This window comes from Glycine soja, chromosome 8 (assembly GCF_004193775.1).
Source record: "Glycine soja cultivar W05 chromosome 8, ASM419377v2, whole genome shotgun sequence".
NCBI lineage: Eukaryota > Viridiplantae > Streptophyta > Magnoliopsida > Fabales > Fabaceae > Glycine > Glycine soja.
Genome location: NC_041009.1, coordinates 42,941,633 through 43,013,721, shown reverse-complemented (window position 1 = coordinate 43,013,721; position 72,089 = coordinate 42,941,633). Strand labels below are relative to the sequence as shown.

General features: G+C 32.4%; 3 protein-coding genes across 7 annotated transcripts; 1 reads left to right on the top strand and 2 right to left on the bottom strand.

The window, feature by feature from the left end:
- Positions 1–4,394: 4,394 nt before the first annotated feature.
- On the bottom strand, positions 4,395–8,043 carry LOC114423349 (GDSL esterase/lipase At4g10955-like). Its single transcript, XM_028390077.1, has 2 exons — positions 7,764–8,043; positions 4,395–5,668 (listed from the first exon to the last, which is right to left on the bottom strand). Exons 1-2 carry the CDS (start codon positions 7,931–7,933, stop codon positions 4,621–4,623), a joined length of 1,218 nt encoding a protein of 405 aa, XP_028245878.1. The 5' UTR covers positions 7,934–8,043; the 3' UTR covers positions 4,395–4,620.
- Positions 8,044–21,657: 13,614 nt separating this feature from the next.
- LOC114423348 (callose synthase 7-like) lies at positions 21,658–59,363 on the top strand. Of its 5 annotated transcripts, XM_028390072.1 has the most exons (45): positions 21,663–21,982; positions 22,197–22,263; positions 22,391–22,498; positions 25,898–25,998; positions 26,519–26,631; positions 26,714–26,801; positions 26,900–27,010; positions 27,130–27,291; positions 28,092–28,178; positions 28,316–28,407; positions 28,783–28,906; positions 29,642–29,776; positions 29,865–29,941; positions 30,050–30,140; positions 30,932–31,063; positions 31,186–31,303; positions 32,548–32,879; positions 33,015–33,067; positions 36,664–36,724; positions 37,833–37,917; positions 37,997–38,049; positions 38,159–38,245; positions 38,867–38,971; positions 39,056–39,150; positions 39,245–39,326; positions 39,430–39,593; positions 39,691–39,814; positions 39,917–40,011; positions 40,104–40,200; positions 40,292–40,443; positions 42,413–42,522; positions 42,613–42,726; positions 42,821–42,889; positions 42,966–43,137; positions 43,235–43,352; positions 51,365–51,487; positions 51,586–51,701; positions 51,949–52,032; positions 55,377–55,489; positions 55,638–55,867; positions 57,038–57,835; positions 57,930–57,980; positions 58,254–58,439; positions 58,568–58,854; positions 58,935–59,363. In XM_028390072.1, the coding sequence occupies exons 1-44, from the start codon at positions 21,920–21,922 to the stop codon at positions 58,805–58,807; spliced, it is 5,778 nt and encodes a 1,925-aa protein (XP_028245873.1). In that variant the 5' UTR covers positions 21,663–21,919; the 3' UTR covers positions 58,808–58,854; positions 58,935–59,363. The 5 variants fall into 5 exon arrangements, 4 of the variants coding, with proteins under 4 accessions (XP_028245876.1, XP_028245877.1, XP_028245873.1 ...); XR_003668832.1 differs by lacking the exons at positions 55,638–55,867; positions 57,038–57,835; positions 57,930–57,980; ... (1 more) ...; positions 58,568–58,854; positions 58,935–59,363 and adding an exon at positions 53,796–54,037 and having other exon boundaries at positions 21,658–21,982; positions 55,377–55,451; XM_028390075.1 differs by lacking the exons at positions 55,377–55,489; positions 57,038–57,835; positions 57,930–57,980; ... (1 more) ...; positions 58,568–58,854; positions 58,935–59,363 and having other exon boundaries at positions 21,658–21,982; positions 55,638–55,801.
- A 6,839-nt stretch (positions 59,364–66,202) lies between these two features.
- On the bottom strand, positions 66,203–69,776 carry LOC114423733 (cytochrome b561 domain-containing protein At2g30890-like). The gene is made up of 4 exons (XM_028390598.1): positions 68,983–69,776; positions 68,639–68,800; positions 67,403–67,551; positions 66,203–66,774 (listed from the first exon to the last, which is right to left on the bottom strand). Exons 1-4 carry the CDS (start codon positions 69,121–69,123, stop codon positions 66,468–66,470), a joined length of 759 nt encoding a protein of 252 aa, XP_028246399.1. The 5' UTR covers positions 69,124–69,776; the 3' UTR covers positions 66,203–66,467.
- Positions 69,777–72,089: the final 2,313 nt, after the last annotated feature.

Genomic DNA, 72,089 nt, shown 5'->3' with positions numbered 1-72,089 from the left:
GTCTGATTCTGTCACTGCACAGATGCTATTAGGGGGGGATGATTAAGAAATAATTAATTGATCATGCATCATGTTGCTTGAATATTAAGCTGCGTGCCCTCAATGCCCTTCTACTTCATGTGGCATCTATATCTACTGTTACAACAAGTTATTTCTATTCCAGAATTATTGAATTGACCAACATCCACATCTCTATGTAAAAACAAAATTCAGCATATCTTCTTTTCACAGGTCATACTTCAAAATGGACAAGGGGAGAGAGACTGTTAAAACTTATAAAAAAATGTTAACAATATACTCTTTTAACACACTTTTTACTAATAACTGAAATTTATTAGAACTCACAAAATGATACTTTTTATTTAACGAGCTGATCACTTGTGAGTCTTAATAACTTTTAACTGGTTATGTTAACAAGAACGTACGTGTTAGAGAATATTTTGTTAATTTTTATCATTTAAACTTATTAGAGATTGTTTTGTGGGTAAGGATACCTAATAAAACAAGCTTTGTTTTTAAAAAACGAGTAAAATCATTTTCAGCATCTAGTGTTTCATACCATGCTATTTGTTCAGTATCCACTCCCTCACGGATATCTTCCACTATATCTACCATATGAATATATATTTATACCTAAGTTCCTTGTATCCTCCGAGAGGTGGGAGAATATTACTAAGGGCCAGTTGTATAGACATAGAAATCATCACCATGGGAAGGAAAGTAAGTCAAGAATCACTGAAAATATCTAAGGTTGATCATCAGAAACATCAATTCAACACTTTGATCAAGGTCTTGAGGCCTAAGGTCTACATCACTGACAGCTCAAGCTTCAAGAAGTTAGTTCAAGAGCTAACTGGCAATGGAAGTTCCAATAACACTTTGTCTCCACCTCCTTTGGAACCAAACATGGTCGAAAATTTCCCCCTTAATATTGGAACTGAGCCTCATGAGAGTGACCTTCAAACTAGTCCTGATGATGTGTCAATTTCTCCTGAAGCAACTAGCAACTCACCTGAGTTGTGCTGTGATGCATTGATGAATGAAGAATTTAACCTAGTTTGCAACCAGTTATGCTTAGATGACCTAGCCTTCCAACAAGACTCAGTGACCAACCAATCTATAGACCATTTTTTGGCATACCAGAATCTTGAGTCACTACTGCTTGATGTTGAATCAAATCCCTTGTACAACTGTTATGAACAGATGATGCAGCCAGATGTCAGCATATATGATTATGAGTTGTCAGGATTACTATGAACATGTCTATCATCTTTTTTTTTAAGGAAGATCATCATCCATGATGTTGTTTCTTGATTTACCTTTCTTGTTCATGTCTTGTGTTATGTGTATAAGTATTCTTTTTGTATATAACCCAGTTCTATATATGATGCATATGATTTTGCTTTTGTTAATTAGTATTTGAGTTTGTTTCCAGGATTAATCTTTAATGAGGCTAAATATTTATGTTTTGCATTGGTTAGTTATATTTTATTCAGCATGCTTACATGAAGCATGCATGTCACCATGCTTGAGGTTAACCTACTAACTACTAAGCAAATAAGCAATATTAATGTGCTCCAGTTTTCTTAAAAAAAAAAAAGGTCATTATGCTGATGATTGTCCACATTTTTTTTAAGGCAATGACTATTAATAAAAAAAATACTTTCTTAAATGATTCTTTCGTAAAATTGTCTTAAAAAATTTACTGTATAAAATAATTTTTCAGAAAATTGTACTTTGGAAGACAAGTTTTGAAAAATTGTGTTAGAATCTTCAATTTTTAAAACAGAAAAAGACATTTTAAAAATGATTTCTATGCAAACAGATGAAAAACTAGGTTTCTAAGAAGATTTCAAAATTATGGTGAAAAATATTAACTTTGATTGATGATAATTTTGAACACGATTAAAAATCATCCTAAAAAGTGTCTAATATCAATATATAGAATTTTTTTTTTTTTTTAGTGGTAGATGTTCAAGAGATAAAATCTGGCAACCATATAGACAAAATATGAGATATTTTGCAGATGCATCTTTCATCTGTTGCAATCCTTGAGGGTTTAAACACAATTGAAATGACTTATATTTTATGATGCTATTGTATATTGTAAATGACTTCTACGTTCTAACCATTTCCAAGCTTTTAAAAGCAATTCCTTAACTTTGTGTAAACATTATTATCTTAAATAAGAGTGCATTCATTATACTAACATATTGTAAATAAAATACGACACTAGTACTTTTCACTGCTTCTTCATACATAATAATGGGCATCAAATGTGTATTGGTGTAATGAGGGGAGAATAATTTGCATAAAGGACTTTTTATTATGATGTCACACTCTAATTTGTTTGGTACTTCATATATTAATTAAAAATATTGATTTAGACTCAAGAGCAGACAAATGAATGAATCACCGATGGCGTGCCTACAAAGTCCTTCTACCTCGTATACACTTCTGTTTTTTTTTTTTTTCCTTCTTCCTTGCCAGCAAACATATAGCAGATCATGCTATAATAATTTATACAATTTTTACCATGTAGCTTCATAAAATAACTTCTATATAAAAAAATTGTCAATACAAATAGACAAATCTTCCGATGTGTGTATTGTGCATAGTGAAGAGACCATATCAAATAGAGCGGTAAAGGTGGGGGTATTTATCTTGGAAATTATCCTTACATGCTGGAAACTAAAGATAAAATAAATTGCTTTAAATACGATTTTAATTAATTTGAAAAAAAAAAATATAACATCCAGAGTGCCAAGATAAGATAAACGTTGTGAAAACTTTTGGAAAAGAAAGATGTTAGAGTGGTGTATATTTGAGATTAAGTATTAACAAGGGTGAGTATTAAGGTACTTAAACTTGTAGTGAATATCTGTAAAATGGAATTATTTAAATGGTACTAATTATATATACAGTAAGTTGTTCATTTTTTGATATAAATATGTTTTAAATTATTTTTTAGTATAAGTATATGTTTAATATTATTTATTTTTTAACTTTTCTGTTTATAATTTGAATAAATACATGTTCTAATTTTTTTTATTTAAAAAATATCCTCATGTATTCATTCATATCCGCAAATATTGAAAAAAATTGTAGATATCCACTCAATAAATATTCATGTGAGATGGATTTTTATCTCAAAATATGGGTGACAAATCACAAAGGCTACTATTGGTGTCCGTGAGATCCCAATTTCTTTAAATTTCCTTATATGTAAGTTTTTTTGTAAGTAGTGATATTTGTGGTAATTATTTAATAAAAATATTTGTGGTACACCCAACATAATTTGCACAATTTTCATTTTGTCTTTCCATAAAATTGATAGGGATTGAATGGATGAGACTTGAGACTTACAGATACGGATTGAATAATCTGTAAGTCTTATACGAAATTCGTATGAGGCATATAGACTGACTCATTTCTAATCGAATATGTAACACATTATTAGTACAACACTTTAACTAATTGAACTAATATATAGCACTAAAATTTCGAATGTATATTTAATGCACAAATTTAGATAATAAATTTTGTGATAATTAATTTTGATATAATAATTAATATGTTTACATATATGATTTTTATTTAAAATTTATATATTTAAACATTAATTATTAGATCAAAATTAATTATCACAAAATTAATTATTTAAAGGGCCATTAATTTTAATCTAATTTGAAAAACATATTTTTGATTTCTTTTTTTAAAAAATCGTTTGGACCACTTACAGATTAGACTATCTATAAGTCTTATACGGATTTCCGGAAGGGTAAAATAAAAATCGTGCTGCTTGCTGGGTGAACCAACAATTTTGCCAAGTTCATGTAGCAACAGCCAAATAGGGGTGTACAAGAAATCGAATTGATCCAACATTGAACTTTGAAAAAATCAAACTGTTTTGGGGGCAAAAAAAAAACTAAACTGAACCACTTTATGAAAATGGTTCGATTAACTGAAACATTTTTAAAGAGTTTTGGTTCGGATTAATTCAGTTACTTAAGAAAGCCGATCAATGCAAGAGTAAAAATAAATAAATGAATTGAAACCTAAAAAACCAATCTGCTTTTTAAATAAAAACCAAACTGATCCAATTTATAAAAGCGCTTCGGTTAAAGTGGATCGAAAATGTTATCTATTGTGCAAGAATTGAACAAGGATTAAAATGGTGAAAATGCAGACCAAATATTGATGGGTAAATGAAGGCAAATTCTTTACAACTTCTCACGTCACTGTTATGCCATGCCACACTACGATACTACACCCAATTGTTTCATTTGCAATGAAACTGCAGAATTCCCTGAATTTGATATTTGGAAGCAAAATTCAATTGCCGTTTCCTGGTTGCAGACAAATCTGCATCCCATTCCCACACTCTTGGAAGCTAAATAGGAAGAATATGGATTTGAATTTATGTTTTTGACTCCAACCATGAAATCATAAAAGAATGACTTCATATATTACAAGGTAAATTGATACAATTTTGTTTAAAGGAAAAATACAAGAAAACCAAAAGTAACAAGATATGAACACAACCCAAATTGTAATTATTATAACCAAGATTTTTAAAACAACTCATTTCACAAACAAGCAGAGCAATATCACCATTTGTTACCTAGGCAATTTTCCCTGCATTACTTGTGGAGAAGTACCGCCACTTGTATACAAAGATTTAAGTTGCCTGCTTATGAGTTTGCTATTAGCCTGCTGAAGTTGTGCATCACTAGACCACCATTGTTCCAGGGCATGAGCTTCATGAAACTTCTGCTTTTCCTTGGAGACAACAAACAGTTTTGCCGCAACTTGTCCGTTCATCGGACCAATATTCTCCTTGTCAGCATCATTGATCTTCTCTCCTCCTCCTGAGCATTCGGGGTCCGTATAAGAGCAACATATATAGTCACTGTTGTTTACATACAGATGAGGAACCCATTTTCCAACACCAAAACCGGCATTCTTGAAGCTAGATGATAACCGAGGTATCCAACTCTTTAGTCCTATGCTCAAACTCTTGTCTCCATCGTTGCCAGCTTGAGCTTCTTCATTACTCGAAGAAGGAAGCATGGATTTAAGTCTCTTCCAAACTAACTCAGCCTTTTCTCCAATGTTTCTGAGACTCATGGCTAGGGAAACAGAAGGTGGATTGAACAAATGTGTCTCCACATAAATGCCTTCTTTTGCTAATGCCTTTCCCACTTGAAGAGCGAAGCCGGCTCCCAACGAATGCCCTGCAATGCAAACATTGCTGCTTCCATATGTGTCGGAAACCGACTTTAGTACCTCCAGAGCTACTTTAAACCTGACAGAGCCCTTCAGGCTTTCCCAGGCAAGAAAACGAAGGTCGTCTTCAATGTCTCTTCGCATTGTAGGGCTTTTGAGTAACGTTCCTCTTAGCGCTAAAACAGCTTTGGGGGCACCACTTGGTCTAAGTAGTACTAAGTCTGCCATTGCTGCAGATCTGTCCCATTCAAGTATTGCCCCAAAAATGGATCCATCTCTTTCATCAATCAATGTTTGTGTGAGCTTGTACTTGAAGGGAATCCACCAATTTGGGGCTAGAGCATTTTCTTGCGTTCGGTTCTCCTGTCTATCGAGTTCAAGCAGGTAAACTGCCTGTATAAAGCAAGCAATGACAGTTCTTTTGTAATTTGCATCCTTCCTGCATACAACAAAATAGTTATCAATACACATTGAAAGAATGTATTCAGTGCCAGTAAAGCATGGATGCTTTTCCTTCATGTTCAAAATGACATGAAGAATAAGGCACTCTTGATAGAGTTAATGGTAATGTGAAACTCTTGAGTTACAAGCATAGACCACAGAGTGAAAAATTGTTATGAAAAAATAAAGTTAAAGCATAAAAGAATAAGAAAAAGTTCATGATTTTCAAATGTTTTAAAATTAAATTAGTCTTAAGAAGTTTATAATAACCGCTTATACTGACTTGGTTTCTGAGCCAATGGTGAAATAGATCTATGGACTATGGGCGAATTTCATAAGATAATACATTTCAGTGGCTTACGAATACAAATAGAGATTTATAAAGTAGAAACAATGTTTAACACAAAGTCCTCATCAAATGGACTTCAACTCATCATTGATCTTAGCCTCAAAATTACGGTTGACTAAATTTCAGAATCCGATGAAAAGTATATGTCTACATCAACAGAAATGATTATGCAACATGAACCAATTTAAAAACTTCAAAATGAGTGTAACGGGCATGATCAATATGGTATAGATAGCAAAGACATGTTCACGTATAAAACTATTGAATATTGAATATCATGTAAACCAACCCCCGGCCAATAAAATATCAGATTCTGAGCATTTAGTTTGTTAAAAGCATCAAAAGAAATAAAATCTGAAGGAGTTCAATTATATCTAATAGGTTCTGATTATTCAGAACTTCCTCAACCACCTATAGTCAATGGTCAAAACCCAACATATCTGATTCAAAATAGTCGTAGTGCCAAGCCATTGCAATTATGTCAAACAGAACTCTTAAATGAAAGCAACAGAATTCAAGGAGAAAACAAAAACTAAGAAGCAAAAATTAGTTTTTACAAAGGGGAAAACTATATGATTCTTTTTATTTACCAATGATAATATTAACTAAAGTAAAGGGTAGCAAAATTCAGCCTATAAAAGACCCATGTCATAAATTAAAATTAAAGATGAAATTTTAGTCTTTACCCATGCATCCCAGGTATAGTTAATAATTTAATAGCCAGTGCATAATTCTAAGTCGACTAATCATTAATCAAGTATTTGTCGAAGACATATCCTAATCCTAATAGAAAAAATCACATTGATGTTATTGTTAATAAAAGTAGAGGAAATTCCGTAAATCAGGGTCCCCAAAACTCTAATCCAATTACTTAAGAATTAAAGCAACTAAAAAATTGGGTATCAAAACGGAGATTCTAACATAAATAATCTCCGAAAGTAAAAAAGTTAGCCCCTGATTGATAACACAAGGCAAAGACGCATAAGTCAAATAGATGAACAACATATAAGGAAACTAAAAGAAGATACACATCAATTATCATTGACCACTGTAATTTTGAAAACATGGTCGAACACACCTATGTATAGTTCACAATTTATTTCATATGCATCCACCAAAATTCTTTATTCTTAAAAATGATAAATAAATTTTAATTCAACTTTTTTGGCAAATATAAATTTTCCCAAACATGTATTTGAATCCACTATCTAATTTTATCATTTAGATCTCTAAAATCCAAGAAACCCATCTCTAATTTACAATGACACGACAAACCCAGTTGATAAATCTTGCTATGTTCTCCATTTCATGACGACTCTTTCAGCAAAAAAAAAAAAAAAACAGTAAAATTCAAATTCCCTGTAAACCCATTTGCTACATTTTCCATATCATGATACTTCCTTCAATCACAAACCGCAAAATTCAAATTCCCTACAAACCCAATTGCTAAAACTTGCTACATTTTCCATTTCACGATACTTCCTTCAATCAGAAACTGCAAAATTCAAATTCCCGACAAACCCATTTCTTAAACATCGCAACCTCATGCTAAAATCCCAAACCCCATCACACTTAACAACTTCAAAACGGATCAAAGCACAGAGACACCACACAAGTTGCAAACTTTCCCCACCAAGGTTCAAACTGACCAAATGGGGCCAAGAAAAAACAACCCCACAAGCCAAAAAGCTAAATTTATCTCAGATTCATATGGATCAAAGCAAAATATGAAATGGGTACCCACCAGCTCGAACTTATAAGGTCTCTCCAATTAAGGTTGGCCAAATTACGAGGACCAGAAACATGAAATGCGTAAGGGTGAGACGCTTCTTCTTCTTCTTGAACCACTTCCTTTGTTCCTTCCTCCTTTTCTTCTTCTTCTTTGATCACCGGGCTTGTGGTTTGCGTATTCATGGTGACGGTGATGCTTCAGAGAGAGAGAAAGAGAAAGAGTGTGAACTGTGAAGTGTCTTTCCTTTGTGGGAACTAGTTGTTTGGGATCTTCATTAGATTTGTTGTGCTCTTATTTTTATTAAAGCGATGAAATAAAATCATAACTAAATTCAAAACGGATTCAGATTTCGGACCCCACTATGTAACGGTCATATTTCCATTTTCCACTAACGCGTACGTTTTTGTTTTTAATTTTTGTTCAACTGCAATAATGAAGGGAAAATGAGTTTAAATTTTGGAATTTTTTTTTTTTTGGATTCCACGTGATCCCTCGTAGCAATGAGGCTGAAAATATGTGAACTATTTGTTTTTCCACTTTTTATACAAAGAAATATTTTTTATATAATTAGACTTTAAAATAAATGATTTTAATACATAAATTGTAACCTTTATAATAAGTAAATATTTTTTAATACATAAATTAAAATTTGAATTTATAATAAAATATTTTTAAAAAAAATATTATTTAGAGATAAAACGAAAAAGATAAAATGAAGAGATAAACAATTAGAAAGATTATTTAGGGTTTACTTTGGAGCTTTTACAAGTTGCTTCAATGTTTATTGGTGTTAAATCAATCATATCCAGACCTGACCATGAGCCTTGATTAGAGGGGTGATGGCCAAGGGCCTCTGACTAAGAGGGGTTCAAATTTTTTTAAAAAAATATAGGTATGTAATAAAAAATATATTATTTTATAATATTTTCATAAATAGACTGAAATTATTGTTTCATTTTATATCTTTTTATTCAAATTAATATATAATTTATGATTAAAAAGTATCATTCTTATGGTTGTTAGTTTTTTCCTTCTAATGTTTATATTCATAAATCAATGTTAAATAATTTTTTAGTTAATTCTGACTTATCATTATGTAACAAATATTCAAAAAGAGAAGTTTCTTTTTTTTAATAAGACAAGAAACTCACCTTTTAAAAAAATAAGAAACACAAACTAAAACTTAAATTATAAAAGAATTAAAACAAAAGTTAGTATAAAAAAATAAAAATATATGTAATTTTTAATCTAAAATGATAATATTTTGACAATAATAGATTATATCAACATAGCTAATTAAGCATTTTCTTTGAGGGGTTCAATACAAAAATTAAATTATAATATTAAAATTAATATAGTAAATTAGCCAACAAATAAAATAATCATAATAATTGGTCACTTACCATAAAAAAAATTATATAAATCAAACAAAGAATATAAAATAGCAATTGAAGAAAATATATTTAGTTTTTAAAATTCATTCTAATGAAAATATTTATTTTATTTAGATTTCATGTTTAGAGTTTTAAAAGCATAATTCACCCTCAATTTTTAACCTGAAAATAATAAGAATAATACATTATTTGCTTCAAACAATGAACTAATTTCTTTATTTTTATTAAAAATTAGGAAAAATAGTTAAGCCTTTAAAATTATTAAAAATGATAGTTGTATATTTTTTTAGAGGTGTATCATCACCGGTATTTATACATACACACATGAGGTTTATTAAAATCATCTTATTCACTTAATATAATAAAACATATCATTTTAAGATAAATGTTAGAGACCCTCTCACTTACATCCTTTCTTTTTCCAATACTCTCATTATGACCGATTGAAATTTATTAAAAATCATTGATTTAGAAGTAAGATTCATCAAAATTAATAATTTCAAATAAAATTTAACAAATTGTAAATATATATCTATATAAAATTATATAAAAGAATAAGCCGTTCAAAAGTCCAAAATGAACATCCTATATTGTTAACACATCATTTGAGCAAGGCAAAGTGAGAATTTTGTAAAATAGGTCATCAAAAAGTCTACATGAACGTCCTATATTGTTGACACGTCACTTAAGCAGAGGTAAAATGAGAATTTTGAAAAAAAATACTATTCAATGTGAAAACTTGAGCAAAGTGGAACGACCCGTGTGTATGTATGGGTAATCTATATTTATCTATAAAACTATATAATAAGCCATCAAAAAGTCCATAATGAACATCCTATATTGTTGACACGTCGCTTAAATATGGGCAAAATGAGAATTTTGTAAAATAGGTCGTTAAAAAGTCCAAAATGGACATACTATATTATTGACGCGTCACTTAAATAGGGGCAAAATGGGAATTTTGAAAAAAATTATTATCGAATGTAACAACCTGAGCGTAGTAGAGCGACCCGTGCTATGCACGAGTAATCTATATCTATCTATCAAACTATATAAAAGAATAGACTATCAAAAAATTCAAAATAGACATCCTATATTGTTGACACGTCTCTTGAACAGGGGTAAAATGGGAATTTTGTAAAATAGGCTACCAAAATGTCCAAAATGAACATCCTGTTGACACATTGCTTAAACAGGGACAAAATGAAAATTATGAAAAAAAACTATTGAATGTAAAAACTGAAAATAGAAAGAGAACAACAAGAGAAATGCATGGAATGGAGTGTACTGCATACGCGTATCAGCCAACAGATAAGGGAAGGATCTTAGCCTTTGATTTGTAGTGCCATGTGTTATGTGAAAAATAATAAAAATGGAGATGCCCATTTTTTTTAGTAATGGATAGGATCCAACTCCTTTTATTCACCAAAAAGTAGTTTGAAAAAAAAAATACAAATGACTTTTTATATTTTTTCTTACAATTTTTTATATTTTTGAATATTTTACTTTTTAATCTAAGCACAGTTTCAGTATTAAGAAAAAAAAAAGTAGAGCGACCCATCCATATGCAGAGTAATATATATTTATTTAAAAAAAACATCTATATATACAAGGGCCCCTTATTATTTTTATGCTTGAAGCCTCTAAAATGTTAGGACCGAATTCAATCCTGCAATTGAATATGCCCATTCAGTGGGCTGGACAAAATTGTGGTTAGAGTGTGACTATAGATTAGTAATTTTTGCGCTAACTAATGTTCCTTGGACTTGAAAAGTATATGGAAACATTGTATTAGACTTACCAAGGAAATGCTTTTCCTGTCCTCTCACATTTACAGATAACTGAGATAAGGTAAAATGTATGCTGATGGTCTTGCCAATTATGGGATAGATGATAGATTAGAGATAAGTGGTGAAACTTGCTCCCTTTGTTTATTAGGGATAGGTATGCTGCCAATCATTGTGGGTTGCCTTCTTATTATTTTTGTTGACTGATGTCATGGGTTTTGGTCTTATTCCTATGTTTTTTGTTTTCGGCTTTTGCTTTGTTGACTGTTAAAGGCGGAAGTAAGCGGCAACTTTTATTAGATCTAGATTTTTTCTATGTATAAAATTTATGGATTGATAATTCGTAACTAATTTATCGATTAGTAATCCGTAAGTTAATTTTTTTTTTGTTTTTTTTAATCCATAATAATCTTATGAATTGTTAACCGTATAGTGTTTACGGATTATCAATTCGTAAATAAGATATGGATTGTCAATCCATAAGTTACTTATGAATTGATAATCCGCAAGTTAATTTTTTTAAATTTGTTTTATTGTTTATTTAAATTTAATTATTTTTTTATTTAAAATATTTTTAAATAGGTATAGTTTCATAATTCATTGGTAAGTTTTTGTTTTTATAGTTTGGAAGTGATATTTATTTTAAAATAATTTAGACTTATAATTTATTTGAGTCGTTTTTATTTTAAACTAGATTTTTTTAGTTCTTATAATTTTATGAATTACAATTAAGTACAAAAATATTAGCATTTTTAATATATATGGTTATCAATTTTAAGTACAAAAACTTGATTTTCTTAGTTTTTTTAATATATATGGTTATCAATTTTAATGTATTATATAATTAAATGCAGTAAAAAAATAAAAAAAATTATGTGATAGTATATGTATGGTGTGATTAGGGGTCGTATATTTGTCATTGTAATTTTTAATGTTTTATTAAGATAAAAGAAGATTAGTGGATACATGATCATATAATATCTAAAGAAGTTAACTCTTTCACAGTTTATGTGTATATCTTAAAGGATTATTGAGACTCAATATGTATGATTACATATTTTTGAGACTCAAGATAAGCATGTTTTACATTCTGTAAATTCAGTTAATGCTAATATTGTTGAATTTGTTGATCAACACAGGTCGAAAGGAAAAGAAAAACGATTTCAGAAAAAGGACAAAAGAAAACACACACTAATATCAACAAAGGTGATAACAAGATTCAGAAAAGAAAGGGTGAGTGCTATGTTTGTGGCAAAACAGGTCATAAAGCTTATGAGTGCAACCTGAGGAAGGGACAACAATCTAACAACTCGAAACCTGCTGCACCACATGCTCCTCAAGCACATCTAACAGAAAAATAACTGCTGTGGTAGTGGAGGCAAACATGGTCGACAACAAGGTGAACTGGATTCTAGATACCGGTGCTTCTAAACACTTATGCGCCAACAAAGAGCTTTTTCACCAGATTGAGGATGCTGATGACGGAGAATGTGTTTTCATGGGAAATTCAACTACAGCTGGAGTGCTTGGTAAAGGAAAGATTCTCCTTAAACTTACTTCTGGAAAAACATTATCTTTGAGTGATGTTTTGTATGTTCCCTCTCTGCGTAGGAACCTAATTTCTGGTAGTTGTCTATATAGAGTTGGATTAAAATTGGTTTTTGAAGCTAACAAAGTAGTAATAACTAAAAATGGGAACTTTGTGGGGAAGGGATATTTAGCTGATGGTTTATTTGTATTGAACACCATTCCTAACATATCTAATGCTATATCATCTGTTGGTTCTGTTTACATTGCTGAGTATGTTAATTTGTGGCATGGTAGACTAGGACATGTGAATGTGAATTCTATCAAGAAGCTTAGAAATATGAATCTAATTAATGTGCTAGATATAAATAACTTTTCTAAGTGTCCTATAAGTGTGGAAGCTAAGTATGCAAAGAAGCCTTTTAAACCTGTCAAAAATAGAACTACGGAACTGCTTGAATTAATTCACACGGATTTGGCTGACTTCAAAAACACAGTAAGTAGAGGAGGTAAAGCATATTTTATTACTTTTATAGATGATTTTTCTAGATATGCCAAAGTTTATCTTCTAAGGACAAAAGATGAGGCTAAAGAAATGTTTTTAAAATATAAGGCAGAAGTTGAAAACCAATTAGATCGTAAAATTAAAAGACTTAGGTCTGATAGGGGTGGTGAATATGGAACTTTTTTTCTTAAGATTTTTTGTGAAAAGAATGGGATTATCCATGAAACTAGTGCCCCTTATACTCCTCAACAAAATGGCATAGCGGAAAGAGAAAATAGAAAACTTAAAGAAATGATGAACGCTATGTTATTAAGTTCTGGTATGTCTACCCAAATGTGGGGGGAAGCCATTTTGTCGGCCTGTTATATACTAAATAGAGTTTCCCATAAACGACTAGATAAAACTCCCTATGATTTTATGGAAAGGATTTGCGCCAAATTTAAATTTTTTTTAAAAGTATGGGGATGTCTTGCTAAGGTAGCTCTACCAGATTTCAAGAGGACTAATGTAGGTACCAAAACTTTTGATTGTGTGTTTATTGGATATGCTCAAAATAGTGCTGCTTATAGGTTCTTGCGTTTGAATGATAATTCTATTTGTGAATCTAGAAATGCAGAATTTTTTGAACAAGAATTTCCTTTAACAAAACATGTTAATGAATTGATTTCTTCTTGTAATACTACTTCAGTGCCTTTACATTTGCGTACTTCTTCCTCTGTAACAAATGAACAAGTTAATGAACCTAGAAGAAGTAAAAGGAAGAGAATAGAAAGTAGTTTTGGACCAGATTTTGTTACTGCCTTCGTGGTTGAAAACAATGATGTCGATAAAATAAATGATATTTTTGTATCTACTTTTCTCATTGAGGAAGATCCTAAAACTTATAATGAGGCTGTAACTTCCATTGATGCCAACTTTTGGAAAGAGGCAATTAATAGTGAATTAGATTCTATCATGTCTAATCATACTTGGGATTTAGTTGACTTACCTAAGGGAAGTAAACCAATTAGATGCAAATGGTTTTTTAGAAAGAAATTAAGAACTGATGGAACCATTGATAAATTTAAGGCTAGATTAGTAGTTGTTGGTTACACAAAAAAAAAAAGAAATTGACTATTTTGATACATATTCTCCTGTTACTAAAATTTCCACAATTCGTTCTCTTGTTGCTTTAGCTGCTATTCATGGACTTATAGTGCATCAAATGGATGTAAAGACAGCTTTTCTTAATGGTGACTTGAGAGAGGAAATTTATGTGGAACAACCTAAGGGCTATGTGATTCAAGGTCAAGAGAACAAAGTGTGTAAGTTGAGAAAATCATTATATGGCCTTAAACAGGCTCCCAAACAATGGTATGAAAAATTTGACCAAACTTTGGTAAGTGATGGTTATATTGTGAATTCATCTGACACTTGTGTTTACTCTAAATTGTTTGGACAAGAATGTGTGATAATATGTTTATATGTTGATGACATGTTAATTTTCGGTACTAATGTGACTGTAGTGGAAAAGACCAAATTATTCTTATCTTCTCATTTTGATATGAAAGATCTAGGAGAAGCTGATGTGATTCTTGGAGTTAAAATGAGAAAAAGTGATAATGGTTTTTCCTTGTGTCAGTCACATTATATTGAAAAGATACTTAAAAATTTAACTGTTATGATGAATTACCTGTGAGAACTCCCTATGATCCTAGCATACATCTTAAGAAAAACAATGGTTCTAGTGTTTCACAAACTGAATATGCTAAAATCATAGGGAGTGTTATGTTTCTCATGAATTGTACTAGACCTGACATAGCATATGCTGTGAGTAGACTAAGCAGATATACTCACAATCCAGGTAATGAACATTGGACTGCACTTCGTCGCTTACTCAGGTATCTTAAAGGTACTATGGATTGGTGTTTGCAGTTTTATAAATTTTCTGCTGTGTTAGAAGGATTTTGTGATGCAAATTGGGTTACTGATAATGATGAAGTAAGTTCCACTAGTGGATATGTTTTTACTTTAGGTGGAGGTGCCATATCATGGAAGTCTTCCAAGCAAACTTGTATAGCACGTTCAACTATGGAATCAGAATCCATTGCTCTTGATTTAGCAGGTCAAGAAGCTGAATGGTTGAGAAACTTGTTGGCAGATGTGCCATTGTGGGGGAAACGGTCTATACCAGTTTCTCTTCATTGTGACTCTGAAGCAGCTATTGGAATTGCTAAGAACAATGTTTATAATGGAAAAAGGAGACACATACGCATTAGACACAGTTCAGTCAGAGAATTGTTAAAAAATGGTGTGATCTCATTACAGTTTGTTAGATCAGAGAACAACTTGGTAGATCCGTTCACTAAAGGTCTAACAAAGAAAGTTGTACTTGAATCGTCGAGAGGGATGGGGCTTAAGCCTTTGTGTTGAGGAAAGTATGGTGGATACCATCAATGGTCAAACGAAACCATATGATTACTCTATTGTATTACATTTCTCATCTCCATGACATGTGGTAATACATTGTGGATAGGTTGAACTTTCAGTTCTTAATGAGTGCATAGCCTTAATTATTAGGTGGTCCATATGAATTGGACTTGATGGACTCACTGCTTGTTATTTTGAAAGATGAGAATTTTTTGCTCTTAATGAATCCATAGCCTCTTTGGTGGTGCTTTTGAGACGCACTTGATGGATTCAACTTCGTGAGAGTGAAGGTGGGCCGCCTTCTATGAAAGAATTAGGCTTTCTTTCTAGAGCTCTCATTAGTATCCAAGGTGTGCACATGGCCATTAAAAGCGCTGATTTGTAATATCGCGGAAATCACAAATATTAGAGAAATACATGTGTTGTAAGGGTCTCATTTGAAAACTTGGTAGTTCAAGAGTAATTCACTACCTAGACACAATTGTTGCCTTACTTCACTATGTATCAATTCAATCATTATGATATTGATACTTAAATGTTACTCTCTCTTTTGCCCAGAAATTGCTCTTTTTTTTAACTCCAACTTTACCATTGGTGGGGGATTGTTGGACAATGACAAACTGAAGCCACAATTGTTTCATTGTGATGTCCCACATCGGAAATATAATATTCCTTTTATTTATTCCCAAATTTCCTAACTGATTTTAATCAGTTTTGATTGTTATTCTTTTAACAAATATTTCCTTTTTTTTAATGCTCTTGATTAGCTATAAACCAAATAGCATAACCTCCACTTTATTAGCAATTCTCTAACGGTCAATTTGTTAAATGTGTAGCTAATAATGATGATTTGTGGACAGGAAAATAAAAAGAGGTTTTTCATTGTTTTGCTATTAAAAAGATGACTGTCATAGTCTTGCACGGGGAGAAAATAATTTTCAATTCTTTTCTTATTATCTACTTCTAAAATTTTGGGCAATTGTTCTGTGATTTCCATAGCCTAAGGCCACGAGTGCACGTGTTCATAGGCTCGTTGTGTTAACCTTGGGGAGCAGTCGGCAAACTAGATTGCATCAAGGTCTAGCCGAATTTTGCTTTCAAGGCAGTGATTTTTCACGGCACAACAAACCTCTAATCTGTGTTATATTTTTCTGTTTTGTACTTCTGACTTCTAGTTTTTTCCAACATGGACGAGAGAATTTAAAATTTTAAAAATTTCAAATGCTTCAATTTAAATTTTTTTATTTTTAAAATTGTGTGTTTAAATTTCATTATTAAAAATGAAAGCAAACTTCTCTAGTAAGTTGCATCACTCTTTACTTCTACCATCACATGCTCAACAAATTGGTGATCTTACTCTTATCGAAAAATATTATTTTTATAATATTTTAAATTTAATATGTTTAAAAGTCATCTTAGGAAAAAATTTGTTGCAAGTTATAAAAACAGAACTAGTACCTTCTAGTCATTTACTTAAAATGTCTTCTGGTTAAGGTCAATTCTGATGGTGCCAAGGTGTTAGAAATTATAGCTGAATTTGCAAAGCCTACTGCACCACTTCCTGTAGCCAATTGTTGCTTGTGTTCCAAAAAAAGTTCACACGTATTTACGTGTCTTCTTTTTTAAATTATTTAAAATTGATTTATAAAAATATGTTAAATTATTAAAAATTGTATTTAAGTTACATGTATTTATGTGTCTCCTTTTTAAAATTATTTAAAATTGAGTACACTTTTTTGTTTAAATTAAATTAATCATATTAAAAAATGTTTTATAATCGTTTAAAATAAGACGATGTTAAATTTTCATTAAATATGATTTCTCCATGATCATAATTTAATTTAGATGATAAAATCAAATTGAATTAATTTAAGTAATTAAGAGGATTAAGTTATCTTGAAAAAAAATTAAAAAAATAAATTAAATTTAACAAATAAATTAGAGGAAAAAATTAATTTAACTATCTTTCTTAGTAAATTAGAGGAAAAAATATTTAAGACTCTTTTTAAGAGAGAGAAGACTTGATAAAACAAGAGAGAAATATTTATGTTTATAATTTATATAAGTTTGGATAGAAAAGAGAGAGAAAGATGGATTATATAACACAGTAATGTTACTTAATTAGAATATATATTTTCCCCCTTATCCCAGGGTTATTGTACTGCATTCAAACTTCTATTTATTCATTTTAGATAATGACACAGTAATGTTAGTTAATTAGTCACTGTTGTTTGTTAACATAGAGTATCATATTCTTCTACTATGTCTTGGCATTTCAAGTACTTTGTTGGAATGCATTATTTGTCAGAGTATATTATAATGCTCTTATTTCATACATATTTTACATAAATGAACTTTGTTTATGGATTCTTATATCATTGTAGCCAAATCTGGCATTGATCCTTCCAACTGTGAAGAACATTATTTTTATATATTATAATTTTAGCTGCTTAATACTCTCACTTGCTTGGATATGACCTATGTCTCATAAGGAAAAAAAATAATTAAATGAGTACTTAATTTTTATATGGTTAAGAAAAAGAGTAAAAAAATATATAAAACATTTGGTGTTAAGAAGCATCAATTCTGAAATTGCTTTTCAAAGACGGTTATTAGTTAATAACCGTCTTTGAATGTTTTTGACATTCAAAGACGGTTATTAACTAATAACCATCTTTGAATGTCAACACAGACATAACATTCAAAGACGGTTATTAGCTAATAGTCGTCTTTGAATGTCAACGCAGACATAGCATTCAAAGACGGTTATTAACTAATAACCATCTTTGAATGTCAACACAGACATAACATTCAAAGACGGTTATTAGCTAATAACCGTCTTTGAATGATTCTTACTTTCAAAGACGATTTTTAAAATTGCTGTCGTAAAAAACAATTTGGTTTTAACGACGTTAAATACAACGACGGTTTAGAACCGTCGTTAAAAACACTTATTAACCGTCGTAAAAAGCCCTTTTTCTAGTAGTGATCACAACACACCCATCCTTCCACAAAGGGAACTTCAGCCATGTGCTCCTCTCACAGGTATTATTGTAACTGCTATTCTTCTGTCTCTCTCTCTCTGCAATGGTCTTTGTGTCACTCTTCTTATTTCTTTGGATGCTTCTCTTCTCTCTCGGGTTTCGAGCTCCCTCTCTCTCTCTCTCTCTCTCTATGTTCTCTGAAGACCGAACCAAATGACCTTCAGAAGAAGAAGATTCACCTTTCTGTCTTCACATTTTGCCATACCCAAATGCCCCCCTCTCTCTATGGGGTGAGTTCCAATTCACAATGCGTTTGTTTCTTCTTGCTTGTGTGTTGCTGCAGTCTCCTCTGCTTCAGACACCTCCTCGCATGCCATTAAACGATTTTGGTTTTCATATTATGAATGGTCAATGAGTAATCCAATATATACTGTTTAAAAGTTATGTAGGAAATATATGCATTTGTATATAGGTTTGGGTATCCCTTGTAGCTTAATTTATTATATTTTGTCTTTGTTGTCTATTGATAAAAGAAAAAAAAAACAGTTTAACAATCTTAGACCCGTTATCTAGAAGTTTGTGGAGAGGAGAATCCGACTCATGTTTACATGCAAAAATGGAAGCTCCTACCAATAGTTATTGGAGAAAGAAGGTTTCAGCTTTATAGACAACATGTCCTTAATTTGTAAAGAATAGTGATATTTGAATATTTCTAATTTATTTATATATTTTATCAACTCTTTTTATTTTTTTCATATTTTTTTTGTCTCATCAATCCTATCAATCACTTATCATTTTTCTCTTTCTATTTCTCTCAAGGGGCTGCGCTATACACCGTTTGATGTTCAAGAATCATTTACCATTTGTAAAATAAAGTTACCAAGATTGTAATTTGTCTTGTTCCATTTCTGATGGTGTAGGAAAATAATTTAAATTTGTAATTTAAATTTTTTAAGATATTGTTTAGATATCAAAAGATATGATCTTATCTTTAGGATTTGTTTAGATATAAAGATAATATTTATAAATTAGAAATTTGTTTCATCTTCTTAAATTATGATGTTATAGATCTCTATATATAGAGATTCATAAGATGAGAATAATCATCAAACATGTAAAAGGAGTCACCATCCTAAATGAGAGAGAAACGTCATGTGAATGGAGGATTTACAAAATTTGTCCTAAAAAACTTTTGTCAAAGTTTTGAAAGTAGGAATGGTGGTCTAAACCACATTAAACAAAATTGTGAATGTTAGCATAAGAATCAAACTATGCTAAATAAATTGGTGATCCTTTCTTTTTCTTATAGTGTTGCGTTCAAGGCCAGCCATAGGCTTTATGTGGAGGTGTGACTGACATATGGTCCATGACTAAAAAAAACTCAATTAAAAAAATCATGTTTGTATATATATATTGTTATTTTTATAACTAAATTGAAGTTTTTTTGTTTTATTTCACATATTTGTTTTTGTTTAAATTAAGATGTGAAATGTGATTAAAAGAATTATTATGTTGTTGTTAGTTTTCTTTTTATGTATTACTTTTATAAGTAGTTTTATATGAATGAGTTTTCATCTAACTGTGACATAAACATGTAATGGATCTATAATAATTTATTTAAAATATTTATTTTTAACAAAATAGAAATACAAATAAAAATATATTTAAGCTTTAATATTAAATGATATTTTGTCAATGATAACTATTACACAAACACATTTAATATTAGTTATAAAAATCTTTTAATATTGACTTTGAACTAACATTGTATCCACTAATGTTAAAAGTAGGACATTTTTAACATCGATTTTTAAATCAATGTTGAAAATGCCTTTCATACTGGTTGTAGAAAGTGTTTTAAAATGTAAAAATCTATCACCTATTACATCCATTGTGGCTTAAACCTATGTAGAAAGTATTTATACATTTTATTTTTGTTCGTTTCAACCTTTTTATTTACCATTCATTAACAAATATCATATGTTTTTTTTACTTGTTTATTTAAAATATATTTCCCTCCTAACATCATTCATTTTATTTTTGCTCACTATAAAAGACCTTATATTTTAACCTATTGATATCCCTTTCTTAATGTAAGAGACAAATGGGCCGGTCACTGCATAATCAGTGAAAACCGATACCTCTCACATAACATTTCTCAATGATTTAATTTTTTTTTTTTTGAAAAGAAGGTTTAGCTTTGTTGAAATTGAGATATATCTTAAATTATCCACCAATATAATTCTCGATCAGTAGTAAAATTTGTGATTTAAACTTATACAATCTTAAATATTTAATAATTGGATCAACTTTTATTTGCTAAAAATATCATTTGAAAGTATAAAAGTCATTCATTATTGAAGTAAAAATTTAAGTATTTTTTAAAATAAGAGTACAATCCATTTATTTTTACCATTCAATACTTGTTTTATTAATATGTTCTTCATTTTAATAAAATAAAACAATCCAATCAAGCATATTAATTTAATAAAATCGAAAATGCAGTTATTCCAGGATTATTAATTAGGCAGCAGAGCACACTCTACACTTACCTTTGATAAACCATAAACTCATTTTTCTTTTGTTTTCGTAAGTCTTTTGAAAACACAATGATTGATGGCAACTCCAAACTCGCAAGTCCTCAGCTTCCTTGGCGTGTAAGAATTAAGAAATCGTCAATGCAACCCGGTGTGTGAGCTTTCTTCTCTGTTTTCTTTTTTAATTCTGACTTTCATATCTGGTTTGTTCCTTTTGTTTATCACCAAAAGAAAAGGCACTCAGCAAAAAAGTAGTAGCACTATTAGTCTATTACTATATATGTTAAATTATTTTTTTTGTTCATAATTTTTTTTTAAATTTCTGTATTTGGTCTTTGAATTTTTTTTATTTTTAGTTACTTAACTTTTTTCATTTTATTTTTAGTTTTTCTTTTTTATTTTTTCCCCTTATTTTGAATCCTTTCAAAAGACTAAAAGTAAACATAGAAAAAAGTTAAAAAGCCAAAAATCATGACGAATAAAAAGTTAAAGAATTAAAACAGATAAAAAATAGTTCAAAAATTAAAATAGAAATTTAAAAAATTTAAGTATTAAAAAATAATAAATCTTCATATATATATATATATATATAGCAATTGCATCGCATCAAACTGTGTTCCCTTCTTTTTCTTTATTGTTTACATTTTTTAATTTTTTTGCCATCCTTTTCCCTTGCTAGCAGGGCAATGTATATGTTAAATATATAATATGTTATATATATAAAAGTAGCAGCAACTGCATCAAATTCTGTTCCCTTCTTTTTCTTTAATGTTTAATTTTTTTTTTTAAATTGCCTTTTCCCTTGCAATCAGAACAATTCCGAAACCTCTCTGTGAATCAAGGTATCAATCGTTTTGCTGGTTCCATCTTGTACCCCAGTACAAAAAGATGGAAACTTTAGCTTCCTCTACTATTCACTCAAACCACAATATCTGTTGTGCTTTCTGGGTGGTGGAGGAGGAGAAGAAAATTGAGGAGGAAACCATAAACCTTGTTGCATTGGTTGTGGCAGTGGTGGCAGGACCATGGCCAGCACCAGTGGCACAAATGATACTTTTGGGATTGGTGTGCAGCAACCAAATAAGATGGTGAGGGCTCCTACTATGAATTTTTTAGATTAACTATATCTATTTTTAATCAATTAGGTGGATTAACATTAATCAATTATTAAGAACTATTCTTTAATTATAAAATTACTGTAATTTATGGTCAATAATTATATTATTATGACTCTAAATTAATTGATGAATACTATTACATTGACCTTCTTCTGATGAGTTGGGCTATTTGATTGATGTCCAGCAAGAGGTTGCTGATCTAATACGATCGTTATTTACTGATAACTCCAATAGACGGTTAATGCAAGAAGGTACACAATCTTGATCTCTCTCTCATATTGATGATTTATAAGTTATAATTTGTATGTATGTTTGTATATTTTTGCACATTCTAAAACTGCTTTAAATTCTTCAATGGGGACTTGGGAAATGGGGAAGGTGATGATTTGGACATTGGAGATGTTCCTTCTTCACTTGCTAGCCTTGTGCCTATTGTCATAGCAGCCCTTCAAATTGAGGAGGAGAATCCAAGAGTTGCCTATCTTTGTGAGTAATTTTCATTGAATTTTGATTATTTTTTTTAAATTTGTTTTATTGATCATTGTTAAAAAAAAAATTGTTCAAAAGAGAAAATTTTGAAAGAATTAAAGAAAACAGTATGGAACTGCAAAAGAGAATAATGTATTGAAAATGATAAACATAATTTTACAAGGAGTAAAATGAGCAGGGGCGGACCTATGGCAAACTGAGGGGAGCCTTGGCCTCCCGGACTTCTTTAAATTAGTTTTTTTTTATATTAGGTAATTTTTAAAAAATAATATTTGGTAATTATTTTGTTCTGTAAATAATATTATCTAGATAGTAATAAAATATTCTATTATTTTGTAATATTCATTGTAAATATAATTGCATTTTTGTTTTTCTAGATAATTTTTTAGTATTATTTATTTTTCTTTTAAATAGTCTTTCTTTTTATAATATTTTTTTTATTATTATTATTACTTCAAAAGTTATAAGTAATTATTAATTTGTAACCAAATAATTTTATTAACCTTTTTAAATTTTACAAACACTATATATAAATTGACAACTTAAATTTTGAAACACATTAATTAAGAAACATCCATCTTCTAACGGACAGATCCAGATTGGCATGCGATGCAATTAATTCTTAGGAAAGAAAATTAGATATTAAGTTTGCCTAAAGGTTTGTCACAATTCGCTTTTAATGTTGTCTTTGTTACAACAACGATTTTTCTACAATGTTTTAACTGTCTGAAAGTAAATTATTCTTCAATGGTTGTTGGTTACTATTGTCCTAAAAAATAATTTAGTGAGTTACATAATTTAATTTCCAGTAGCCTATTCAAGCTTTAACACCCAAATTTTCTTTTACAAGCCTATTTAGCTTTACCCACAACTCTACAACTAAAATAACTCACAACACACACCAATTAATCCACTTGGTTGATCTGGTCAGTGCCTTTTTCTTTTCCTATTTACTAAACAAATTATTTTTCTCTTTGTTAAGTCACTCAATGAGTGGATGCACAGTGAAGTACAAAGACATATGAACACTCTTTCAATTATTCCAAATGATTCACAAGGCTGTAAAGTGTTTGCAAAAGGAAAACTTTCTAAAAGTAGATTTTTCTTTCTTTAGAAGCATAAATTTTTTAAATCACCTAACTATGTTTTTTTTTCTTCCTTGCAATGAAATTTTCGAATGAAGGATGTATTGATGGTAAGCTTTTAGGCTTCAAATTAGTTGTTTATTTTGAAATGAATCAGCTGATCAGTAAAAAAGGAGTTGAATAGTAGTATTTATAAGCCTAATATCAATTGTTTAAAATTTATAAGTTAATATAACACTAATGTATCTAAAGGAAAATTAAAAAAAAGAACCAAAATAATATAATACATTTTAAAAATATAAAAAATCAGAATGAAAATTTTAAAATTTAATGTATATATAAAGTGAAAAATTGCATAACATAAGTGCCATTAAGTCTTTTTTATTATATATGAGAAGAGTGAAAAAAAAAAGAATGGGATATTTTCATGCTTCGATTTAATACATAACAAATCTTTTGAAAAATTAGGATTTGTGTTGTTGAATATTTTACTACAAAAGATCTAAATCTTCCTACTTAAAAGTTGCAAATTGCCAAAATGAGTAAAGAACAGTTTCTTCTGTTATTCCTTCCAATATAATAGGATGGACTATAGGCCAAAATTAAATGGTCCAATCAGTTTATAAGATGGAATTAAATATGTATTTTTATAATTATAGTTTTTATTTTACTTGTGTTAGATTAATACGAGGATGCTGATTCATTGATTGATATAACTTAAGACTATATCAATGTAGTCATCTTTACCTACTATAATCAATGAATGAAATATCAAATTTATCTTATTCTCTTTATAGCTTTATGATAGTCTTTTAGGGTATTTTTCAGTAGGAGTAGAAATATCATTCTATCACAATACCACTAAAGTTGGTTAAAAAGTAACAGATTAAAATGAAAGGCTATATATGTCCAGCACGCATGCAGCTCACATTAAATAATCATTACAACGAATTGGCCATAGGGAAACATGAAATAAGTGGGCGACTGCATCACACCAGAGTGAAGCATAAATTTTCATAGATCTTCAGTGCTTATCTCTTTTATTAATCACAGTCCAAATGAAATACAAAAAATTGCAGTGAGCTGTGGACGACAATAGAACATTGAAACCAAGTTCTGTCACAAAGAACATTGAAACCAAGTTCTGTCACAAAGAGGACTACTTCGTAAACAAGCACAAACATGCAGTAACTAGTGAAGACAAATTAAAAACTAAATTTGTGTTTATATTATTTATGTTACTACTCACAGACGGATCCAGAAACCTATTTGTAGGGCTGTTTTTTTTTTTTTTTTTCCTTTTAAAATTGTTTAAATGTTTATCTTCAAATAAATAATGATTTTTAAGAAAATATTTACTATTTTTACACATAGAATTAAAATTAATTTTTATTTTAAATGATAATAATCTTAATCATTACCATAAAAACAACAAACACACAATTAATTTTACTATTTATAGCCTTAATCATTGCAGTGCACAACTAGTTTTACACTAACTAATTAGCCTTAACTATTATTATAATAATAAAATACACAATTTTATACTAACCAACATAATAATATACATGAGAAGTTCCGGGGGTATAGGACCCCTGCCTGGCCCCTCTAGGTTACTACCATCTATCACCATTTCTGGTTTTTGTTACTATTGATTAGAAAATATTTTCAGTAAATGCATAGATAGATTATCTACTAAAATGACATCCTTACTTTTTTTTTTTTGAATCTACCAAAACTGTCAAAATTGTTCTCATATGTTTTACTTTTACATCAAACTGCACGTGGCTTTTATATGCTGTAAAACTTTTTATTTATGAAAGATGGTGACTATAGTTGTTACTTGTCTGAACTTGTTAATTTCACTACTGATTCTACTCCAGTGGGTTCATTTTCATTCCTCAAAAAATCAACATGTTTCCATCTAGTGTTCAAACTCTCTGATTTGGCAGAAACTAAATCACTTCTATCAAGTCTCCATGAGGGAGATGAACCTCCAACTACTCACTAACCCTCTGATTTGGTCTGATGTTTCACAGAACTCAGAAGAAAAAGGATGTAATAACAAAATGAATATTAGTAAAATATATCCAAAATAAGCCCTTATTGTAAAGTATTACATTGAAGCCAGATTATGTTTGCAGAAATTGTTACTCTGACAGTGAACACAAATTAAAAGTCACCATCTAAAACGAGAAATGAAACAACTAAATAGAATGGAAACATTCTTTGAGCATGTCAAAGGTGTTTTTAACTTATATTTGCGGATGAGTATATGGTACTACTGAGGTTTCTTTGTTTGTTGAATTAGGTCGCTTCTATGCATTAGAGAAGGCCCATGTAATGGATCCATTATCAGCTGGGCGTGGTGTTCGTCGGTTCAAGACTTACCTATTGCAAAAACTTGAAAAGGTACACTGGCTCATTTTATTTTCTTACAGTTATTGAAGTTTTTGAAGGTGCTGAGCTGGTAATGATGGGTGCCTACTGTTCTGTTGATTCATATCTTAAATATTAATTTAAGTCTTATAGGTATTTGTCTTATTCTTTTCAATAAAAATCTTCTTTTCATCAGGAAAATATTAACAATATTAGACAAGGATTATGTTTTGGCTATATAGATTGATCATTTATGAATAAGAACAGCAATCTTTTCGTAATTGCTACCCAAAAAATGAAAATCAACCTGTATTAGACATTTAAAAAAAATTTAATTTGTATGGTTTTAGGCAGGGCCGATCCAAGGATAAAACAACTAAAGTCTATGCTTTAGGCACACCAAAAAATAAATATTTGCTATTGATTTTTATAAAGTAAAAAAGATCACATATGTTGACAAAAGGCTCAAGATATAGCTCTTTCTTTTAAAGTATTTTTTTTTCTTTAAACTTGTTTTAGGCTCTTCTCACAGTTGGGCTGACTCTGGTTGCAGGAAAATGAGCTTACAGTAAGATCTATTGAAAGAAGTGATCCTTGGGAGCTGCAGACCTACTACCAACAGTTCTATGAAAAGAAAATCCGGGATGGGGAATTTTCCCAAAGACCGTGAGGCTTGATCTTAAACTTGTGCTTTCAAGTTTTGTGAATTGTGTTATGATGTCTTATTCTTCTGATGTTGCTGTTGAAGGGAGGAGATAACTAATAATGTTCAGATTGCCACTGTATTGTATGAAGCGCTAAAGACTATAGTACCTCCACAAAAGATTGAGGCTAAGGTTTGTTTTGCTTGATTAGGCTACCATGACTAAAATTTGTAGAATACTTGTAAACTTATTCAGACATGGATTAAGGATGTTGTTTTGTTTATTGCCAGACAAGAAGGTATGCTGAGGATGTTGAGCGTAAGAGGGGACTATATGAACACTATAACATCCTTCCATTATATGCTGTTGGTGTTAAACCAGCAATCATGGAACTTCCCGAGGTTTGTATGTCTGGGGATATATATATATATATATATATATATACACACACACACACATTGTTTGTTTTGCTTCTGCTAACTGTATAATCTCCCTGAAAATTTTAAATTTTAATTTTAAGATCAAAGAAGCATTTATTGCTTTACGTAGAGTGGATAATCTTCCAATGCCCATAATTCGAGCAAGACCTGATACTTTTCATGATGATTCCACAATGCCTACGGATAGGCTTAAAAAAGTGAATGATATACTTGATTGGATTGCCTCAGTTTTTGGGTTTCAGGTAATGAATATCCACCCCTGCTTCTATATTTCCCATTTTACTTGGATTGAAAATTGTCCTGTTTACAAATGCAGGTATGAATTAGGTGCCACGCTTATTATTAATCCATAATAGTTGGGTTCTAGGTTTAAGATGGTGGTGGATGAAGTGACGTAGATAGAACTCATTATAGGGTTTTTGATTGTTGAATTCATAGAAGAACTGGAATCACGGTTTTAGTTTTTACTTTTTAATAAAAGGAATCAAATCTTTAACGGCCTGGGGTAAGTTTCACAAGCAGTGGATTGAAGATTTAAAGTATATGTTTGGTTAAGCAAATTTTAGAGAAATAATGGTTTCGATACCAGAAAAACTGAAATAATGTTTTTTTTTTAATCTTACCAATTTCTTGAGAGAGCTTTTGAAATAATGGTTACTTCCACATTAGAATTCGATGGAATACTAAAAATAACAAAAATTATGCTTAAATTATTACTTTTCGTAATATTAATGCTATCTAGATAACAACAGTATGGCATACTTACAGAGTTGCCGTGAGAATATATAGAATTTTAGTGTAGTGTTCTTGAAGTTTAATAAGCATGCACTGATAGTAAAATTTTTTTTGTACTGTCAGCGAATTAGATATGATCTTTGGTATGACTTTTAAGGTTGTTATTATAGAAGTCAACAAACTTATTATACGTAGTGACCGGCAATATAAAAAACCCTTACATATACATTGTCAATACAATATTATGTCATGCTCATTTCTGGTGAATAATCTGATCAAATGTTTGCTTCTATTTCGTGATACCAAGAAAGGAAATGTGGCTAATCAAAGGGAGCACCTCATACTATTACTTGCCAACATGAATATAAGGGACTGGGCTGAATCATCTTATCAGGTGAACTATTATTTTCTGCAAAAATCTCGTGCTTCAAGGTTTTTTTTTATATTTAATGGACAAGGTGATGCTAAATTTCAGTGTTGTACTTACACTTCCACTTATTATATTAAAAGCTAACAAGAATCTTGTTGCAGCTCCATGAAGAAACTGTAGAAAAGTTGATGGCAACAATTTTAAAAAATTATGAGTCATGGTGTCATTATGTGCGTTGTGAATCCAATCTTAGGTAATTGAATGATATATTGTCAGATAATAAAACTCAAGGATTAGCACCTTTCCAGAGTATGTTTGGATTAAGATGTTGGGAAAGGGAAGGGAAGGTTAAGTTTTCAATTTGAATTAACATTTTATTTTTGAAAATTTTTAAAATGAAAGGAAAAAAAAGAAATATAACCATGTAAGCTTCCAGTCACCCCTTATTATTTTTAGTAAATGTTTTTTACTCAATTTGATTAAAACCGTAAAATTAACCCTCCTTCCCCTTTCTCTCCAAACCCTTGCATCCAAAGCATACTCTTAATTGTGCTTCATATAATGTTTATATATACAAAAAAGAGCTCTTTGGTTCATTTTGGTGTATGATTTTTTCTACACTTAATAGGTATCCAGAAGATTGTGACATACAACAGATAAAGCTGATTTATATTGCACTTTATCTTCTAATATGGGGAGAAGCTTCAAATATTCGCTTTATGCCTGAATGTCTTTGCTATATTTTTCATCATGTAAGTTTTCTATTAGTGTCTGTCACAATAAAAAAATCTGCCTGTCAAACATTGTTAATGGCAGCATTCATTCTTCTGCAGTGCTGCCCTGTAAGTACATCATCTTAGTCTTATGCTTTAATACTTATAACAAATTATAACAAACTTATGCTTCATTATGTTAAAAAAAATGTTTCTCATGGCACTTCTTCTAAACTATCATCATACCATCTTTCTCACCTCCATCAGCAACACTACATGATATCGGGTCATCATACTGCTATCAACATAGACATTACATGATATCGGATCCAAAATTGACCCAATATTTGCACACATTCAACCTGTTACAGCAAGACTTTAAATAAAGAACTTACAAGTCCCTCATTGGGTGAAATAAACAGTAAATTATGGATACCTAAAACTAGGCATCATTAGTTAACTATTTCTGAGCACAAATGACCATTAATCAATTTTACAAGCAACAACAAAATCTTCAAAGATATTTTATGACAGTAGAAAAATCTCACACTGCCAACAACATCAGACCTATTCTGAACATGCGTCATGTATCCTCCCAAAGACAGACCTAGTTCCAACACCATTCTTTCTAATTCTAGCACTGATCCTGACCCAGTAGTTACACATATTTTCAATTTCAGTTTCATGTTTTAACAGAGTAACATAACAAGCATTGGCTAGAATGGTAGTTAGCTAGATATCATGTTAATAACTCTCTCCTTTTTTCTCCCAAAGATGTGCCATGAAGTCTATAACATTTTAGCTAAGAATCTCGCTCGTGTGACTGGGAGCACAGACCTTGTAGAAGGACGAGATGATGAACATTTTCTGAGGGAAGTTGTAACTCCTATATATCAAGTTTTAATGAAGGTCAGTATGATGCAGCAATAATTGGAAGGGTTTTGCTGCTTGTTTTCAAATGTTTGCCTGAAACTTGTTTCTGTATTTGGTGAAAAAGGAAGCCAAGCGAAACAACAAAGGCAAGGCAAGTCATTCCAATTGGAGAAATTATGATGATCTTAACGAATACTTTTGGTAAATGTTTCAGTAAAGTTATCAAATAATGAAAACTCTTGTAACGGTGCCAAAAGCTAGTTTTGTTTACACTTGGATGACAAGAAGCTCAAACCTGTCCTTTTCCAGGTCTAAGAAATGTTTCAATGATCTATGTTGGCCATTGAATTCCAAAGCTGATTTTTTTAGGCATTCTAATGAAACACAGACAAGACATTGGGTCCGTATCTATTTTCTCTTTCTCTTTTCCTTTACATTCTCTGTATGTGTTATTTTTCAACATGTTGAATTCTTCTCGCACAATACATAGGTATCAGATGTAGTTAGAATATATACATGAATATTTGGTTTGTTTTTATGCGAGCATATCATTCACTTTATATTCTACGTTGTTTAAATAACTTCTCATCACATGTTAATGACATTTTTATACTCTATGCGAATATGCCATGTAATATCTTATTTCCTCCCCTATATCGAAGAATGATTTTATTGGCTAATACTATTTCATCCCTAAGATATAAACCACCACAACAACAATTAAGCCTTTTGCACGTGCTGGTGTTGGCTACATGTATAGATCAAACGATGCCATACTGTTTTGAAAGATTCACTGAGACAAAAAGCTATAGCAAGAATAATCCTGTAACTACAAATATGAAGTCCCAATTCTCACGGAATGGAACCCTATGATTAGGATACAATTTTTGGGTAAATGAACTTTTTAATTTTATTGGATATTTCAAGGATCATCTCTCCTCAAAGCTAATTTTAAGTTGCTAGGTGGAGGCACTTGAATGCATTTATATTTCCTACATACATTGTGCAGAAAATCTAAATAGAAGAATAGCTGTTTCATTGAAGTGGTGGGGATATTTGAAAAAAATAAATAAATCTCATATATGATAGAACAACCGACTATCTGCAAATTAACCAAAATAAGATTTAAATGCAAATCAATTCATGACAATCTGTTTTATAAAAAATTTAAAGTACAAATGTCAATGACAGGGCCGCCATAGCCAAGTCAGCACTGAAGATGGCAAGAGGAAGCCCAAAACAAACTTTGTAGAAGTTCGTACATTTTTGCATCTGTATAGGAGTTTTGATCGAATGTGGATATTCCTTATATTGGCTTTACAGGTAATTGGAGTAGTTCGACCAGGGCAATTCATTATGCTGACTTTAACTAGATGTATAGAGCTATGGTTAAGTATTGAAACTTCATCCAACTTTGATTTAAATTTTGAAAGTATTTGTTTCAGGCAATGATAATCGTAGCATGGAGTTCCTTGGGACCTCTTGGAGTGTTTTTTGATGTAGATCTCTTGAGAAATGCTATGACTATATTCATTACATATGCTTTTCTCAATTTTCTTCGAGGTACTTGATTCCTATATGTCTGAGTTTTTTGTTGTGCCTACTTTTATAAAATGATTTATTTAGTGAAGAGAAAAGTTGTGAGGATAAAATATCTACCATCTCACTAAAAAAACAATGCCTGATACTTTCTAAACTTTGCAAGAACAAAACATAAATTAATGTCAGGGTATATTGCTGATGGTAGGCTATATAAAAACTTCGTACCCCATTGCCCAGAGGCTCTTCGCGATGCGAAGGTATGGGGGAGGGATGTTGTACGCAGCCTTACCCTTGCATATGCAAAGAGGCTGTTTCCGGATTCGAACCCATGACCAACAAGTCACCAAGGCACAACTTTACCGCTGCACCATGATGGTAGGCTATATGCACTAACAAATTGTTTTCTACACCTTCCAAAAGGAGTCTGTGGAAACCCAGTCTTGACTAAGAGAAGTTGTGGATCAAATACTGAAAAAGTGTAATGATGAAGCAATTTCAAAATGTTAGACAAAGATGTCCACCTTGGCATGTATTGAGAATGTTGAGCAGAAATAAAAATGCATGAGAAAAAGACAGAAAAAAGGAAACAAGAAAGATTCTGAAATTTGGTTGATTATGTTTCTTTGTACAAGCCAAGCACTCATATAGGTGCTGCTATTCAATCAATCCTGAAAGTTGGTGACTATCAGTTACAAAAAACTCTAACAGACTCTTATAACAAATTGAGTAACCAAATAACTAAACTAATTGTGTAATTTCTCAACTAGCTAGTGAGGAAGTGTCTATATACTCTGAAGCCTGCAACTTAGACTGGGTATGTGTCTTGAAAAGCACAGAGACCCACCCCAGGGGTGTCTATTACTGTTTATTTGGAAAGAATAGCTGACATCAAGGCTATCAAATATCTATAGGAAATGGGGTTAATAGTTTCTTGCTTCTCAAGAAACTGAAAAACACCCTAAATCTGCATACTCGCCCTTGCTAACTGTGATAGCTCTGCTCGCTCCCTATCAACCTTAGTTCTCTGTGTCTCCATTGCTTATTCGTAAACCTCTATTGACTTATGTTTTTTACATACAAATTCAAAATCCAAAATGGAAATATTTGTCAAAAGAACCCCTCCATTTTGTTGGAAGTTGTTCAGTTCTTTTGTAAACAACATAGAGAATATTAAAAAAGAATTAAGGTAGCTTTATTCTCTATGTAGTTTCAATAACAATTACTGTTGTCTTATAGTAAATTTTTTCTCATATGTTCAATTGCAGTAACTCTTGATATTATTCTCACATGGAATGCATTGAAGAATATGAAATTTACTCAGCTGCTTCGATATTTTCTGAAATTTGTGGTAGCAGCTGTTTGGGCTGTTGTTTTGCCAGTCTGTTATTCCAGTTCTCAAGTGAATCCACCAGGGCTTTTAAGATTTGTCACCAGTTGGGCTGGGGATTGGGGGAACCAGTCACTTTACACCTATGTCGTTGTATTATTTATGTTGCCAAACATAGTGGCTGCAATACTATTTTTCCTTCCTCCACTCCGGAGAAAATTGGAGCGCTCAAATATGAGAATCCTTACCTTTTTGATGTGGTGGGCTCAGGTCAGTAACACATACATTTATTGGTTTGTTTTTTGCGGAATTACCAAACAGATGCTTCGTGTATTAGTCTTTCCATCTCTTTCTACTTGAAATATGTTTTTCGGAATACTCTATCTAACATTGACTATACTGCAGCCAAAACTATATGTAGGAAGAGGCATGCATGAAGACATATTATCACTGCTGAAGTAAGTGAGAAATTCTTTTTCTTTTTTTATCAGCAAATGTTAGCTGTTAATTTTGTTAGAATGATAGTGTGGGAGGATGTTATGCCACAATGCTCTGATGATAATTCTAGGCCCATTAGAATTGGAAGAGAGCCCAAATGGCTAGACAATTATATCCAGTGAGTAGTGGGACCACTCAGCCTTCTTTTCTTAGGATTACAGCTCACCCTCCATTCTAGGAGTTTCCTATTAGGAGCAGGATCAGGACACCTGTAGGGTGGATCCTTACAAGGGAACAATCCATTTTATGTATTTATGCTCCTTTCTCATTAATGAATACCCGAGAAGAGTTTCAGTCTTTATTTTTGTTTGTTTTCTTATTTGGAGTGTCCCTCTCTAACAAGGCGTTTGACCTAATTGATAGGGCTCTATCTTGAGTCTTATCAGAAGAATTCAAACCCATGACCTCTCCTTCCCTCCTTCCCTTCAACAATTAAGTCAACCTTACAACTCTTAACTGAGAAATTCTTATCAATTTCCTTTCTGCATCCAGTTCTTTTTGTGGTATATGGAAGAGAGTTTCAAGGTGGAAACCTTGGTTTCACTCTAACAACCTTTTGCTCTGCTTCATTTGTGCTCAGGAAATCTTTTCTTAAGAAAGATGATATTTCTAAACAGGACTGACTATTTAGAGGTCCGATTTTTTTGTTATATTAACCAAAGTAGTCATAGCAGCAAGTAGTGCACAGCTGCCACCGAAAGTAATAGTATTATAATAGAAATAGTAAAACAGCAAAAAACCCCACCCCAAGTGTAAGACTGTTTGGGTGAAAAGTTACTCAATTGAGTGTGCAGACCAAACACCCTTCTCACCTAGAAAAACCATAGCTTCTTTGTAGTTTCTCCATTAGCTGCCACCCCCTCTTACAAAGAAAAAAAAAGCTTGTTTTTTTTTTTTTTTTTTTTCTCATCTGTCATCACCTTGTTAGAGTATATATCAATAAGGCATATAGTTTTATTGTAAACTTTGTAGTAGGTCATTTTATTTACTGTATATGTATCTCAATTAGTCACATGATTAGTTATAAGTCACAATCAATGCTGAGTCAGCACTTTAGCTAGCTTCTCTAAGACTCTTCTCAGAGTCTTGAGACTGTAAATATGTACTTCTTTAGAATTCTGTGATAATAAAAATCTTTCAGAATATGTCCATTTTCTCTGAATATACAAAATATATTATGGTGTACAAAGCTTGAGAAGCTTCATCAATGGCTTCTGATCCTCTTAGACCAGATCCTATCTCCACTTTTCCGTCTCATGGTCATGACAGAGGAGCCTCTCTGCCATCTCTGCCAGCTTCTCTTCATTTCTCTGCCTGCCACTGTTTGCCACCTCTGTGTTGATACAATCTACATCGGCTTCTTCGCCAATCAACTTCTCCTATGCAATTTTGGAGAAACTCTGATCAGAATTTTCTGGCTTGGAAGCATCAAGTAGAACCAGTGCTAAAAGCACATCGACTTCATCGATTTGTTGTAAGTCCTGAAATTCCTCTGCAATTTCGTTCACTCTCCAATAACAATGCAGGGATTGAGAATCTTGCTTATCATGCTTGGGAACTTCAGGCTCAACTCTTACATATCTTGGTTGCAGTCGTCACTTTCAGCTTCATTTCTTGCCAAAGCTAGATCATGTAAACTAACTTGGTTTTAACATTGGGACAAGATCCAAACTAACTTCAATTCGCAGACCAAAGCTAGATTGAGTCAATAACACACCAAGCTTCACAATTTGAAGAAAGGAGATAGGTCGATTCCTGAGGTTTTGTTATGCATCAAAGCTTTTGTGGATTCACTTGATTCTATTGGTGATCTTGTGTCTGAACATGAACAGTTATATGTGATTATTGAAGGTCTTCCACTAGACTATGAATCTCTTGCTTCTCTGATTAGCAACAAATTTAAGCTGTTTCCATTTGCTGAATCAGTATTCTACACAAAATATGATTTTTCATCCACCAGGTTTTCCATCACAACATAATTATGCTTATTTGTCTCCTTCCCAAGTTTGCCCCACTTCCCAAGCACATCACCTCAATTATGCTCCGCCTTCTCAATTTCACTCGATGTCACCTTTATCGGTGCCTCTGATGAGTTATTCAAAGGCCTATGAGGCTCACTCTTCTAAGCCTATTGCTCAACAATCTCAGAACTGGTTCATTAATTTTGGAACCTTAACTTGTGACCTCAAACTCAGATAACCTTAGCAATTAATGCTGAACCAATTCAAGCAGAAGAACATGTGTTTCAAGGCAATGGTCAAGGTTTTCCTATACAATCCATTGGCTCTGCATCCTTTACTCTAAACTCTCATCCACATATTACTCTATATCTCAAATCTTTTACATGTTCCTTCTATAACGAAAAACTTAGTTAGTGCTAGTAAATTTGCCAAGGATAATAATGTCTACTTTGAATTTCATCCCTCTCTTTGTTACATCAAATCTAAGGTTGATAACTTTGCCTTACTTCGAGGTTCTGGCTAAATATTGATGGAAAAGAGAAGGAGATAATATGTTGCATTTACAAGATAAAATTGTCCATACTTCTCTTCTCGTCTCTTACTGCCTACACTACTTCACTCATACTCCCAAATCCTATCTTTTGTTTTTCCTTTTGCTTGTCTTATCATTCTGTTTGTTCTCTAAGTCAACCATTAAAAGGGGAATTTGAGATTTTGAGGAAGATCAAGGGAGAAGGAGACATTTTTTATCGAGAAGGGTCGGTGAGATGATGGCACTGTATGGTATTGTAGCAATGGAGCAGGAATACACATGTTAACAAAATCCTCTAGGTTTAAAAAGTCCTAAACTATACTTTTGATCCCTTATCTTTTTCCTAAAATTCTTGTTAGTCATTTTTCTTTTAAACGATTCATTTTAGTCCTTCATCTCTCAAATTTGAGTTAATGTTGTCCTTCTGAAACAATTGTCCTCCTCATAGCATGACCTTGAAAAACACAATGGGAGTGAAGAAAACTTATTACTCACTTTAAGTGTCGTGTAAGTTTGTGTATAGAAACAAGGTTGTTAGAAAGTTAGCGATAACATGTAGGATGTTATTCAACTGAAGGTAAAGTTAAGCTGAATGTTGTTGCATACAGTAACAGCAGAACGATATTTGTTAGGAAGTCCCACATCGCCTGCCTCAATTCTTGGGGTGCAACTTATATATTTGCTGGGCAACTTCACTCAGTACCAATTGATTTTAAGTTGAAATTTAAGATGATATCAGATTAGGAAGTCTCACATCGTCTGCCTCAATTCTAGGGATGCAACTTATATATCTGCTGGGCAACTTAACAGTGGGGTGTTAACATAACCCCCAAGATTGGGAGTTGTGATACAGCATGCTGAAGAATATATCCATCAATTTGTGGATTTATGAAACTATTTTGAGTTTTTGACCCATAAACATACATTTTGGAAACAATAACAGGTCAATTTGTTGATTTATTTTTCAAATTGATCAGACTAATGCATTGAATCAAGGCACCTAAATGCTGCTTATTAATAATTTCATTTATACTTTGTCTTTAAAATATATTTGTTATGGCAGGTATACCCTCTTCTGGATCATGCTGCTAATCAGCAAGCTAGCATTCAGCTACTATGTGGAGGTATTTTATATTTATGAAAATGGTTTTGATTTGATTTTTATTTTGAGTTCAGTAAAATGTGGACACTAAAACACATGCGAGTGATAATGTGGCTATGTACATATATAATCAAACCAACGAAGGTGATAAGGGGCATCTTTACTTTTAACAATGGATGCCAATGCTAACTGACATATGAGTATGTTAATCAAGTAAAAAACATGGCTTCAATGCCAAAATAGGGAGATAAAAATCCTGAATGGCAAACTGAATTTCTTTGTTAAAATATCAATTCAAATTATTTAGAGTGTTAGAGTATCTTCAAAATATTGAGGAAAAGAATTATATATGATATATTAGGATAAACAAGGTTAGGTGTTTGGTACTTAATTTCTGGTATAAGTAGACTGTAGGTTCTTTGTATTTTGTAACACATCAAAATATTCCATTCTATATTCTCTCTTTTTCTCCTTTCTTACCTAAACCATACAGTTTCAACAACTATATTGGGTGGAGCAAATTCATATTTTGTTATTAATAAATAATGTTATTTTAAAATTATATATCAACATTTATATTCTAATTTTATAAATTGAACACAGACACTACCACGGTTACTTCAACTATTCAAGCCTAATGCTAACAATATGGAGTTTTAATACATCGAAGTAGATGAATGATGAATAAATTCAACTTGTGTTTTTCTACTTTCTGATCCTCGAGTGCATTACCATTTCAAGTGCGCTTTTGTTGGTCCACATAGATCACATAGAGTGATATAGTCTAACCAAATCATCTAATTATGGTAATCAGGAACTGCATCACTGCATTAATTATAATAATCCTAACAAGCTTCCATTGTGTCTTAAAAACACATGGTTTCAGCATCTCAGTGCCTCTCCCTCTTCGAAACACATGGTTTCAGCATCTTTTTATTTTGAGCACAAATTTACAAGATCATAGAATCAATTCCCAAAAGATGAACTGTTGAATTCTTGTAATCATGTTTCATGTATTTTACTTTTTCCTCCGTGTTATGAACTAATGATTGTATGAAACTGACCAAATATTTTTTAAATTGTACTTCATTAAATTTTTTTCTCCTTTCACTAAATTAAACTTTCAATAGATATTGCCCCTTGTTGGACCCACAAAATTAATCATGGGATTGTCTATAGATAACTATCAGTGGCATGAGTTCTTTCCAGAAAATGGTAACATTTAATGTCCTTTTCACTATCTTAACTCCGTGTTCTGTCAGATTATTCAACTAACACTCTTTAAGTGTTACAGGTCAGACTCACAATATATGTGTTGTCTTTGCAATATGGGCTCCAATTATCCTAGTGAGTTGCAAATTTCTAGTTACAAACTTTATCTTGTTCCATTACTTTGGCTTTAATATTTTTGTTGATTATTTCATTTCACTCTTATATCTTTTATTAATGTATATAGGTTTATTTTATGGATACTCAAATATGGTATGCTATATATGCCACTCTATTGGGTTTCATTGTTGGAGCCTTCAGCCATTTGGGAGAGGTTAGTGGCATGTTTATTGCAATATTTTATATTGAACCTTTGTAATTTGCCCCTTTTGTGATGTGATTTCTTCTTAGAAACCTGCATTATTTGTTACTAAGCTATATCATAAAACTTATCTTTACATGATTTTTTTTCCTGAAAGATTTGAGTTATTGCTTGGGACAATGATAGTACTAAATTCATGCTGAAGGTAATACTTTTCTGGCTATATGGTGCATGAATACAGCAAAATTGGTATACATGTCAGATACTGATATGCGTGCTACTGAGTTGCCTCGGTATCAAAGCATGATTGTCTTATCTTCAAACAACGTGATTCTTTTAATATAATATTTTAAAATAATTTTTATTACAATTAGTCTTTTTAATTGTTTTTTCAAGAGATTAATGACCAACAATAATATGACGATGATAGCAAACCAATATTAATATCGGCTATATTAAGAAAAATAACGAAATCAATAAAAATAAATTAATAACATATATAATGTACCTATATCGATCATAATATTTTTAAAATTGTACTACTTATGTATTGTATCTTATTGCACCCAATACTATGCCCATATATGCATACGCATTTTTGGTGATTTTCTACTAACATTTTGCATCTCTTAGATAAGGACAGTAGAAATGCTCCACTCCAGATTTCAATCTGTACCAGGAGCTTTCAGTCTGCGCTTTTGGACTGGAAAAGACAGAAAGACTAAACAAGTGGAATTGGTATGTGTACATTGAAATTATATAACTGCATAGAAGCTAATAAATATCTATCTGGAGTCTTACAATGGAGTTTATCTCTCACAGGCTGAGACATATGAACGAAATAATATTTCATACTTTTCTCAGTTTTGGAATGAGTTTATAAATTCTATGAGAGTGGAAGACCTCATCAGTGACAGGTCCATACTTCTGCATGCCTGCATTACATATCTTCCATTAGATTCCTGAATTTCAACCAATTCTGATTGTATCACTTCAGTATTAATTTTCCAGGGACAGAGATTTTCTTCTAATTCCATATAGTTCAACTGAGGTTTCTGTCATTCAGTGGCCTGTATTCTTGCTTACCAGTAAGGTGTGTCATATGAGTGGTTCCCTACAGCCAAATGTTTATCATAATTTAATGGACGACGTACGATTGTTTTGCTTCCTTTCTAAATCACTTCAATATGTGATAGATTCCAATAGCAGTTGACATGGCAAAAGATTATAAGAAGAAAACTGATGACGATTTATATAAAAAGATTAGGAGTGACGGATATATGTTTTCAGCAGTTATTGAATGCTATGAGACTCTAAAGGACATCATACTGAAGCTTCTGCTAGATGAAGAAGATAGGCAGTAAGAGAGAAATACTTGTATAGCCTCTGTTCACTCATTTAATTTTCTTATTGGAATCCTCAAGAGTATTTTGGGTTTCTTTTCGTGTACGAGACAGGGCTGTGAGCAGTATATGCACTAAAGTAGAACGGTGCATACGAGAAGAAACATTTGTCAAAGAATTCAAGATGAGTGGCTTGCCTTCACTCATTGAGAAGTCGGAGAAGTTATTAACTCTGCTGGTAGTTTTTTTTCCATCATGCTTCCTTTTTTTTCTCAGTATATTCCACTGCCCTCTTGCTAGTCTTATTTTGGTCTTATAAATATCATTTTTCTTACCACAGCAATCTGATGATGGCAAACTAGACTCCAAGATAGCCAATGCCTTGCAAGATATTGTAGAAATTGTCATACATGATGTTATGATCAATGGCCATTTGTATGTTAGAAACAGTGACTGGAGCTTTGGTTTACTTTTTACACTATAATAAGTACTGCTTTACAATATAGACTTGGTTCTGCTTTTTCCAGTTTTCTGCAAAAATCTCAGCAACATCATGTAAAGCGAGGGGAGCAGTTTGTCAACATCAACACTTCTTTTACACACAATAAATCAGTGACGAGAAAGGTTTTTTCTTGAGAAATATACTTAAGTGAATACATTGCATTATTCTTTTTGCATCTGCTGTTGTTGACGAGTTTCTGTTTCTTCTCTGTAGGTTATTAGGCTTCATTTGCTTTTAACAGTCAAGGAATCAGCCACAAATGTGCCCCAAAATCTAGAAGCCCGCCGCCGTATTACATTCTTTGCAAACTCCTTATTTATGAATATGCCAAAGGCTCCCAAAGTTCGGGACATGTTGTCCGTCAGGTTAGTCATTGTGATAGACTAATATATTGAAAAGAAAGGAAAAAAAACTAGAACGAGTATTGAATAATGTGAAGGACAAACTCATGTATGGGGATTTACATAACCCACCACCTCATGCAAGAGTCCTTGCTTGGAGCTCAGCTTGGAGCTTGAAGCATGCACAAACACATTGGTTCTACTCTATCTTGTGTTGAAATTCAACTTTATATTGGAAGAATGAGGGCAACAAGAACCAAACTCTTGATCTCTTGGTGTGGAATATTTTTCACTTATTTGAAATTGATACAATTGAGCAATTATAAATAACAAGAGATTAATTTTGTACACTAATCTAGGCTGCCTGAATATCATGGAATAATCTTTCCTATAAATACAAATCCTAAAAAAGAGAATGATCGAAGGATATAAAACAAATTCTAATTAACCACAAATTCTAAGTAAAGTTGTCCAACAGATATATAAGCTACACCCCAAGAACTGAGGCAGGCGATGTGAGACTTCCTAACATGCCTAAACTGTTTTTACTTAAAATATATAGTTTTTTACTTTTTTATAGAAGCAAATCCTATCCGTTTCTTAAAAAAGTGTTTTTTTAGAAGCCCTTATTTTAAAATTGTTTCTTTTAAGTTTAAACGAACTCACTGTAAATGTACAAATCAAATCGCATAATTCTAATTGATTTCCACAGATCAAATCCATGATTTTGATTGCTTTTCCTTAATTATCAACACTACTCCCTCAATCTGGGTGGTAGATGTTTATCATTCCCAGATTAGAACTCAACTAATGCTTTCATAAGATTTTCTTGGGAGAGCTTTTGTTAATTTTCTCCTTTATAATGCAATGGTCAATTTTCTCCTTTATAAAGTGTTGATCAATCTCCAGATGCTTTGTCCTATCATTGAAGACTGGATTCTTCAAAATGTTGATAGAAGGTCACACAATATCCTCGTTGTATAATGGGTAGGAATTTTGATCTCGTCCAGCATCCTCTTTAGCAAAACTCCTTCACAAATACCTTGTGCCATGACTCCAAGTTCAGCTTCTGCACTACTTCTGGTCACAACAAACTACTCGTTGCTTCTCCAAGTAACCATGTTTGCCGATACAAAGGAGCAATAACAATTGTAACTTTCTTTTTTGATGTGCATCCTGCCTAATCTGTGTCACAGTTGTTAAAGTTTTTTTCTTTTTAAGTAGATTCCCCTGCCTGGTGTTACCTTAACATATCGTAGGAGGAATGACATGACTATAATTTTCTCCATTTTCCATTTTTGGAAGTTAGAGTCTCCTTTCTCAGGAATTTTGAAGTTTCCCATGAGATAGCATTCCTTTCCTTTTCCTTTTGACCTCTCCCATTGGATTTAGTTCCGATAAATCAATTTTTGGCTAATGATAGGAAGTGCAGACCTTTCAATCCAACTGGTAAGGGTACCAGCCTCCACCTTGGGCGAGCCTTTTCGATTTGTTGCTTGCATGGTTGGGTCCACAAGAGAGACTAGAGATGGTTCAGATCAAGCTCTGATACCATGCCGAAAAGTAAATATTTTTCACTTATTTGAAATTGATACTATGAGGAAATTATAAATACGAAGAATGACTAAGATACTAATCAGATGTGTATTTTTTTTTTTTATTACTATTGCCTTTTGTTGTCAGTAACAATTGCAACCCCACTTATTGTGCCTGCATGCACGTATCAACAAATTATTGACTTTCCCAAATATATGGATGATTAATTATTTACTTTTGTTGAGAGAGAAATATTGGAAAAAGTTAGTGTGTAAAGCTAAACACATTCTGGATTGATTTACTATGAAGTAAGGCGTACTAAGGTGACAAAATAACTAATATCTATCCTAAATGTCTGTAATTAATCATTCTATTGTAACCAACATATATACACGTGACTGTATATTCTAATAATGCGAATTTTCTATCAAATGTTAATATCTGAGTTTTGCTTCAGTATTCTGACACCCTATTTCAAAGAAGATATTCAATATTCTGATGAGGAAATCAATAAGGAAAATGAAGAGGGAATATCAATTTTATTCTACCTAACCAAGATATATCCTGGTGAGTATTATTTTTATATTCTTACTTACATTACTTCCCCCTCTTTACTACATGTGCACTCATTTACTGTGTGACATTAATGTACTGTAGATGAATGGTCCAATTTCCATGAACGACTAAAAAGTGAAGAAGTTCTTGAAGAAAATAAGGAGGAGTTAATTCGTCAGTGGGCATCTTACAGAGGGCAGACACTTTATCGTACAGGTCTCGATTATAATGAACAGTATATTTTTGTTGCTAGATATTTGAATACATATTCCACTTTAAATGTTATTTTTCAAACTTTTGTTTTTGCTAGTGAGAGGAATGATGTACTACCGACAAGCAATGATCCTTCAGTGCTTCATAGAATCTGCGGCAGACATTGGTTATTTCTCTATTTACATACTGTATTCAAGTTCAAATCACACAGAAGCCCTTTATATACGTCGTTTCTCTTGCAGCTCTCTCTGAAGGCTATTCCGAGACAAATAAGAAGCTACTCGAAGAAGCACAAACTATGGCCGATTTGAAGTTCACCTATGTTGTTTCTTGTCAAGCGTACGGTTATCAGAGGAAGTCCAAAAATGCTAGAGACAAAAACTGCTATATTAACATTCTCAAACTGATGTTAACGTGGGTCAATACAACCATTTGCTGAACATTACAAGTTCCTTGAATATTGTAAAATAACAATGGGATTGACAATGGAAAAATAGAATATTCCATGCAGGCATTCATCCCTTCGTGTTGCTTACATAGATGAAATAGAAGAGAAGACAGAGGATGGGAAATCTCAGATGGTTTATTTCTCTGTTCTTATCAAGGGAGGGAAGAAATATGATGAAGAGGTATGGACAAATGATTCTCGTTTGATGTCTTATTGTGAGTTGCGCTTTTGTCATATTTACTTAAATGTTAAAAATTTAATTTTAGTTCTGTATAGTTGCGCCTTGAACACCAACCAGTCATGCACTCATCGTATAGGAAAGTCTACTGCAAAGTCTGACCATGACTATTGAGGGGGTGTGCTGGTTTGAGATTTTAACATATTATCTAGACATAAAAAAAGTCTTGTGAATTTTAAAAGTGTTCGGCTGTGACCAAAATCCATATGAAAGTTTATTCTATTATTTTTTGTCCTATGCTTATATAAAGCAAGGATGCCCTGTATTTTAACAAGTTTCCACTTGTATATTGCATCAGTAATAAAAACTTTCTGTTTTCCCTCCCGTGGATATAGCCTTACTCAAGGGTGAACCACGTAAATTTTGTGTGTTCTTTCTCATCTTTCTCTCTTTTCACCTTGCTGCAAAACTCTTGTATGACATTCTGTACAAGTTGCTGCTGCTGTTCTTGTTTGTTCTTCATCACTTCCATAACAAACTGGTATCAAGAGCTCAAGTTGCGATCAAGGGAATTCAAGATTCTTGTCTGAATACAAAGATCAAGCTGCGGGAGTCTTGTTTCTGGTTCTTTCGCTGCTTCACTGTATCAAGAACACTCAAGAAATCATGTCAAACACTATTAGGATTGAAAAATTCAAGGGAAAGAACAACTTCAATCTATGGCGCATCAAGATGCATGCTTTGTTAAAGGAACAACGTGTCTGGGCTCCTGTTGCTTTTGCATCTGTGAAGAAAGAAGTGGCTTCTGAATCAAAAGAAAAGGTCTCTATTTCAAAGACTGAAGAACTTGCAGAACAAGAAAAAAAAGGCTCACTCACTAATCTTGCTTTCCTTGTTTGATGAAGTTTTATATGAAGTTGTAGATGAAGAAACTGCAAGTGGCTTATGGCTCAAGTTGGAAAAGGTGTATATGACTAAGTCAATCTGCAACAAGCTCGTCTTGAAGAGGCGTCTGTTTGGTTTACACATGAAAGAAGGTACATCTCTTAAGGATCATCTTGATGAATTAAGTTCTATTTTGATAGAATTAAGAGATATAGATGTTAAGATAGAGGATGAAGATGCTACCATGATTCTGTTAGCCTCTCTACCATCATCATATAAGAGCTTTGTCAATTCTCTTAGTGTTGGTAAGGAATGTGTCACCATGGAGGAGGTGAAATCCAGCTTATACTCAAGGGAACTTTGATCTAAAGCACCCGAAAATTCTAAAGAATCAAATGGATCTGGTCTGGTGGTCTCTAACTCCATCAAGAACATCAAGAAAAAGGTGTTCAAAGGAAAGAAGAAAACTCATGTCAATCAAAAGGACATCTGTAACTACTGCAAGGAGCCAGGTCACTGGAAAAAGGATTGTCCTATGAAAAAGGGCAAACCATCTGCTGTTATTACCAAGGAAGGTTCCACATCTGAAAATGAGTTTGTTCTCTCAGTTGCTGATCATCACCAACATTCTGAAAATCGGTGGATATTAGACTCTGGTTGTTCCTTTCATATATGTCCTAACAAAACCTAGTTTGACACCTATGAAGAGAAATCGGGTGAAAATGTCTTCATGGGAAATGATGTCTTATGCAAGACAATTGGAATTGGCACAATAAAAATCAAGAGGCATAATGGAATTATCTGAACATTCACTGAAGTTAGGCATGTTCCAGAGCTGAAGAAGAATCTAATCTCCATAGGTATTATGGATGGAAAGGGGTTCAAATGCAACACTGAAAATGGGGTCATGAAAATTCAGAAAGGCTCTACAATGGTCATGAAGGGTATAAAGAGGGGTAATCTCTATATACTTCAAGGTACAACATGTGTTGAGGATGGTCTAGTAGCTTTTGCATCAAGATCCAATAAGAGCATACCTGACTTAACTCAATTGTGGCACATGAGGCTAGGTCATATGAGTGAAAAAGGTATGATGATACTTCAAAAACAACAACTGTTGGGAAATCAGAAATTGGATGAACTTAAATTTTGTGAGCACCATGTTTTCGGCAAGCAACATAGGATTAAATTTCCTAAAGCAATTCACACCACAAAAGGAACTCTTGATTACATTCATGCTGACTGCTGGGGGCCTACAAGAGTACCTTCACTAGGTGGTGGAAGGTATTTCCTGTCCATAATTGATGACTACTCAAGGATGACATGGATCTACATCACGAGTCAGAAGAGTCAAGCTTTCAAATGCTTCAAAGAATGGAAGACGCTGATTGAAAAACAAACTGAAAGGAAAGTTAAAAGACTCAAAACTGATAATGGCTTGGAGTTTTGCTCAACAGAATTTAACAAATTCTGCAGAGATGAAGGGATTGCTAGACAGCTTACTGTTAGGAATACTCGTCAGCAAAATGGAGTTGTTGAACGCATGAACAAAACACTCTTAGAAAGAACAAGATGTCTATTGTCTAGTGTTGGTCTCAATAGAAGTTTTTGGGAAAAAGCTATCAATACAACTTGTTTTCTAATCAATAAAACACCCTCTACTGCTATAGGACTTAAAACTCCTATTGAAATCTGGAATGGCAAAACAACAAACTACTCAAATCTAAGAGTATTTGGCTGCAATGCCTATTATCATGTCAATGAAGGAAAGCTGGTACCTAGATCAAGAAAGGGTCTGTTCATGGGTTATGGTGATGGGGTGAAAGGTTATAGGATTTGGTCACCCTCTGAAAGGAAAGTTCTTCTAAGCAGAGATGTAATTTTTGATGAATCACATCTGCTCCATCCAAAAATTGAGGTTCCAATTGCTGGAACACAGAGCTGCCACTCTCCTCAAGAAAAGGATGTAGAATCTACAACCAAAGACTCTAAAAAAAGGGGTCATACAGATACATCTCCTATTCCTCAAGAAGGTGAGAAATTAGAACATTCCAGTGCAAATGAGGCTCATCAGAATGCTGAACCCGAGCCTACACAGTTCAATTCAGGAATTAGTCAGAGACCTAAGAGGGTCAGTAAGCCTCCTGAGAGATATGGTTTTGAAGACATGGCTGCCTATGCATTACATGTAGCTGAAGAAATAGATTCAAATGAACCTGCCACGTACAAAGAAGTTATTAATCATCCTGAAGCTGAAAATTGGTTGTTAGCTATGAAAGAGGAAATGAAATCTCTATATAAGAATCAAACCTAGAAACTTGTTGAACTACCTAAAGGAAGACATGTGGTAGGTTGCAAATGGATATTCAAGAGGAAACTTGGTCTTTCAGAAAAGGAAGGGATAAGAAACAAGGCTAGGTTAGTTGCCAAGGGATTCGGCCAAAAAGAAGGAGTAGATTTCAACGAAATCTTTTCACCTGTGGTCAAACATACATCCATCTGGATTTTGCTTGCTATAGTGGCAAACCAAGAGTTGGAACTTGAACAACTTGATGTCAAGACTGCCTTTCTCTATGGAAGATTAGAAGAAAATATTCTAATGAAACAACTTGAAGGGTTTGAAGTTCAAGGAAAAGAAAGGTATGTTTGTGTTAACTCATTGGCAAGTGTACCAAATTGTCACAAGTAGTAAAGTACTCGGAAATCCGAGTGTCGAATCCACATAGACTTTGTTTGTACTTAGATTAATGTAAACCCAATTTAAAAGCAATAGATAAAGAATTTAAAATAAAGATAAGAAAATATAGTAGATAAGATAAAGATTTAAAAGAAAGGATAAGAGATTTAAAGATAAAAATAGAAGATAGGGAAGATAAAATATTTAAATTAAGATATGATAAAGAAAATAGAAGATAAAAGATAAGATAATAAAATTAAAAGATAAAAATAGAAGATAAAAATAAAATAAAATCAAAATTTGATAAGGTTGGGACCTAGCCTGCCTTGTTTGCCTAGGATGCATGAATTTATGATTTTTCTTTATCAATTTAGGTGATTCTATTCTACCCACATCTGTTCAATTACTTGTCCCTGATTCCTCACGATGACAAGCCTATTTTATTTATCTATCTTCCAAATTCCTTTGTAAAGACTCAACAAATAAAATGCATGAAGAATGAATTATAGATGTTTGCAAGAATGCATGGGCATAAAATTATCATTCTATTCCTAGCAACGTTTTTCTTATGAAATCCTTTCTTTTTGTTTTATTAGGAGTTACCCTCTTTCGAGCGTCTAACCCCTAAAACCAATACATGCATACATTCTTTAAATCTTATTTAGAAGTTACCCTCTCCTGAACGTCTAACCCCTAACAAAATATAAAGATAAATAATGCAAGATAAAAACAGAAAAGATAATAGAATGGAAAACACCTTTGCATTGATAAATAGTGAGTACATCATACATCGCTAGGCTTTAAGGCCTGCCAGGCCCTAACTAGAGGCTTAACCACTCATGACCATTGAGGGCTTTACAATGAGAAGGGGGTGAAAGAAAGAGAGGGAGTAAATGAAACCCCTAGGAGAGGGGGTTCTGTGGTGTTTTTCTCTTCCTTGGCTTGACTCTCTTTTTATAACTGTTGGAGTGGACTTGGGCCTGATGCTAGAAATCTTCCTTTTTGATATTTTTGATATCTTTTGGGTTTGTTTTGCTTGTAATCATATCTTCTTGAGATTTCTTGATATTTTGGATATTTTCTGGATCTTTTTCTCTTTTAATCTCTCATTTTTATATCTGCAAGCCATAAATAAGAAAAATATCAAATCTTAATATTTAAGCCAAAGATAACTGCTAAATAAATATTTTTAAAGATATTTTCAATATATTTTTATCATCAAAATAACTCATATTTAGCAGTTATCAGTTTGTTAGCAGCAGAGGTCCTTGTATGGTTTGAAACAATCTCCAAGGCAATGGTACATGAGGTTTGACAGCTTTATCACCAGCCTAGGATTCAAGAGAAGTCTCTATGACTACTGTGTTTATCACAACAAGGTGGAGGATGGATCAATGATCTATCTTCTACTCTATGTAGATGACATGCTTAGTGTAGCAAAAAACATGTGTGATAAACAAAATCTGAAGATCCTCCTGAGTGGTGAATTTGATATGAAAGATCTAGGGGCTGCAAAGAAAATCTTAGGAATGGAGATCTATAGGGACATAACTCAGAAAAGGCTATTTTTGTCTCAAAAGGATTACATTCAAAAGATACTTGTGAGATTTGGAATGACAGATTCTAAACCTATCAATACTCCCCTTTCAGAAAAAGAGAAGTTGTCTGCTATGATAAAGGTTCAAGCTCTGGCTGATCAGGACTATATGTCAAAGGTTCCATACTCAAGTGTTGTTGGCAGTCTCATGTATGCCATGGTCTACACCAGACCTGACCTTGCTTATGTTGTTAGCATGATTAGTAGGTTCTTAAACCAACCTCAAAAGGAACATTGGAAGGCTGTGCAGAGAATTTTCAGATATCTTAAAGGGACTACAGATGTATGGTTGATCTATGGATCTAACTCAGATTGTTGTCTCACTGGCTATTCTGATGCTGATTTTGCTGCTGATCTTGTCAAGAAAAGGTCCCTAACAGGGTATTCTTACACCCTTGGTGGCTGCTTGGTGAGTTGGAAGGCAACACTTCAACCTTCTGTTGCCCTCTCAACTACTGAGGCTAAATATATGGCTCTTACTGAAGCTGCAAAGGAAGGAATTTGGCTGAGAGGTCTGATAAATGATCTCAGAATTAATCAAGAATATGCTAACATCTACTATGACAGCCTTAGTGCTATATGCTTCGCCAAGGATCAGGTTCATCATGATAGAACCAAGCATATAGATGTTAGATATCACTTCATTCGGTCAGAAAGAAGAATCAAAGTTCATAAGATTAGCACTCTGCACAATCCTGCTGATATGTTCCCAAAGCTAGTTCCAAAGAGCAAGTTTGATCACTGCTTAAGCTTGCTCAATGTAGATTGTTGAGGATAAGATCATGTGTGCTTGGAAGGTGCAGTTTGTGTTTTATATGGATATTAGTTCAAGGTGGTGAATTGTTGGGCTGTGACCAAAATCCATATGGAAGTTTATTCTGTTATTTTTTGTCCTCTGCTTATATAAAGCAAGGATGCCCTGTGTTTTAACAAGCTTCCACTTGTATATTGCATCAGTAATAAAAGCTTTCTATTTTCCCTCTCGTGGATGTAGCCTTACTCAAGGGCGAACCATGTATATTCTGTGTGTTCTTTCTCATCTTTCTCTCTTTTCACCTTGCTGCAAAACTCTGTGTATGACATTTTGTACAAGTTGCTGCTGCGGTTCTTGTTTGTTCTTCATCACTTCCATAACAAAAAGACTATATTGTGATGCATACAATTAATTCATCCAAACAAGTTGATTAAAGAGGGAAAAATAGAAAGATCTTTGACCTGACTATAGAGAAGGTGTGTAGGATTAGAAGAAAGAGCTAGACAATAAAGTATTTTACCAATGTCTTGTACATTGCCTTCAACAATAAGAGAAATAATCATGTTTGATGGGAGAAAGAAAAGTTTAACAACCCACAAGAAAGTATCAAGGGTTTCGGTGGGATTATTGAATGGGTGCAGCATTTATACATTCCACTAAGAAGTCACACAAAATCTATCATACAAAATAGTTCATCGAAATTTGTATGTTTTTTAATACCAGATGACTTTTTGTAAGTTCTAACAAAAGTCTCAATTGAATATGACCAAATTATGACATCCTGTTGTTTAAAAAATTTGGATAATTTTGATTGAATACCACAATTTATTTATATTTGGATAGATTACCATTTTGGTCCTTGAATGTGTAAACCAATGACAATTTAATTTGGTCCATGAAAGAATGAAAATTTTGATTCAGTCCCCAGAATGTGTAAAAAGTGCAAAGTTATGTCTCATGTACAATTTAATGATAAATTAGTCCTTGAACTTTATAATTTAATGTAAAATTGGTCCTCAAAAAATACAACTTAATATCAAATTGGTTCTTGACTATTATAAGCAGGACAAATTATTGTACTTTATTTATGCATTCATGGACTAAATCAGAATTTTCATTCTTTCAAGGACTAAATTGACTCCAATTTACACATTTAGGGACCACCATGATCATTTATCCTTTATGTTATTTAAAAGTCTTGATTGAATATCACAAGAATTTTTTATCACAAATAAGTCTTTTAAAATCCTTTAATTAATCTCTCATTGCAAAATTGGGAATGTAATTGAGGCAAGCCCACTGTGGGAGAAGCCGATCAAGACCTCTAGTAGATCCAAAAGAAAGACCCAGCCTCCTCAACGGATAAAGAACTCCATTTAAAATTTTTGGATAAAATATATTTTGTCCCTGTATTTTCTATGAAGCTTGGTTTTAGTCCCTCTACTTCAACTTTGATCAATTTGGTCCCTAAATCTTACAAAAGCAGTGGTTTTAGTTCCTAAACGATGTTAATGTCGTCTTTGACGAGGGAGGAAAAACACTGATTTTTTTTTGTAAAGTTCAAGGACTAAATTAATTGATTGAGATAATTTTTGGTATCTAGACTTCCAACCTTTGCTTCCTGTTCCCTCATTAATGGGCCCTTTTTTTTTTCTTGTAATAATCATCTTTAGTACATATGTGTTTGGGTATAGTCTTTTGCTGGTAATGAAAATTTACTGAAGTTATTTTATTGCCTTTGTTCTTTTCTTCTTACCCTAATTTAGCCTAACAATAGTAGAAGCTAGCCTATCAGTAACGAATCAAAAGTTTCTCTAGAATCTATTTGATCTTTTCCACAAAAGTAGAAGCTGAGATATGAATACTGCTATAATAATTCTAGAGTAAAAAGATTATTAAGGGGGCAAACAAAAAGAATGTTATGTGCGGCTATTTGCATGATATAACTGAAGGGGTTTCTATTATGTATTACTGCTATCCATAACCATATAATGAATTAGTTTGATATCATATACGCATGGGTTGCTCAATTCATGTTGAATTGGTTTAGGGTTTGAACAGCCTTAAATTTTAATTCAAATGATTCTATATTGCACTATTAGGAAATTTATCGCATCAAGCTACCTGGTCCTCCAACACAAATCGGTGAAGGGAAAGCTGAAAACCAAAATCATGCCATTATATTTACCCGTGGAGAAGCCTTGCAGATCAGAGACATGAATCAGGTAACTTTTCCTTGGACTTCAATTTAATGAGTTAAGTGGTACTTTCTGTATAAATCAATGCTCCTAATTTTATTGTTTTTTTCTTTCTTTTTGTTAAGGATAACTATTTTGAAGAATCTTTCAAAATGAGAAATGTATTGGAAGAATTCCGGAAAGGACATGAGCAACAGAAACCCACCATTTTGGGTATAAGGGAGCATATATTTACTGGAAGGTCGTCCTTGTGACAATTTCTAGTATTAAATTTTGTTTGAAGAAATTATTTCATAGCTTAGAAAATAAATACTTCTATGTATTTCTTCTTTAAAGGCTGGAGCTTGTGTATGAGTTTATTACATCATAAGTAAGGAAGTTGATACTGTCAGTTTCCTTGTTCACAAGACTCTTAAGCTTATCTGCTACATCAGAGTGTATCAAACTTGAATTGGCACAATTGTTCTTATCTATCACTTATTTTGCAGTGTTTCTTCTCTTGCTTGGTTTGTGTCAAACCAGAAGACCAGCTATTCGACCATTGGCCAACGAACTTTGGCAAATCCTTTAAGGTCAGTCCCAATTTGTTGTCCTGTACTGATACTGCATTTAAGTATTATTATAAATTCCTTGTGATTTTCATCCTGTTTTTCTACCTTTTTCACATTTTACGTTATTTTCTGTTGGAAAGCCACCTTAAGTGAAACCTCTTTGGAGCACCTTCATTGTGCTGGGTGTGAGGTGGTTTTAGTCCCACATCTACTAGAAATATGACTAATGTAGTCCTTACAAAAGTTGGGAAATTCTCAGTTTTGTGGAGTTGAATTAGGTCATCAAAACTCTATCATAGATCCTATCCTAGATCCATTGTTGGGCCACCGACATTTCCACGACCCAAGCTCATAGCCCTAAACATGAAGGTGTGTGATGGAAAGTCGCCTTAATTAAGGCTTTCTTGGAGCTCCATCTTAGATTTCAGAGAAAAGGAGAAAGGATTCAGTGGTAGGTGACATACACCCCTCAAGCTGTAGGTGGCTGAGCAGGATTAGCTAGGAGACACGTAGATCGTATAAGGGGGGATGTGCACTTGAAGTTCTTGCAACAATGACTGAATCCATAAGATTCAGTGGCTGCAAGGCTGTGATACTCAGCCTTTAGTGCTGGACCAGGCCACGATATGGATAAGGTTGGGTCCAAAGAAGATGCAAGACCCAAAGGTTGATCTTCTGCCGTCATTGCCATCAGAAGTTCAATTTGCATCAGAGTAATGGCTCCCTTTGTGAAGCTGGTCTTCAGGTTTGACATAAATTGGCAGACTTTGTTTACATAGAAGGAAATCTCTGGATTGGCAGGCTATGGAGAGTGCAAAATATGATTATTTTTAAGCTAAAATATGTTTTATATCCCTACGAAATTGGGTTTTTTAATTAAATTCTTAGGTTATTTGAAGAGTGTTTTTTAATAATTAATTAGTAAATTTATGTCATAGCAATTACTTTTGTGTTCTTCTTGCTCCTTAAAATTGTTTACATTAAGTAGCTGTATTTTATTGCATATCTATTCTAAATTTTTCATTAAAATTATAAAAAAAAATTCAAAAAATAAATGAAAGTCTATGCAAAAGATGGAACAACTGTGAAAGATTTCATTGTTAACGGTTCTTGGACCCCAAGTCCTGTTTCAGAGATGCCCCTCTCTGTATTCTTAATTATGTCAAGTTACTATCTGGGTACAGGAGGCTCAGTATCAAATAAGGTGGAACGAGACTGATTCTGGAACCCTCTCCTTAAAGGAAGCATTTTTAATTCGGAATCCTTCTGGTTTAAAGGTTAGCTAGTCTAAGTTCATATGGACCAAATCCATTCCGCCTTCAAAAGCTTTCTTAGTGTGGCATATTCTTCAAGAACACATACCTGCAGTTGAGTGTCTTAAACGCAGAGTGTGCATCATGGTATCTGCCTGTAGTTTATACAAAGCAGCAGAGGAAACCAAGAATCATTATTTCTTTGACTGCCCTTTTGCTAAAATCAGGTGGCAATGGTTTCAGCATTTGAAAAATCTTTTCTTTAATGCCTCTCCATGCTCAATCATCTGCCCATCTGTAAGGGAAATTGGGGAACACAAACAACAAACATTATTGTGTCTGCTATTGTTTATATCATATCTGTTATTTGGTTCGCCCGAAACAAAGCTCGGTTTTCTAATGCTACGATACATTCTTTGAAAGCCAAATCCATGGTCATTGTTGGAGTCAACACAGTTGGAAATCTTAGCTCTGTTTGAATGTGTTCTAAAATCTCAGAATTCAACATTTTGAAAGCTTTTTCGGTTTCAGGTCATCCAAAGAAAGCTCCTTCAATAATTCAGGTTGATTGGACCCCTCCAATTTGCAACTGGATTAAATGTAATACTGATGGCGCTGCCAAAGGAGCTCCTGGACCTGCTGGTTGTGTGGGAATTTTCAGAGACCGATCTGCTATCACTTTGGGTTTCTTATTTGCTCTGTTGGTATTAACTTTGCCACTCACACAGAACTTTTGGGAGCTATAATGGACATTGAAATAGCTAACGACAAGGGTTGGTGCAATTTGTGGCCAGAAAGTGACTTCAAGTTTGTTATTCTAGCATTGCATAATCCTAACTTGGTGCCTTTGAAATTAGGAATAATTGGTTAAATTGTATAGTTATAACTCGTTCTTTCTCTTTTAAATGTTTGCATATATTTAGGGAAGGAAATTCTTGTGCCGATAAGCTTGCCTCCTTTGGCACCTCTGCACAAGGCTTAGTTTGGTGGGATTTAATCCCCTCTTTCATTAGGGAGGATTTCTTCCATAATAGATACGGTTTACCTTTTTTAGGTTCAGATGAATGGTTTGGGGCAGGTTCATGCTCCCCCCCCACCCACCTTTTGTAATCCTTTATATTTACTTTAATATATTTTCTTGGTATGTTGTATAGATGATTAGCATTGTCTGGGGTGCCATCCTAGTTGAGATCTCAATCAATGTCTTGTCTTAGCATGCCAGTTTTAAAAAAGAAGTCTATACAACCTTATGAATAAAAGATATACTATTATAGTTTTTTTTTATGTTTGGATACTTTCACGCCGCAATCCGCATTGCAACAGCTGCAATACTTGCAACTGCAACAATAACCGCAATTTAGAACCATAGTGGAATACTGCAATAAGCCAACAACAAATCTATATAGAGAGGCATCGAAGTAGTAAAAGTTGTTTCAATGCTAAAGTATTGTGAAGCTGTTGAGTAAGGGATTGAATAAGCTGCATATTAGCTCTTTGTAATGATAATATCATCTATGTACACAAAGAGGTAGATAGTATTAGTATTGTATCCGTATATGAGAAGAAAGAAGGGTCACATTTACCAGCAGTGAATCCAAGGCAGAGAAGTGTGGTTTTGCAGTTTGCAAGCTAAGGGATTTGTTAGCAACTACGAGCCCCAATGGTTGTTGCATGTAGACTTCTTCATGATAGAGTCCATTCAAAAACTCATTGTTGACATAAAGCTGCTGCAAAGGCCACATGTTTGTGAGAGCTATAGCTAGAACAATTCTAAGATATAGTAACAAGTTTTATAATAGAAGTTTTTGTGTAATCAAAACGAGGTTCTTGGTGAAACTCCTTGGTCACCAATTAACCTAGCTTTGTATTTGTTGATTGTACCATCCAGGTTTTCTTTTATGCGAAAAACCCTGTTGTAGACAATTGCTTCCTTGTTTGGAGGTATGGCAATAAGAGACCAAGGAGCATTTTTCGTGAAGGCATCATATTCAGACTAGATAGTAGCCTGCAATCTTCTAGAATTCTTATTTGAAATTTGAAACAAAAATACATAAAATTGTCAACAATTCTCTCTTCACTTTAGTTAAGTAATCCATATTCCTGAATTTGCAGGGTCCGGTTTCATTATGGTCATCCTGATATATTTGACAGAATCTTCCACATAACAAGAGGTGGCATAAGCAAAGCATCAAAAATTATAAACTTAAGTAATGATATATTTGCAGGTACTGTATGGTTGAGTACAAAATGATATATGAGGGATCTAAATTTTCTACTAATTATGCTTAACATCCATAGAATTCAATTCTAATCTATATTGTGGATTTAAACTCATTTATGGAATTTTTTACTAATTGTACTTAACATACATAGGGTTCAATTCAACTTTACGTCAAGGATTTATCACACATAATGAATATATACAAGTAGGTAAGGGGCATGACACGGGAATGAATCAGATATCACTCTTTGAGGCTAAGGTTGCATGTGAAAACGGAGAACAAACACTTAGCCGTGATGTTTATCGACTTGGGCAACGATTTGACTTCTACAGAATGATGTCCTTCTACTTCACAACAGTTGGTTTCTACTTCAGTAGCATGGTAATTAATCAAATCTCATTTTGGGGATCTTATCTTGATAGTTTAAGGCTATTATGATAGCACATTATTATAATGTACTTTGTCTAATTGGAGTATATAGTGTTTTCTTCCAACATAGAACCAACTTGTTACATACTTTCAGTAATTAAGTATAAAGTATAGAATAAAGTTTAACACAATACATCTTAACATATGCCTGTGAATGGATTCTGTTGTGATCTTACCTTTGTTAATCTTAAATTATTGTTGAAGTTAGGTCTACTACTCAAAAATGGTTTAGATAAAACAGAATATGGGAAAGATATATGGATAGAAATCTAGCTGCAATTTCGCATGAAATGGCTGCTTTCGTAAGACTTGAATTAAGCACTACTCTTTGCAGTCTACAAACTTGTACTACATAACACAAGGAGGGTAGACAATGTTTAATAAGTATTTAATATGTAGGATTCATTTAGTTTAGAGAAAACCCTCAACTTGGTCGTTCAAATTTATATGTCACTACGTTAGTCCTTTAAAAATTTTGGTAACTAAATTAGTCCTTCAAAAATACTTTTTGTCACCACTTTAGTCTTCCACAAGGACTTAAATAGTGACATTTTAGATCTTCAATCAAGGAACTAATTTGGTGACATGATCTTTGGAGGACTAATACGGTGATATGTGTAACTTCAAAGGATCAAATTGAGGGTTTCTCTTCAGTTTAATTCAGGCTCTTTCAAGATTGTGTTGACTTTTTGAAAGTGGAGGATAGGCAAAATGTATATCTTCTATCAAAATCACATTTCTTAATCTGGTATTAAATATGAAACAAATTCCAAAGTTTTAAATATAAACTAAATTTTTGAGTTTATATGACTATATATTTATATAATGAAACATTTGAAATGTAAAAACGTATAATGCAATCGCAGACTACACAACTAAATAAAAAAGAACATGACCCTACTTTTGTGGTGTAAAATGGATCTATGTTGACCCTTGTTTTTTATTTTATCGGTAATGTTAGTTTGTTAGTTTTATTAAAAATGTCAGTTGGAAGATTTGAACCCGCGACCTCTCCCCAGCTCCCCCCCGCCCCTCCTTTCTCCCTTCATCATTCCCCAATCATTGGGCCAACCTTATATCTCCTATCCTGACACATATATTTGGATATTATTAATTTTTCAGGTAACTGTGTTGATTGTGTATGCGTTCTTATATGGGCGTTTATATATGGTTTTGAGTGGAGTTGAGAGAGAAATTCTTCAAAGTCTAAACATACATCAGAGCAAAGCCCTTGAAGAGGCCATGGCAACTCAGTCTGTTGTTCAGTTGGGCTTACTGCTTTTGCTGCCAATGGTTATGGAAATTGGCTTAGAGAGAGGATTTCGCACTGCCGTGGCTGATTTTATCATCATGCAGCTGCAGCTAGCCTCTGTGTTCTTTACTTTCCAGCTTGGAACAAAAGCACATTATTATGGAAGAACACTCTTACATGGGGGCTCTAAATATAGACCAACAGGTCGTGGATTGATTGTCTTCCATGTGAAGTTTGCTGATAACTACAGGATGTACTCACGAAGTCATTTTGTGAAGGGCCTAGAGATCCTCTTGCTATTGATTGTTTATGAACTCTATGGAGAGTCATATCGCAGCTCGCATCTTTATTTATTCATCATAATCTCAATCTGGTTTTTGGCCACGTCCTGGCTGTTTGCTCCTTTCTTGTTTAATCCTTCTGGCTTTGATTTGCTAAAAACAGTGGATGATTGGACAGATTGGAAGCGGTGGATGGGATATCCTGATGGTATTGGTATTTCATCTGATAGAAGCTGGGAATCTTGGTGGGATGAACAAAATGAACACCTGAAATACTCAAATCTCAGGGGTAAAATAATTGAGATAATTCTTGCATTTCGCTTCTTTATGTACCAATATGGAATTGTCTACCACATGGATATTACTCATCATAACAAAGATTTGCTGGTACAGTAACTCATCTTTTGTATTCTCCAATCCTATTAATGCTTTCAAGTTTTATTGGCAGCATCTTACGACTACCTTTGGTATTTCCTTGTAGGTATTTGGACTTTCTTGGTTAATTTTAATAATAATACTGACTGTATTGAAGGTATGTAAATGCTAGCTGGGGGATCAAGTGTGACTTCCCATAAAACCACTATTGCTTCAATTTAATCCTAATCAATTGTTTGCTAGAAAAGTATTATTAACTTAAGATTAAGTTAATTTTTGCTTCTAGATTACATTTTAGACATAAAACATTTATTTTCAATCAAACAAGTGGAGCTTTTAGACCATTTTAGCCATTGCACAGTTAAAATTAGTTCACATTTCTGCATTTTTCTTCTGCTGATTGTATGAATTCCATATATGGGAATGCCAGATTGTATCCATAGAAAGACAAAGATTTGGGACTGACTTTCAGCTCACGATTCGTATTCTTAAGGCACTTCTCTTTCTTGCCTTCTTATCGGTCATGACTGTATTATTTGTGGTATGTGGACTTACCATATCAGATTTGTTTGCTGCCATTATCGCCTTCATGCCCTCTGGATGGGGCATTATTCAGGTGAGTTAGAACTTCTTCATCATGGTGAATATTCTACTTGCACACCTCCTAGAAAGTTTTCTATGCAAGTGTGCCTTCATTCACAAAAAAATACTGATACATGTTCCTTTCTTTCATTCGCACTCAAGATTGCACAAGTATGCAAGGTGTGCTTTAAAGGAGCTAAACTATGGGACTCAGTGAAAGAGCTATCCAGAACTTATGAATATGTAATGGGATCAATAATCTTCTTGCCAATAGTTATCTTGTCATGGTTCCCATATGTGTCAGAGTTCCAAACCCGCTTGCTATTCAATCAAGGATTTTGTAGAGGGCTCCAAATTTCAATGATTCTTGCTGGAAGGAAGGACACTTATAAATCTGATTGACATACTATTGAATTGCTAAGGAAATCTGACAAGTACCACACATCAAGGTTATTTTCGTACCATACCTTAAAGAAAGGGATACTTTTTATTTTGCTCACTGATTCCATATCTTTCTAAATATTGGCAGGAATATTTTGAAGTTTTCAGTTTGAGGGATATTGATCTCCCACATAACTGAATATTTTGGGAGCTCTTATATTCCATTTTCCTTTTCATACTAAATTTTACTGAGAATAGGAATTAAAAAATATCCAAAATGAAGGCAATGACAAGCAGTAAAGCAGGACTTTCAGGTTTTGAAATTTCATTACTGTATAAGCAATGTTTGTATGAGCTAAGAAGCTTTTTTTTTTTTATATACCAAGTTTTGAACTTTGAATCCTTCTGATGGTTTCAGATGATATCTGTAAACCACAAAGCCATGACGGGAAAGTGAGAATTTTATTTATTTGTTACAATATAAAGGATTCTGAGGTCAAAATCATCATTACTCATTAAAATTAAACTATGTATGAATATTTTTAAATATTTATATGTTAAGTTTGAAGTTAGTTTACATTTAGTTTAGGATATGAAGGCCGTATCTTAAATAAAGTTAGCTTTTCTCCTTATATATGTGTCTTGTGTGTATCTTCGAGTAACTGGAACTAAAAGAATCACTAAGCATTGCATCGAGATAACAAAATTTTACAAGTAAAAGGAAAATTTTATAGCTACTGAACTAACCAAATTATTTCAAATATATTCAGGGATGCATAAAATCTTATCACTTATTTAAAAAAACAAAATCTAGAAGATATACTGGTGAATGTTTGATAGTTACAGTTAATCTCACACTGCTACAAAATACACAATTAACAATGCTGCTATTACATCAGTTGAAGTAAAACCAATTTAACAAATTGTGTGGTGGTACAATTGTAATATTTTGCAACAGTTTTACATCAAGATAACCAATGTTAAAATCTCAATCCTTTCTCACACAACCTAAATTAACCTTGCACCGCTCCTCTTCTCTCTCACACAATAAGAAGGTCCTTCTCTTCCCTTCTTAGATTCTCTCACCTACACTATACCAAAATGGCGATGAAGAAGTCTTTGTGGACATTAGTGTGGGGCATGGAGAAGACAGAGATGTTAATTAGCTAAGAAATCTCAAATCGTCTGTCTCAACTTTTGGGGGACAAATTCATTTAATGTCAATTGGTTTGATGAAATCTAACTCACCTGTTGTGGCAGGTATCTATGGAGGAGGGGTGAGGAATAAATGTTACATCGATTGTCTCAACTTTTAGGGTGCAGCTTATAATATACATATTGGATAATTTCACTTAATGTCAATTGATTTTAAGATAAAATTTAACAAGAGATGTTATCCCAACATGCCAAAGGAGCGCACTAGCCCTCGTCGACAAAGATATTGTTGGGTTTTATTTTCTTTGTCAAGTCGCAGTCACTGAGAGAAAACTCTATTAGAGTCACTACTTATTTATACAAGATGTGAGTGTACTTATTTATACAAGATATGTGTGCTATACTCACTATTTTTTTTTCAATGCTTACATACTTGTCAAAAAAATTGATTAATTAGTTACTCACTATTAAAATGGAACACTATCATAATCTAAAAGTAACCAAATTTTGCAAAGACTAAAATCAGACAGAACGTATTTGCAGGTATTTAAAACATATTGAAGAATAAATTTTTATAATATAAAAAGTAAAAATGTACTAAATTTTGTGATTTTAAAATATAGGAACTAAAAACCTACGTATTAAATTTTTAAAGACACTAAAACAAAAAAATTTGAGAAAACAATAAATAAAAACATATTTTACTCATTTAAATTTCATACAAGGATATGATGGTATACAAATTCAATCCACATAAGTTGATAGAAACTGTGCGATGAACTTGAGATTGTTTGCTGGATTGCAGGTACCACATTTGGATAGCCCTATGACATGTATGCACTTTCACCTCTCTTCATCTTTAATCCATTCATGGTATAGAAGGTTTTGTAGGTCTTTTATTTCTACGTATACCGATGAAGGAAACAAAGTCTGCAATTTTTCTGGGTCAACAATCAAATGTTTTAGGTACTTAAGATGTATGATCTCCAACTTGCAGGAGTCCGAGTGATCTAATTTTCCATGATCCATACTTGCTAGTTTCCCTCCGGCTAAATTTAGATCTTTCAAACTCACGGGTAGATTGGTAGGCTTCAACAATCTTGGAATACTTTCTTCAGGAAAGTCTTCATCAAGATGCAACTTTTTCAAATTTGAAAGCAAACTGATCCGGATATCATCGGTATACCTTGTGCCACACACACCCCATGATATTATGAGATGCTCAAGTTTTGACAACCCTTTCAAGCTTTCAAACTCATTTTCATCGATTATGGCCCCACTTCCTATATGTATGCTGAGTCGCTCCAGATTTTTCAAATCTGCAAGATCTGATATTTGGTAGCTACTCTTGCTAGAACTACCAATTACAAATCCCTTGAGTACTTCAACATTGGTCAGCTTCTCAATCCTTTTTGGCATTCTCTCCAACAAGTAGCATTGAGACAAATCCGACCATCTGATATTTTTCAATGATTCAATATCATTAGGTAGGGTTTCTAGATTGTGACAGGCCTTGAGACCTAGAACTGCTAGGCTCTCAAGTTGGAAAATGGAGGGTGGCAGCTCGAATATTCTTCATATCCCACGGAGGCTAAATGCTTTTGATCCCTTAACTCCTTCAAGAATTCTTCATTGTCCACTTCAATATGCATGATGTTTTGGTGAATCATGCAGCCAACGACCAAGTTGAAGGACCTCCAACTGCTTCATTTTGGCCATCCATTGAGATAACTAGCACCAACATAAAAAAACACCTCTCCAATGGGTAGATTTCAAGCCAAACCTATCATTTAGTTTAACTTTTTGTTGGTCAAGTACCAAACTACGATGCAAAGTATTTGGGTGATGAGATGAGGCTGCTAGTTGTGAATAAACTCCACAAAGTTGTTCTTCATGATTTTGTAACAATGGATGCAAGGATTAATTTTAAATTTATTCACAACAGGACACTTTCCATTACCCTGCGGTACAATTAAGTTCCGTCTTAAAAGATGATCAAACACCATTTCAAATTGTCCTATCATGATGTAACCCACTATGACCACCAAAAATGTACAGTGTTTTTCTTTACAACATTGTTTTCAGGGAAAAGTAAGAGAGACAAGAAGAAACGTTTATGAAGGCGATCAAGTCGATTATGATGTACCTTAAACATTTCCAAGTCCTCAAATTGTGGGCTTTTAGGGAGTGCTCTGTTCGCTTCTTCTCTCTGCTTGAGCTTCACATCCTCAAATGTTTATCCTGATGATCCGGCAGCTTCTATATCAGAAGCTGGCAACAACTTTTGAGTTGAGACTCTTATTCACGTATGTTTTTGTTGCGAATATAGCCATCCACAACCGTGTCAAGGAGTTCTTCTTCATTTGTCTTCACCTTCCAAAACAGATCCTTTATCTTGTTCAACTCAGACTTCAAATCTTTAAAATCGCTTGTTTTTCTACTGTCACTAGGCGCTTCAACAGTGTAGGCACTGCTTTCAAGGGATTTGTTCGAATAGACATTTCTTCTGCAATAAGATATTGAGGGACAGAGTATTGGGAGATTTTGTGACTTTATGAAAAATTGATGAATGAAACAATATAGTTTTTGTAATAAGATTGAGGAACAAATTAAGCAGTGGCAGATTGTGTGATTTTATGAAAAAATGATGAAAGAAACAATATATATATGTAACTTTAATAAACTATGTAATCGTTGTATCATTGCATGCATGGAATAAAATGGCAAAAGCTTGAAGTCATTATTTTCTTAATACGGAGTTCAGTGCAACTTCATATTCACTCAATAGATGCTTCAAAATAAAATTGAAATTTCTTCAATATCCTACTATATGATAAAACTTCAACCACAACTTATAATTCCAATTGTATTTCAAAATTATAATTTGTTTATAAACTTAAATTTATAAATCAATATTAAATATGAATTTGTCTATGTAAAAAAAATACAAATTTATAAAATTCGTATATAGCAGGACAATTCTACTTCAGGTGTTTGTTTGTGTACAGATAAAAGGTTTATGATTAAAAGGTGTACACTATACTCGATCAAAATTATTATTTACATTTTATGAAATATATGTCCGAAGTTCATAATTTGATGACTAAAGACAGATTTTTTTTCATAGAAAATAAAGAATTTATTAAATTAAAATCACAAAAATCATGATTGAAAACTATGATAGAATATTTTTTGCTTCAGAAAATGATGAAAGAAAGGTATGTTTTGGTTTGGTTTAAGTTTGCAAGGAATTAATAATTATTCCAGAACCCAGTGACAAGTTTGGCATCATTCTTTTCTCCCATGAAAAATTGCCTCAAGTCCATCCTTGCTTTCACAAATGTAATTATTCCAGCAAATAATGACAAGCAAAGAACCAGATAGACTAAGCCTAGTTCATTCACCAATGAAATTGTTCCATGTTAGATTTCTAAACCAGATGCAAATTGGTACCTTCTGGTAAATTAACTTAATTTAATACATTGATCAAGGTGAAAACACAACATTAACCAGAAAACGATCGAGAGGTGAAAATATATACTAATATGTTGAGATAGAAAGTATGTAAAAACAATTCAATGTGTTAGAGACAAGAGAAGAAGACAGAAATCGTTGCAACATCTAGCTGCTCTTGTTTTAAAAATCTGTGCACGATGTAGCTCATACCAATTATTATACAGGTTAACTTCCAAATTAAAAGCATGACTATCAGTTAAATCGACTACTATCGTACGTGTTCAGGAGCTTCAGTATTCAGTAGAATACTATGGGTTGCAAAAGTGTTAGATGTACAATATAAGTTGCATGAATACGAGTACAGTATCAAATTATCAATCATAAGTATGAGTACAGGATATGAGATCTTTTAAAAAATATTAAGGGTACATGTACCTTAATGTAAATTTTAAAAAATAACAAATATAATTTACACAAACATTACTGAATCATACATAAATGATAAAAACAAACGTCAATAAATACTAGTATAATTTATAGCATAAAAAGGATATTTTTAAGTTCTTCAACTTGACCAAAAAAATATCTTATAATAAAAAACTATAATATATAAATATTGAACTAGCAATATTATAATACCTATGGATGACGATCACTATGATATCACTCTTTAATCGTTTCAATTTCAATATTTCCTCGTCTATCATCAGAGAAAACAATTGCCCCTAAATCTAGTTCGTCAATAGAAAGAGTAGTAACCACAAGAATATCAACCCCGTCATATAAAAATATTACTCATCTTCAAAATGATTCACATAGAGTTCAACTCATTTAATTTGTATTCACAAAGACTAGAGACTGATGAGTGACATATTTAGGAGGTCAAGATCAGAGACTAGAGAGTCTCTTGTCATCACTAGACACGATCAGAGACACGCAATAGCAACGCAAATGAGAGCAGATAATATGAAAGGAAAAACCTTATGTCTTTACTAAAAGATAAAGTTTTATTTATTGGACTCTGGGTCGTACAAACCCGGCCAATACGTACCCATGTGTACCTAAATTAAATATCCAACGTTTTTTTGGAAGATGTTTTTTGTGCATACCCAGTATGTACCCACAAATATACCAACCATTTTTTTAAAGCAAAAGTGAATTTTATTCATAGAGGGCATGCATGAAATGTAGGTGTGTTCAAAATTTGGGTATTTAAGATAACTATAATCATACCTAATAAATAACTAGATTATAAATGGGTATTATAACTCTAACCATATCTAGTTATTATTTTTAAAATATAGATATATAACTTGTTATGAATATACTAGTTATATAGCCAATGCAACAAGTTATATCTAAAATTAATTACATAACTATAATAAAAATAAATTATTTAAAATACTCATTTCTATAAAAACTATTTTATAATTATAACTATTTTTTTTAAAAAAAAATAAGTCATTTAAAATACCCATAACTATAAAGTTGGTTATAGTTTTATGCCTATTTTTATATAACTAGTTATAGTTATAATTATAATTATTTTTTTAAAACTAGTTATTTTGAGTATCCTAATGAAATGTGTCTCATCATAACAGACAATAACAAGATAATGTAAGAGAAACATCTATCAGTTCTTTCAAACATATATATAATCTGTCCAAAGGAGTATTATACCAGTTCGGTAAATTTACTCCAGGAGATCTAGCTCCTTTATGCTTAAACCAGATCCAAGAAATATGCTTAACATGGGACACAACACTGAGAACATCTGGAACAGTGTTGTGAAAAAATAACTTGATTTCTGTGAAGCCACACACACCAAAGTACAGTAGCATGCAAAATTAGAAACCTTAGCTTTAACACCCTTTTCCCTCTCAAAAACAGTCCGTAGCTTTAATAATTTAGATGTCTTTTATGTCTAAAGTTCATAACTTAATGATCTAAAAATTTAACTTTTTTTCATAGAAAAATTAAATTAAAATCACAAAAAATCATGAAGGAAAATAATGACAAGGATATTTTTAGCTTCCGAAAATGATGAAATTTGGTTTGGTTTAACTTTGGCAAGGAATTATTCCAGAACCTTGTAACAATTAAGTTTGACAGTATTCTTTTCTCTTATAATTAGTCTGCCCAACATTAATTTTCAAGAACTAGAAGGAAGTTGAGTTCATATATAAGCAGCAAAGTTAATTTCTGCCAAACAAGCATGTCAATTTCACACATTTTGGACTCTAATCTCAATATAGCTGGTATGGCTAGTTCAAAGCAGTTATGGTATGGCTATAGTTCAAAGCAGTTGGTAAGCGATAATTGAATTTAAAATCTTGATGCCAAATAATTACAAATTTCAGATCCACTATTTCATCCATTTCTTTTTAGTGCAATCTTAACTAATGTTGTAGTTCCCAAGGCTTAAACAGAAATATTTAAATTTTAAAATGCAATTTGATTCTTAAAACTCATACACAACCAACTTGGTTAAAAAACGGTGCACGATCACGATTTCAGCCACAAGGTCAAGGTTTTTAAAATGTCTACGACTACAATGCAACCACAATTGCATCTGCTGCATTTGTCTGCAATTATTCCCAATATCAAAAAATGCAACAAAACCACATACGGCTGCAACTGCAATGTAAAATCTTGGATGCTTGCTCATACCAATTATTTATTTTTCTTTCCCTACTACATCCTTATGGACCTAAAAACTAGGTAAAAATCAATTTAGAATGCATTGGATGTTTAATTTTCTGGTCTCCATGAAATGATATTTTAAGTTCTTGAATTTGCTGAAACTAAGTCTATTAATATATTTTTTACTTTTTACCTTTCAAAAAAAAAATGTTCTTGAAATTGTATGTTAACCAGACAAAAACATATAAGCCACCAAATATGTTACTTACAATCTTTGAATGGCTTTGCCATTTCTGACAAAAACAATAGAAATTATTTCTTATCTCCTGCATGAAATAAAAATTCACCATTACTCTGTATACTTTGAACACTTGTATCCTATGTAGAAGTCAGGGTCAATTATGGTGAGGCATTGCTTTCATCTTCCTCAACATGTGTCACCCTTCAATACCTTCTCCTTTTCATCTGGATCACCTTCATTACAACTAGGAGTTTTTATTTCATTGCCCAAAACCACTCCTTGGTTTTGTATGTAGACCCATTTTTCTTGAAAAAGGTAGAAAAACACAATCAAAGATATCTGAACAGTGAAAAGAATGTTCCAAATTTTTATGCCCTTTGATGTCTTTTGGTGGTAGGCTCCTAAACCAAGATATACATTCAAGACACCCAGGAATGTGACCGCAGTTCCGAGTATCCAGTGTGCAAAGAACCACACACTTCTTTTGGATCCCCTGTGAAGAACAAGAAAACTTCCATTTCATCATGTTCTATTAACAAAATAGTAAAACTATCACTAAAAATTAGAATTGAAAAGAAACCGTGAAGTGTTTAGATAAATGTACTTGCTACCTTAAATGAAAGAACATAGAACATGAAAAATCCAATAATTTTTACTCCTTTGGGGGGAGGGGGTAATGAAATCCCATATAAGTTTAAATGACAATAATGTTGAAATACCTAAATGTCTGCAGTTTGAAAATGAATAATCTAGTTCTTAAGAATTTTTGTTATGTTTCAAATTTTAGGATGTTGTATAGATAAAGATAATAAGGATATTATTTTCATTACCTAAACTTAAGGATGTTATCAGTTTTATCTTAAGATCGGGGTGTTGTTGGTATTTGAATTTTGTGTTACACTAAAAGTCTACATATAATGTCCAAGGATAAAAGTTTAACAAGCTCCTATGCATTCTCTTCTTTTAAAAAAGTATTTTTTCTACAAAAATCCCAATTAATAAAATGATTCAATGATCTAAGCTTGCAATTTTAGGTCAACATGGATAAAATTTCCTAACCAATAAAATCATGTAGGCAGATACACATTTTCTCAATAACAGGGGAATTCAGTAGTTTTTACCTTTGTGGTCGAAAAATGCCCAGTAAAACTTGCAGCCAGATAACACCATATAGTGCAACTCCTAATCTTTGATGACTATTGTTGAAGAGGTTGTTGAAATTTTTTATGGACATGATTGCTCCAGCTGTGGCAAGTAGCACCGCAATCATCTGTTGAACAGAAATTCAAAAGTATATATCATATTAGAAAGGAAAAGGTCATCAATGAAAAAAATATATTAGACAAGTTAGTTATTTCTGTTAATGATGGGCTAATATTAACTTCTGGCCTTCATTATAGCTGTGACTTAGTGACAGGAAGGGCCAACAGCATAATTTTGTTGTCCTCTTCACAGGCTGTGTTTCACAAGTGAGATGGAGAAAGCTTGAAATCTCTAAAAACAAAAAGCACTATTTAATAAAATGCCTTTCTTGTCCTCAAAGTATCCATTATAGTCCTTGACAACAAAACTAGGAGGCAATCACCCTCGCATAATCTCATTAGCTACTAATAAGCTTTAGACTAAATAAAATAACTAAAAAGATAAATCTTACAACTTTTAGCTTCATTTCATCATCACTAAAAGTTAATCAGTGGTGCAACTAGCTACCACCTATTAAAATAATTGGAAACCATTGGCGGATCCAAAAGGGGACCAGGACATCCCTCTTGCAAAATTTTAACTAGTTAAGTTGTCTCAAAAGGCTCAAAAGTGACCAAATATCTTGTTATATGTATCCTAATCTAAAACACTTCAGCTTATTTTGTACTCACTCGTATTTTATTCTCAAAATTGTATGTTAACTTTAATCATTCACTAATTGACAAAATGCTTTAACTTTATGTTTGAATTATATATAGATTTAGAGTTTTAAAAAGTGCAAATCAGTTTTGAATTCATTTTATCCCCTTCAAGTCATATAGACATATAGAACTACAGGTGTATCAAACAGTTACATTACTAACATAATCATACTGTGTCTGACCTGTAATAAAAATGAAAAAATAATAAAATCTTGAAACTTCTGCCAATAAATGTCAACTAGTTCTAGAATTATCAATTCAACTGAGCAAGGTGGAGATAAAAGTAGATAGAACCATTTTAAAAATACTATTTACTAATTTTTTGCCCTTTTCATAGCAGAAATTTTCTAGACTCGTTCTGTTTACTACCATGAATACTTAAGTATATACACAATCAATTCTTACATCAGATTCAGAATTATGATGCCATATGGACTAATAAGATATACTTGCCTGCAAAATTGAATGAACATAAAACAAAATTCTATGCCTTTTTGGATTCTTCTCTCTGTTTGACAGTCTAATTGCAAGTATACCAACAGGCATCAAGAACCCCATTGAAGCCCATAGGAGAAAGCCATGCAATGTAATCTGAAACTGAAGTCCCGGACTCATCTTCACATATAAACCAATCACCAAAAAGTTAGATTCACAGACAAAACTCATAAACAAAGGATTAAACTTCATATAAGATTAGAAATTAGGCAACGGGAGCATAATTAATGAACAGGGGATGCTGCCAACTTTATTGAATAAAAAAACTCAGAAGAATATGCAACAGAAATGGAACACCTTACCTTAATGTGGTTGCTATCTATGGTTTTTGAAGGACTGCTTGTAATTTGGTGGTGCTCTTGGGATGATCTAACAAGGGGAAATATGATGGAAACAAAACTTGCAAGAAAGAGGAAAGCAATGAACTTTTGCTGAACTCCCATTCTTCCTAGTTCTTTTTTTTTTTCTATATGAAAATATGAAAAAGTGGACAAACTTAATCTTCAATACTAGTGAAGATTTAAGGAAGCAGAAAATTATAACATTCTAAAAATAAAAACTGAATATGATTTCTCATGGACTGAAGGATCTAGCTTTTCCTTTTTTTTTTTTTTTTGGTGTCTTTTTGCTATCTGTGTGTGAGGATTTCTGAGCGGTGAGCACTCTTATCTATATAGTACAACAAAAAAAGTTGTCACCAATTCAGTGAAAATATGAGATCAGTATGAGGTCAGAGAAAGCTCATCAGAAGACTCAGGATAGAAAGAGAGTTTAAACCTTAACCTTCCTAAGTATATACATTTGATTTCAGCTTATATTGACATTTTCTGAAGGTTGTTGCATGGAAATTGATTGTTACTATATAGTCCAGAAGATCTTATATAAATAATAAATGGAAGTGGAAATGTGGTATGGAATGAGATTTCAAACTTGTGGGGTTCACTTTGGCAGGCTTTCTGTGTTGATGGAGGAGAGAATGTGGACTTGCAGAGCTAAAGTGCGTCAGATTTCAATGTGAGGGGTTAAAATTTATACGTCTATGATCTATGTAATGTACAGAGAGACAAAGTGGGTCGTGCTAGATTTACATGGTAGTGAACATTATCTTTTGCTTCCCACTTTTGAATACACATCATTATAACATGCTTGAATAGACTTCTCCACCAACCAAATACCGAGGGCCAATATACATAATTTGATTATTAAAAGTAGGTCAATAAAATCAGATTCTGGAAAGATTTTCAACTTCTTAATAAAAAGCAGAGTAAATGCTCACTTTTGTATATAAGTAAAGCAACGATAATTTAGTCTTTTTTTATGTTGATAATTTAGTCTTGAAAAGTACAACAAATTATGATTTAATTTTTGAATGTAACAGAAGTATGACAATTATATTCTTGTGTTGTGGTATATTTTAATGTTAAATTGATTTTTAAATTTTACAATTTATAGGTTAAATTAATCTATAAACATTACAATTTAATGGTCCCATAAAATTTAATGATAGTATAATTGTTACATTTTTTTATATATACAAAAATTAAATTAGAATTTGTTTTTTTATGAACTAAATTATCTTACACTTTTAAAGTGTTCATTTACTAAAAAAAAGTATATCTGCTTTTATGCTGCTTAGCTAATGTTTCTTTTCTATAGAAACTATTAGCTACCCATTTTTGTTGGTATTACTACTCATTGCACTTGATATTTCATATATAGATATATATTAAAATTTTGAGCCAAATCTTCTAATCCATTATGTGGGCTATTTATATTATCATTTTTTGGTAACTTCTTAATTATGCTAGTATTATCAAAGCTATAAATAGAACATTATCTGTATTATTTTTTCCTATATTTTATTTAATGGCACTGGTAGGTGACTTACAAAGACGTCAGAGGATATGGAAAATCAAAATATGTGTAGCAGACACCCATAACTCAGTATCATTTTGAGTTACTAGAATTGGATAAATCCACACTTTAATAATAACAAAATATTTTAATACCACGCCAGTCTGTGATTCAGTGAGCTTGTGTGTGTTGTTCATTAATCATGTAGACTTGTAGAGATTCAAGACGCTAAAAGACAAATCATTTGTCAACCACGTGAGTGCATATTATTATAATTAATATACTATAATAAGTATATGTATACTTATTGAAACCTCTAACTATATCTTATACTAAAAACTAATTATATTTAAGCATAAAATTTGTTCCAGCCAAAGACATAAAAACCAACTAACATTTACCAATAAAATAAACTTTTTAAACAAAAAATTATTATCAACTCTGATTTTAATTGTACAATTATACGCAACTGTGAGCTATTTTCATAGGAAAAAAACGATAACCATGCATTCTCTCATAGCAAGAACAGAAGGTACGTACTAACAATCTAATTTAGCAAAAAGAAAAACGTTCATTTATTATATATATATATATGAACAATTATTTTCAATGTGATCCCAGTTACAGTATCCCATCTAGATCTGTTACTACTGTTATAAGTAAACTGAAATTGATATGAAACTATATATTATGAAGTATGAAATTCATATCGAAAATAAATCTTAGGTATAAGGATAAAAAAAAAAGTATAATATTCTAGTATCTGTGTACACTTCATTGTGCGTTATAACCAATGGTACAATAACAACAGTAATGAGCTAATATTTGAAAATAATTATATGTACACAGATCAAATTAAATACTTTAATATACTTTTTGCCAGTTTACATTCGTACGTTTTTTTATTTAATATACACAATAAGGCAGAATTTCATTCAAATTGTTTTTTTCTCCATTTTAGTTTATTCTACACTTTTCCACACCATGGTATATTTGACTATTTGTGCATGTGCACAAAAAATGATTGTGCATGTGGTTCTACATACGACATATTGCGGTGATTTTTATGCGATTAGAATTCTTTTTTCTTTTTTTTCTGGCATTTTTTATTTCCTCCCCATGAACTTTATGTGGAATTTTTTAAATTTCAGAATTGTGACAATTCAGAACATGCGACATTGTTTTCTTCCTATAGCTAATTTTCCTGTGTGCGCTGAGAAAGTGAGAATAGAACAAAGCAAAGGATGGCTATGGACAAGGCATAACGATATAAGGTATGAATAGTGGACCACAACAGAATAACCAATGCATGAATTAATGCTATTTTTTTTATGAGTGAATCCAAGAGCTTCTTGCGGAAAGCAACGTGGTCCTACTTTATGAAATAATAATTATCATGCACACCATATGATAAATTGGAAGCTATGCCTATACGTGAGGATATTCATTTGCTAAATTTGAGTGATAGTGAAGTCTCTACAGCTATGTTTTGCACGTGATTCAACATTAATTGATTATTGTTATCGTTCATCACACTTTTGAACACAACCCTCTT

Bases quoted from the DNA above. Each gene is read 5' to 3' on its own strand.
- LOC114423349 (XM_028390077.1), bottom strand. From the start codon at position 7,933: ATGAATACGCAAACCACAAGCCCGGTGATCAAAGAAGAAGAAGAAAAG. The intron at 5,669-7,763 runs GTGGGTACCCAT...TGTTGTATGCAG, and splicing joins GACCTTATAAGTTCGAGCTG to GAAGGATGCAAATTACAAAA.
- LOC114423348 (XM_028390072.1), top strand. From the start codon at position 21,920: ATGGCCAGCACCAGTGGCACAAATGATACTTTTGGGATTGGTGTGCAG. The intron at 22,264-22,390 runs GTACACAATCTT...GAAATGGGGAAG, and splicing joins TAGACGGTTAATGCAAGAAG to GTGATGATTTGGACATTGGA. The intron at 40,201-40,291 runs GTTTTTTCTTGA...TCTTCTCTGTAG, and splicing joins ATAAATCAGTGACGAGAAAG to GTTATTAGGCTTCATTTGCT.
- LOC114423733 (XM_028390598.1), bottom strand. From the start codon at position 69,123: ATGGGAGTTCAGCAAAAGTTCATTGCTTTCCTCTTTCTTGCAAGTTTT. The intron at 68,801-68,982 runs GTAAGGTGTTCC...TTATATGTGAAG, and splicing joins TAGATAGCAACCACATTAAG to ATGAGTCCGGGACTTCAGTT. The intron at 67,552-68,638 runs GCAAGTATATCT...TCTGTTCAACAG, and splicing joins ATGTTCATTCAATTTTGCAG to ATGATTGCGGTGCTACTTGC.